Source organism: Thermobia domestica, chromosome 17 (genome assembly GCF_964235325.1).
Source record: "Thermobia domestica chromosome 17, izTheDome1.hap1.1, whole genome shotgun sequence".
NCBI lineage: Eukaryota > Metazoa > Arthropoda > Insecta > Zygentoma > Lepismatidae > Thermobia > Thermobia domestica.
The window spans coordinates 7,192,178-7,264,266 of NC_137470.1; the positions used below are offsets into that span (position 1 = coordinate 7,192,178).

At 35.6% G+C, this 72,089-nt stretch overlaps 1 protein-coding gene across 1 annotated transcript; it reads right to left on the reverse strand.

Moving 5' to 3' along the window:
- Positions 1-9,918: 9,918 nt before the first annotated feature.
- On the reverse strand, positions 9,919-49,086 carry wus (TM2 and DnaJ domain-containing protein wurst). The gene is made up of 5 exons (XM_081743728.1): positions 48,674-49,086; positions 41,001-41,148; positions 36,325-36,526; positions 30,021-30,288; positions 9,919-20,571 (listed from the first exon to the last, which is right to left on the reverse strand). The coding sequence occupies exons 1-5, from the start codon at positions 48,908-48,910 to the stop codon at positions 20,362-20,364; spliced, it is 1,065 nt and encodes a 354-aa protein (XP_081599854.1). The 5' UTR covers positions 48,911-49,086; the 3' UTR covers positions 9,919-20,361.
- Between the last annotated feature and the right edge of the window lie 23,003 nt (positions 49,087-72,089).

Consider the following 72,089-nt stretch of genomic DNA (forward strand, 5'->3'; position numbering starts at 1 on the left):
AGCTGCTAAAATGGCTGGAATTGTAAAGATAAAACCACCCATATGCTCTTTCTTAATCTTTTTCATTTGTGCAGTAGTTAAAGTTAAATCCATTCCTTTACCTTCTTTAATTTTCTTAGATTTATCGTTAAGTTGTTTCTTTGTTAATACATGATCAATATTTAAATCCTTTAGTTCGTTATAAGGAACACTAAACATACAACCTTTAATAGAACACATCTTCCTATTTATTTAAGAGAAAATCTTAGTTTGTAAAAATACAGTTGTTGTTGCTCCACCAAAATCAATTAAGGAATCATTCTCATCTTTTATCCTTATCTCAAAATTGTCAACCTTGTCTTTGGATATAGGGAAAAATAATGGATAAGTAGGCTCGTAAATAATACTATGTTTGAACTCAGCATCTGTTTTGAATGATGCTAAAATTCCTGTTTCCCTATGTGTATATTCTGTATCTTTAACAAACATGCCATCTGCTATATTACAGTGAACATTTATAGTATCAAACGGATGAAACTTTGGCAACTTACTTCCAATATGTGTTTTGTTCTTTTCTAAAACTTCAAAAACATTAAACCCGAGGACAGTACCTATACTCCCAATTGTAACATCATTACTATCAGTTTCAATTTTAACTCTATTTCTTAAATGATCTTCTGACAATGTTATGTTGATGGATTGAGATTTTAAATATTCATTAAGTGATTTTAAATTATATTGCCCTTCTGGTATAAAAACTTGTCTATCACCATATGAGAAACTGTTTTTTTCTGTTGTTATGTTTGGAGTTAGATATGTACTGTAAAACCCAACTAGTCCTATACTTAAATAGTTGCTACTGTTGTCTAATTCGTAATGGAGTTTCTTCTTTAAAACATAAGTATCACTCGTTAACTTAAATACCTTAGCCATTTATTATATAATAAATGAATGAGTTTGATTTACCTAGAGATATTCCAAGAGAAAAAGTAATCAAGTTAATCGAAGATGTCATTCAAAAGTTAGAATACAGTTTAAAGAAGAAAAAGAGAAAACTACGAATTGTTAAATATGCATACTACACTTTGATCACGTTATCAGTTATACTTTCTGCAACAACTGGATTTATTAATATTTTTATACCTGTAACAATTTACTCAATATTAACAACGTCTCTTGCAACTGGAAGTGCTATAATAAAAGTTTTTTCTTCTAAGTTAAACATAAGCAAAAGAAAAGACGAATATAAAACCATTGTCACTTGTATTAACTCATTTAAAGAACAATTAGAGCTGATAATAACATTAAATGGTGAAATGGATAACGAATATATAAAAGATACGTTGCTTAAGATCAGAGAACAACTTAAAGATATAAGATCATAAAAAAGTCGATTTTCTCTATAATAAATGAGTAAGAAAACAACATTTTAATTGGGATGTAAAAGAGATGATAAAAGAAACAACAGTTAAGAAAAGAAATGGAGAGCTTATACCTGACGATATTCGTTGTCTTATCGTAGGTTCATCGGGGTGTGGTAAGACGTTTTTGTTATTTAATTTTTTATTACAGCCAGGTTGGTTAAACAATAATTACTTCTATATATATTCTAAAAGCATGAATCAGCCAAAGTATGAGCAGTTAAAAGATCGATTTGAAAAGGCAGAACTAAAGTCTAAGAAACAAATAGCAACGTTCTTAAGCGGTAATGACTCTATTGTACCTATTGATGAATGTGAAAAATACTCTGTAGTAGTGTTTGACGATTACATTTTGGAAAATCAAGATACTGTTAGAAATTACTTTACAAGAGGTAGGCATAGACATTTAGACTGTTTCTATCTTGCACAAACATATTCAAAAGTACCTAAACAGCTTATAAGAGATAACGTTAACTTCCTATGCATATTCAGACAAGATGATACTAATCTTAAACATGTGTATAATGAGTTTGTTGGAGATATGTCTTATGATAAATTTAAAGAGATATGTTCAAAATGTTGGCAAGAAGATTATGGTTTTATAGTAATTGATATGACAAGGAAGGTAAACAATGGTAAGTATAGGAACAAGATAAAACACTTCTTAAACGTTTGATGTTTATTGACGTTTATTTATGTTCTTTGACGTTTATTGACGTTTATTTATGTTCTTTGATGTTTATTGACGTTTGTTCGTTTTCTATATAATAAATGGATGAGAAAGATATTAATAAGAATATCAAGTTAAAGGAGTTCTTGATAAAGGGCTTCAAATCTTGGAAGAAAGAAAGAGCAGGTATATATGATAAATTTAAGACACAAGAACAACCTGTAATTAATGCTATTCAAAACTTGGGTAGTGAGATCAAAGAAGTAGCAGAACAAAATAAAAATCTAATAACTGAACTTGTTCCAGTTGTACATAAAACGGTTTCAATAGATCCTAGTCTACTAGAAACACCTAAAAAGATAACTTATGATAGTTCCCCAAGTAGTAGTGATACGCCTATAACGGGAGAAATAAAACAAATGAGAAAACAAATTAAAGACAAAGTTGAAGAAGTAGAGCCTTTAACAACAGCACAATCATTTGGTAAGATTGCAACGAAATATTATAGTAAAAGAAATGATAGTGTGTTTGGAATAAGAACTGTAGAAGAAGATGGAAAAATAATAAATAAGATAGGAAATTCTGAAGTTAAAGTGAATGGTGATGATTTCATAATTAATGGTAAAACTTATAAGGGAACAGAAGGTCTATGGGAATTGTTAACGATGAATACTAATAAAACCATTGAAGATTATGATGATGATGATTTTGAACAGTACAAGGAAATAATAATAGAATCAGATGCTGCCTTCCAAAAATATAATCGAGATAAAAAAGTAGCATCTAATAGAGGTTCTAAGTACATTAATATTATCAAGCCTATTTGGGATAATTATATTAAACCATCTTTACCTCCAACTCCTAAAAGGACTGGTGAAGGAATTAAACAATATACAGAGATACCTAAAGAATATATATGGATGGATGATGTGAGAAAGTTAATTGATCGGTTAATAGTTATAGATGGAGAAGAAAAGGCTGGTAATAATAACTTTTATAATGAGAAAGTAGGTATAGTGAGTATGATTAATAATAAGCTTTCAAAATTTATTCCTAATGATCCAAAAGGTATAGGTTATTTGATTAAGATCTTAAATACATTACCACCACGATTCTGGAACGATGAGAAGCTTGGAAAAGGATTAGTAAATGATTTGATTAATAAACTCCCATTTGAATTACATATTCCAGGATTTTCGTATTGTGGTCCGGGGACTAAACTTCAAGAAAGATTAGAAAGAGGTGATAAAGGTATTAACCCATTAGATGAGGCTTGTAAAGAACATGATATATACTACAGAGACAATAAAGATACAGACTCAAGACATATTGCAGATAAGGAACTAGAAACTAAAGCATGGAAAAGAGCATTTAGTAGTGATGCGTCAATTGGTGAACGATTAGCTGCTTTTGGGGTTGGTACTGCTATGAATGCTAAGGTTAAGTTAGGATGGGGATTATAAGTTTTTAATTGTTATTATGTATGATTCTTTTATGGGTATATCCCATAAAAGCGTTGTTTCAAGATTTTCTTTATAATAAATGGATAGTGTTGAGAGTTACGAGTTACAAAGCTTTAAAGCTAACACAAGAACATTTAATAATTTGAATGAAGCTAACAAAGATATTGAGTTTGATTTCGATGTGGGGGATGGCTTTATACATCCACACAAAGCAGATTGTCATATGACTTTTGAAGTTGTTGGTGCATCAGTTGGAGGAACATTTGGTGCAAATGATACTATAAAACTTGTAGATAACTTCTTACCATTCTTCTTTTCTCAAATTGAGGTTAGAAAGCATGGTGTTGTTATAGACAAGGTTGAGCTACCAGGAATAACATCTACAGCTATCGGAACATTAAAGATTTCCAAACCAGAAGTTGAATATCTAAAACAAGCAGGATTTGAAACAGATGATAAACTTGGTCTAAGAAAGGACTTTAATGTTTTATATCCATTAAGATTAATTCCTGGCTTTTTAAGTGATTATAAAGAGGTTATGTGGAAAGGTGGATTGAGAATAACATTTACAAAAGCTAACAACAATAACGATGTCTTGTATAAATGGACTGGATCAGGAGCAGGTGCAGCAGCTCCTCATGATGGAAAAATAACAATAAAAAGTATGGAGATAAGAATGCCTATTGTTGAATACGAATCTAATTATGAAAACAAGTTAAAGTTGAATATTCTTAAAGAACCTAAAATCATGTTTTCATTCCATACTTATCAATGTGTTCAAAAGACTGTTGTAGGTTCTTTCTTGGAGTTTGATGTTACTACTCAATTTAATTCTAGACAATTTGATATGCCTGATTTCGTAGTTGTAATGTTCCAAACTGATAGAAGTGGCAAACAAACAGCAGATGCAAGTAAGTTTGATCATTGTAAGGTAAAGAATATCTATCTTAAGAATGGAAGGAATGAGGTATTTCCAAAAGAATCAAGAAACTTAGATATTGCTAACAAGGATTATTTTAAGATGTACGAAGATTATACTGCATTTAAGAGAATAACATGTGGCAATACCGAAATGTACTATGATCCTAAAGAGTTTATAGATAACAGACCAATGTATGTGATTAATTGTAGTAAGAGGAAGAATGTATCGGTAAATGAGAGAACAAACATAAAGATTGTAGTAGACTTTGCGGAAGCTGTGGCTGCTAATACTATATGTTATGCGATTTTAATTGGACAAAAAACTTTACATATGACCCTAAGAATGAGAAAGTAGTAGAAGAGTTTTAGATAGTTAAATGTATTAAAGTTTTTCCATAAACAAAATTGATAAAAAATGATTAAATATTTTTTGGTGAAGATAAAAATTGAAGTGTGTTCGTTGATTTTCTATATAATAAATACGATGTCAAGTCATATTGAACTTTTAAATAAACTTGGAAGTCTTGAACAAAAACAGGTTATTGGATTAAGAGAATTAGAATTAAATACAGAATATAAGATTGTGAAAATGGAAAAGATTAAAACTAAGTTTGGAAAGAGCATTTTAGTTGAATGTGAGGAGTTTAAGGTATTTCTTCCACCTAGATTTACAAAACACTTAACAGATAAAATGATTGATGAGATCGTTAAAGATGGAATAAAAATCAAATACACTGGTTTAAAAGATAATTATCCAACTGTTGAGTTCTGTATGTAAAATTTTTATGTAAATTTTTTCTGTATGTAAATTAGGATTGGTTTTATGAATTTCTCATAAAACGAGCATTTTCCTTATAATAAATAAACTATGGCTAATTATTTGAATAAAAAAAATGATGTTAAAGCATTGAGATTCCTTCGCATAGATGAGTTAGAAAAAGGTAAAGCGTACGAGATAACATTATGGAAATTGATTCAAACACAGCGTTATGGTCAAAGAGTTTTAGTACATTTAGATGAGAAATATAAGACGTTATTACCACAAAGATATAATGATGAAACTGAGCAAGTATTGAAAGATTTAAAAAGGTATAAGCTGTTTGTTAAGTATGAGGGTTTGAAAGATTTAGATAATGGTTATAAAATACATCAGTTTTACTTTAGAAATGAATCCAAAAAATAAAACTTGTAATTTTAAGTGTATAAGTGTTTTTATGATTTCATCTATATATATAAAAGAGAACGTACAAAATCCTTTGTCCGCTCATCACGCTAATACGGCTGAACCAATTTCTTTCATTTTTGGGGGGTTGTTAGGATTTGGACCCTAGATGGTGTTTATCATATCACTTTAATTTTCAATTACCAGTGTCTTGAGATAATTGACCATTCAGGTGTCCATACGTACAAATCCTTTGTTATTAGTTCATCATAGGTAAAAATAAACGTTTTTATATGCAACCCGCATGACCGTGTGACTCGGCGGGTTAACATAAATGACAGGCGCTATAATGTTAACATTTACTGCAATTTGAAAGCGAAAAAGTAAAAATTATCTAAGTAACAAAGTTTATTGCGTTCCGGGGTGACCGCAGCGAAGCGGGGTGAACGCTGCTAGTTATCAATATCCGAACTTGTAATTTTAAGTGTTTTTATAGTCTGATACTATAAAAACTAAGACCTTTGGATATACAGAACATGTCATTTAAATTTTAAAGATACATATATAAATAAGGGATTTATTTGAGTTTTTTAAATTATATCCTTAGAGTTATGCAATTTATAAGACATTCAATAGATAGGAAATTTATTTATCAATTGATTGTCGTTTGAATTTTGAAAATCGGTAAATAAACAACGGAGATATAACAAATTCGGAATATTATCCTTAGAGGTATGCAACCCACAATACATTCAAAAAATTTCAATTGGTTTCTCTATCGATTGCCGTTTGAATTTTGAAAATCGGTTAATATTTGACGATGTTGTAGTCAATTCAAAATTTCGGGAATTTTTTACGGGTTTATTTTTGAGTTTTCGGGAAAATGTTATTCTTTAAAAAAGTCTTAAAATTTTATTCTAATTATGGTAGTATTTTTATTTTTTCGATTTGTTGAAATTTTATGGAGATATTGAAAAAGGGAAAAGTATCCTTTGGGTTATGCAGCCATTTATGCATTTTAGAAAATTGGTTATGTTATTAGTATTCATTTACCGTTTGAATTTTTGAAATCGGTTAATTAGGAGCCGAGGAATTAAATAATAACGTTATTTGGGGGTAAAACTATCAGTGTTGCCAACTCATTTTTAACAATTATCATATTTATTAGTAATGGGGTGAATTCATCCCGATATGTTTTAAAGCGATATCTTGAAAAATTAAAATCCTGGAACGTTCCGAAAAAATATATGGAGTTGGATACAGTGACTTTTTCTTTTTTGAACATTAATGTTTTAGCTATATTTACCACCTAGGTGACTATGATCAATAAGTTACTCACTCACTCAGTAGATGGTGTTGCATGTAGTATGTTTCAGAGTAATAAAAGCTAGAGAGTTGCGGACAGATTTTGTATCAAGAATTTTCTTCAAAGTGATGACCGTGAATCGAAAAAAGCGGGACTGACAAGAAGCCGTGACACCTAGGACAGACAGCCTGGACGGACAGTTTTGGTGTTGTTATTATTACATACTCAGAAGAAGGAGAATCGGATTGGACGGTCCTGTTCTGGTACTGGAATCGTTCAAATGAATCAGTGACAGATCACCTATTCCAGTAAATGCTATTTTATTGTACATTCCTTCTCATCGGCTTTTTAAAGCTAATTTTTAACCGATTTTCATGATTCAAGTGTCAAATGAAAGCTTATAAACTGGAGATTAAGATGCAATAAATATATTTTGTGTAGGATTTCATTGTAATATTTTAGATGTAAGTTTTTATGATTTTAAATGTCATAAAAGCTATTCAATCTCACTTTGGGGTAATCCCTCTGTGTTAAAGTACAATGGTCAGGGGTGGGTTCATAATTTTTTTGATAGTTAGGGGAAATGTGCTCGTAGTTAGGTTAACAAGCTACTGTTCTTCATATTCTCGATCGGCAGCTCTAACTATTATTAGCATCGCTTGAGTAACAAGAATTTTCTGAATACTTTCCTGAAATCTGATTGCATTTTTCACTGTCCTCTGAGCAACTATATTATGTTTACGTAAATTTCCTACAATTAAGTGTTTATTAATTCGTCTTTTAAGGCAGTTTTTGTAGCTAATAAGGAACTGGAAGACCTATCTCCATTCTCACCAAAACTCTTGGCAATAATTAGGTAGAAGTGAATGAATCACTTATTTGTATTAAAGCTAATTTTCAATATAACATAAATTACGACCCCAAAAAGTAGTAGTAATATTACATCTACAAGCCGCTACATGTTAAGTTTTTATTATGAACCTTGATGATTGATAAAAAAAAAGTAAAAAAAGAAAAAAAATCCCTAATTCTTCTGAAAAATACAGTAATTCTCCTCACTCTCACCATATTTTGAAGGATTTCCCTGATTTTCATGGTCAGTATATACCCTGATATTGTACATATAACATGTAATATTTCGAATTGAGATTCAACACAGATCAGGGTAACATAGAAATGCATGGTAGTTAACTAGCAGATTTAAAATTGTTTGTTTCTCTGCTATTAAATTTCCGGTCTGCTTCTTTCACCGGTCCCTAAATATGAATAGAATTTGCACGTCGCAATCAACGTGTCATTAATGCTTTACTCACGCACACATTTACACATTTACAATCAACATAGATGAGGTTCGGACCTGGGGTGGTTTTTATCATATCACTTTGACGGTAAAACCTAGGAGAGGGGGAGGGACGGGCGACATATATAAAAATAAATAAAACTTAGTAACTCTTTAACCACCCCACCGATCTCGATCAAATTTTCAACACAGATTACGTTCGGGGCGTGATTTTTTTATATTTTCTCAAACGGTAGAACCTAGGGGAGGGGCAGATATAGAACAGGGTGGCCCAAAAGTAGGTATACTCCCCTGCATTGATTTAGTATAACATTCTAGCTTATAGGTTTATTTACTTCGGCTGTTCCGAGCTAAATATATAAATAAAGACATTAAGAACAAATAACAAAGAAGCTAAATCTACCTGATGGATAACAATAAGAAATGATATAAAAAAAGCAATGAGTTGATCAGTACGGGACTGTATACCTACTTTGCACATTTAGTGCACATTAGGTAGTAGTGCACATTTAAAGTGTTAACATTACAAACTTGGAGAGCGCAATATCCAGAAATAACAGAGAAAAGAGTCTTCTGACTCACCACATATACTGTATGATACGACGCGATAAGTTATCAACTGACGGCATGGTAGAATGAGGAGCATACACGACTCATGTGCTAAGGGTCTCGAGTTCGATTCCCGTTCGAGTTAACTTTTTTTGTTTTCTGCTTTAACTAATAAAGCAGCCATTTGTACCTACAAGTAAATATATTAATTCATCATGTGTTTATAATGCATGAAACAATAGAAATGTTCAAATTAGTTGTAAAATATTTCCGAGTTAACCAGCATCAAAATGTAACCTATTCCGTAAATATATTGATATCACGAATTATATTATGGTTACCACAGTCGTTGTATAAAAAATGTTCTTGACACTTCAACTCTATATCTGATGACAGTGTGCGAATTACAATGGAGATGATCGGGAAATCGTCTTTGGTAATACTGGATGTATGATATAACGAAGAGCGTCATTTCAGACTTTGCTTGGGGGCGGGCGGTAAGAGCACCACCAACATAAGACTTTCACGTTTTGTACTAGTATATTAGTAGACAATCGATTAAAGTATATATGATCCTCAAATTCTTCGAGGGGGCAACTGCCCCTCCTGAATGATGCCCCTGGTTACAAATGTCATAGTTTCCCATGCTATTGTTGTCTGAAGCACAAATCCAACCCCCTTGCAAAAGTCCGGTTAATTCGAGCACTGTCTGTGGTTGCTGTTGGACGATTGTCACGTACGAAAAAAAAATAATAAAAAAAAAACAGTTTACTCAAGCGGGAATCGAACTCGGGACCCTTTGTAGGTGAGTTGTAGATGGTTCTCACTCTGCAACGCCATCACTTGATAGCTTTACGCGTCGAATCATATATGCGGCGAGTCGGAAATTTTAAGACCCTTTTTCTAGGCTATATCTGGCTACTGCGTTCTCCCAATTTGTAATATTAACACTTTAAATGTGCACTACTACTCGCGAAAGATGCCCACGAAGTTCATTTACCAAAGTCTGCTTACCCCTTGTAAGATCCAACGTCATTCCTGCTCAGAATCTACAATTAAAGTACAGTCTGCAGGGAAAAAATCATGTACAACCTGCACATAACATATGCTATGAAAACACATGGTTGGGCAAAAAAAAGAACATAAGAACATGTGAATTAACAATGTATTTTCATTTTTCAACCACCAACTACAACTTCTCTGTACAAAAATACGACGCATTGTTATGTATAAAAACAATTTTACATGGGTGCAACAAGAAATAAATTAAATATAACAAAAACAACAATATAAATATTACTATAAATATTTTTCCAATTTTAGGTTACCGTGACCTTATACAATTGAAAAGTGACGATTTCTGCAGCTCCAAGTAAAAGTAACTCCTACACTATACACCAACATTTTGTAGTTTATTACAAAATTTTGAAGAACTGTATTGATAGTAAGATGTTCTGGGTAATAACACCAAATGTTCGTACCTACAAATATTCACATCGAACACAAGGTATAGCAGGATGCTGTTTTTATGACAGAACTTTTAAAATAATCGAAGGAGGCCAACTTGTTATAAGTTACAGAATAAAACAGAATGGAAAAGGGTTCAAGGAAACTGACGATGTTAAGAATCATCTGTACAGAAACAATTGATTGTGTATATGTGATATCAGACTAGACTTGCAAAATATTTCATCCATTTAACACTTTAAACGCCAAGCTCCAAAATCAGATGTTTTACTCTGGGATCAACAGCGTTCACTGGCCTATTCAATGACATGTGAAGTGTGCGTAACATATGTGCACATGACCCACATTAATAGACCAATCGTGCATAAAATATATGAACACTGCGCTTAAAGTGAAAATTTTCTGAAAGGGAATCGTGTGATAACAGCACTATGCTGTGATGTTCCCTTTATAAGAAAAAAATTACCACCAAAATTCAGGAGGGATTCTTTATATCAAATAAATAATAAATGAAAAAGATACATTCTAATAAACATCGATCGAAAAACGTTTTTCATAACCTTAAGCTGCCGGAATTCGAAAAATCAACTCCTAAAGCGCCTTGGTTTGGAAAAAAGAAACAGCTCTAGCGAACGAGTTTTATCCAAATGTTCTTCATTGCAAAATCGTGTCGTATTTGAATAATAGATTTTAGATGATTAAATAACTACTGAAAATCTTTCCGGAATACATCATGCAAGTACAAACAGGTTCGTAAATATGAATATCTAGACCAGCCATGTGCAACAGCCGGTTCTAAGGTCGCCCCCGGCACACTGAGCCCTTTAATCCGGCCCGCCTGACTCGTTATTGAAAATTAATTTCTTGCGTAATCTCTTAAACTGAGCTGAAAGTGTTTCTTGGACAACTGATGCCAGCCTTGAAAATATCCTCCGTGTTCGAACATCCAGTGTAGAGTATATCACCGAACATTGGCAGACTGGTCAAGTGTTCCACTAAAATGGTAAATAAATAGATTTTTTTGCTTTTCTTCAGTAAGTAAATATTTTGGTTACCGTTATAAATGTTTTTATGTTCCTGTGATATTAGTGTACGACGAACGATTTTATAATTGAATATCGTTATTCAATTCTTGTGAAAATGTACATTATCTCGTACAGCCCTCGACGCCAGTAAGTGCTCTGTGATTGGCCCACTTCCTGTTCCAACTTCCACATGCCTGATTTACAGCAAATTTGCACTTCTTTCTTCATATCCTTACGAATAAATTGAATTAAATTCCATGGCTTCCAAACTAACTCTTAAAAAAACTGATATTTTGAACTTTCGGCAGCTTGGAGGTCTGCAAAGGAGGCATTAATTTATGTTTACCACAACATTCTTCTTTCATCTCGTATAAAAACTCAGCTTCAAAAGTATACTAGCGGTATTGCTTCTAGGTCTGTACGTGAGAATTACATTTCGCATTACATCACTCAGAGGAGTACATGAAAATCAATACGATCCGCTAGAAAGGGAAAAACTTAATGCTGAAACCAAGGTGCGCGAAGTCAATCGTACGACTGTTAGGAATTACAATTGCAAAAGCTAACTTAAACTGAAAAAAATAAGTCTCATATTTTTCCCGCCTTCGAAACGGGAAATCCAGATTTCTACTCCCATGAGTGTTCATACGGTTCGAAATCCACGTTAAAGACGTGTAGTCTGTAGGTGCGTATCATATACATCTTGATGCTATACTAAGACAATCCCCGAAAAACTTGGACAAAACCTTGAATTATTTTAAAATGCTAAAATGTACACTCCTTAAAAATAGGCCCTGTATGCCTGACATTGAGAGACGATTACTTTTTGCTCCCTAAAACACTACTTCACGCTATGGCTGGCTTGGACAAAACTATTCCGGTGTCTACATGTAAGTGGATAAATATTAACGAAGTGTTTTTCCCCAAGAACATCTTACTTTTTTTATATACATTTCTATATTTATATTTTTAAAATATCACCATGAATATATTGTAATACAACAATGTTATATATATATATATATATATATATATATATATATATATATATATATATATATCATAGTTCGCGATTCGAACACAGCGCGTCTCAGTCTGAAAAGTACTATTAAATATTCTGAACATCTACAGTCCCCAAAATTATACTGAAAACTTTGGTATACAAGGGTATTGCACTACAACATATTCGTTGTATTAATAAGTTGGTGTGCTATTATGAGTACAGAATTGGTATTTGGTTGGTATTATGCGTACATAATTCACTCTATATTTATGTTCACTGTAGTACGGTCAAATTTGTGTTTGCTACACTAAACTTCCTTTCTTTGAACAAATATATTACATCACAGCATATACAATACAGTTGTACTGTATAAAATGTATGTTGACACATTGCAAAGTAATTCAGCGGAGTCGCATATAAAATCTCTCATAAATTCAGAAAGGAAACTCATATAAAGAGGACATTTGGTTTGAAATATTAAGTATACACCGTGCTTCAAAAAGAATGACCTGATTTTGGACAGTAATAATTACGGAATATGGGACGTGCCGGCAAGGAAATGAGTATTATTTGAATGGGCGTTGCCTAAATTATTAGAATATCGCCGTTAGATGTCAGTCAATGCGTCTTCTCAGTTTGCAGTCAGTCAGAAGTAAGATGGCGTCCGCTCAACAGAAGGCGTTTTGTTTGCTGTAGTTTGCAAAGAATGAGTCAGTGATTTCGGTCCAGCGTGCTTTTCGTCGGTATTTTGGCACTGATCCACCTGCACCCAAAAACATTCGTCGTTGGTATAGCCCATTTGAAGAGACACGATACTTGTGCAAAGGTAAGAGTCCAGGTCAGCCTCGCACTTGCGATGAAATGGTAGAAACAATTCGGCAAATGTTTGAGCTGCTGAGGGACACATAGAACGTTTGTAATACCATAGCTAAAACTTCAAGATTTTGTAAGTATTTTGCAATTTATTCCATTTTTGTAGTACGTTTTTATCAATACGTATGGACTTTTACAATCAGGTCATTCTTTTTGAAACACCCTGTATTTTCCTATATATTAAAATAAAAACAAAAAGTAAAAATGAATAAAAGGAAAAGAATTAAATGGACCTGATAAAATTAATAGGCATAAACAAAAGTTATCAGGCGCCCACAGGAGTTTTTCTGGCTACCTTCTTATCATTTTGTAGTGAACAATTTGTACGGTATCTCAACTACGTCCACGCTCAGGATTATTTGCATCTACTGTTGGATTCAAGTTCGACCCAAAGGCTTTGAAAAATTACTGAAGTGTTTTGGCACATCTCCGAATCTAGTACAACAAATTATGCCTATATCGACTACTCTCGTTTCCACAATAAACCACTTAACTTGCATAAATGACCACATACTGAATAACAAAAACTATGCCAATATCTCACTGCTTTCGCAAGAAACCCTTGGGTACTTTCATGAAAACATGGCCAATTCATACACGTGGCAAACCCTAAGTAATAAGTACTTTCCTTTTTCCGAATAAAAGTAGTCCTGACGCAACATACGAGGTGTGTTCAAAAAGTATCAAGTCTTATATTTTTCCCCCAGGTAAACCAACGAAGTGCGGGAGACTTTCTTTAGCGTAGATGTAGAGAGGACACATGCGCAGTCGTCATTTTTTTCCCGCCCGCAGGAAGTGTCAGTTGCTGGCACTCGGCCAACGAGTAAAGACGTGTAGTAACAAGTCGTCGGATTTCAATTTTTTTATAAAATGACATAAACTTGAGCAGCGACATTGCATCAACTTTTGCCAAAAGCCCAAGCAGAAACCATTCAATAGGACCGATACATTTAATTTCGAACGAGAATTTGGTCATGAGGAGAGTGTCTGCGAAATTTAATTCAGGCTTTCATCGCCAAACATTCCTGAGTTTCGTCAGGCTCCCTACTCACCTGACATGGCCCCGTGCGACTTTTGGTTATTCCCCAAGCTAAAAATGCCACTTAAGGTTAGTGTAAAGGGACAAATTTTGCCGATAGATGTCACTACAGTCTTTGTATCTCTCCGATGTATTTTTTACCTTTCCCGAATATTTACAATTTCTTTTACAAATTTCAATGTAGAGACTTCAAACTTTTAGAGAAGTAACTTCTTAACCTATTAAAGGGAACAATCCGTGCCGATTTTTTATTTAGAATTTTCTTCATTGTTGAAACAGTTCCATTGTTAAAAGTTTGGATATCCATTTTAACAATCAAGCCATTTCAACAATGAAGAACATTCTAAATAAAAAATCGGCACGGATTATTGCCTTCGATACATTATGAAGTTCTTTCTCAAAAACTTTGAAGTCTGTAGCTTGAAATTTGTAACAGAAATCGTGAATTTTCGTGAAAGGTAAAAAAATACATGGAGGAGATACGAAGATTATACTGCCATCTATCGACAAAACTTGTCCCTTTAAACCAACCTTAAAGGGACTCGATTTGAGTCGAGAGAAAACATCATGCGGAATGCTACGGCACAGTTGCTCACCATTCCAATAACTGTGTTCCAGAAGTGTTTCCGACAATGGCGGGATAGCTGGGAGAAGTGTGTGCATTGCCAAGGAGAATATTTTGAAGGAGACCTAGTTGAGGAACCGTAAAATTATACAATGGTAGATACTTTTGATTTTTTTTTTTTTCCAATTCTGTGTAACTTCTAAATAGTTATGACAGGAAAACTACCTTATTTACGCCTTTCAACTGACAAATTTATAGACTTGAGTACTTAGAAAAGTTTCGGACAAAAAGTTAATACCATATATACTTGATAAAAATCTCTACATTCTAATCAAGCTAATTTGTTGAGAACAATTGTACACTCTAATACCGGAATGCTTTCTTGAAGTATAAATATATATATATCAAAACTATTAAGTAGAAACTATTTGTTAAAAATACAATATCACAAAGATAAGTAAGAACAATTGTTACCAATATTAAAAATCTCACTAACGTAGGATCATTTTCAGAGACTGTGGTTCACCCACACTTAAAACATTCTGTCCTACGCTTCTTCGTCAGAAACCAGTAACTATTTTACGCAACAACAACATATCTAATACATATAAACGAAAGTGCTTTGGAACTAATGGACGGAATAATGATTCATGCACGTGTAGTAATGTTCAACCGTACATGAGATATTTTCTAACAGTATCATTTCTTACGTAATAAAATAAAGATCCCTCATATACGATCGCTTAGGTGTCAAAAAATGTGCATAACAAAATAATTTTCAACAATGCATGGAATGTTTTATTACGCACAAAACTGAAACTGTTCCGAAGCCTCTTCACTTAAAACAAAAGCCAGAGTTAACGGTAATAGGTTTAACACTAGCGTTGATAAAGGTTCTAAGACCTACGTATATATTTCTTGCAAGTAAGCTCAGTTGAACTACAATGTGTGATCAAAATACGCGTGACTGATTTTATATATATATATATATAAACTGCTGACGCTTCAACCATTTGTTGTAATTTTACCGATAGCCTGATCCGTTTAGACAGGCAGCGTCAAGGTGGAACACGTCCTGACTTGTCAGTCAGCGTCCAGAGTCACTAGAATGAGGTGTTTACAGTGTTTGTTGCCCATCAACAACGCGTGAACATTAAGTTCTGATTCAAATTGCAAAAAAAGTGCCAAGAACAGAATAAAACGTGCAAAAAATGGCAAAAATTGTTCACTCAAACAAGCGAATAACTATTCGAGAGCTTTCCAAAGAACTAAACATCTTGTAAGGATCCGTACAAAGCAGTTTAACTACCGATTTGAAATAAGAAGAGTGAGTGCGGAAGTCGTTCCCAGACTTTTTGGCCGCAAAAATATTCCTATCTGCCCACATCCACCGTACTCTCCAGATATAACTTATATGACTTCTGACTCTTCCCCAAAATTAAAATGTGCTGAAAGGAAAAGGTTTTACGACAGAGCACCTAAACCCCCTTCCAAAAGAAGTCTTCTAGAAATGCTTCCAGCCATGGATTCAAAGTTGTGATAAGTACATTGCTAGCCACGGACAGTATTTTGAAGATTAAATCAAATTCCATGGAAGCGTATTATTTTGTTTCTAATAAAATTATACAACGTATTTTTGACCACACCTCGTACTTTTTCCCTATGACCAGGGAAGTTATGTTGCTACGTAAATCAATGTCATTCCCAGACCTACATTAAGTACCTTAATCTCCTGGGGAATACATTGTTATGCTTAATGTATTTATTTCATATACCTGCGTAAAACTGATGCATGTACTTCTTTGTGTGTCTCAGAGTGGAAAGTTGTCTTGTGGTATTTTGTGTGTGTTACAGAGGAACATTCCTTTCTTTTTAGTTTTATGCCCCATTTATGCTCCGAGATTAAGTAGGCGGTGATAATGATAATTAACAAAATGGTCAAATTAAAAAGTGGGAAGGGAGAATCCCGGGAAAACCCACGAAGCAGAAACCTCACGCACCAAAGGTAAGTCTATTGTGGCCCCCAGGTTGGATCGGAGTTTACGGTCCCTCTCAGCACCGCGACCAAATGAAACGGGGACCTACAGTTTACGATGGGACAATGTTTCAAGCACAAACACAAGAACATAAATTGTTATTGGGTTCACGATATGCTAATAAAGTAGCCAGCAGCTAGTCGTAGGAACTAATGATGGATGAATTATTAAAGATTGAAGTATTTGAAACGAAAACAAAATAACGTGAAGTTGGAGGGACCAGCTTTGAAGGTGAAAATTACCGGATATCCAGTCAAGTAAATCTCTCACGAATGCCAGAACACAATTTATCCATTACTTCATGATAAATATCCGAGTTCCTTAGTTACACAAGGGGATTTTTAAATTCATATATTTCTTCCATGTTCAAGAATATTCAATTTCCTGTTGATTCATTGAAGAAACTTACAGTACCAATGTTCAAGTAGCCATTGGTTGTCAAGTGAAATTGAATCAGAAAAAAAAAGTAAAATGTGGGAGTAGATAGAATCAGTACTAAAGGAACAATTATGCTTAAAATACCTACTCGACGAAACATCAAGCAGTAATTACATATGCAAAAAATAAATTATACACGAAAACTGCAAGCGTACATGACGTTTCAGGATTTGTAGTAAAAAATACCAGAAGCAGAACTATATGTGCAAGCAACATCAGAATAGGGAATTAACACGCGCAGAGTTTGCTGCAAAATTGGCTAATCAAAATCCTTTATTAAAATGGTAAAGTCGTTGCTTAGAAATCATTAGTACTTTAATTGCAACTGTGAACGATTAGTTCAGACAAATGAACGAGATATATATTCCATTTTCCTGGGACTTAATCAGTCAGAACTTTTAATTTATTTTATGGATATTCCTCCAAGCATGATGTCACTGAAGACGATGGGCATACCTCGTTACGTTTCCGCCTTCGACGACAGAAGTGGTCCGTATTTTACGAAGCAGCAGCAATAACATAACGCAGAATCATTATCGTCACGCTAATGTTCCCAGGGAACAAATATGAATCAGAGTACAGGATGTCTAAATATACTTGGTTTCAGGAGGAACATTAAGCAGAGAGACTTCTATATAATACACAGTATGGGTAAATTTGGCTTTGTTAGTGATACAGATCTTAAATAACGATTTAACAACTAAGTACAGAACTAAAACATTAACTGACATTCAGTCGACTTTTCTAAAAACTAATTAAAATTAAAATGAGCACGTGCTATACGAGGCTTTCGGAACAGTTTTTAAAACCAAGACAACTAGTTTATTTACAAACGTCTCTAATGTTTTAATCTTTCTCTATATTTATGTCAGTGAAAAAAATGTTACTCCCTGTTTTAAGGCACTTAATTTGACATTGTAAGAAGAAACCAATCAACAACTATACAGTAAACCCTGACTCAGGCAAGGTTAATTACACACGAGTTACACAATACTGAAAATTACTAATAGCCACACTACAGTCATGTTTTAAAAAATGTGCGTGTTTCTCTGTTCTTGGAAAGTATTACGGGTTCTTATCCTTGGCAAAATTATATCTAACATCGATGTACATAATTCTTTCCTTTCCACCAAATTTTCAGGCATAAGTAGCCAGTTTTTTTTTTTTTTTTTTTTTTTAATATGACAATATGACTAAATATTAAATAATATATATAGTCAATTACTGTATATAAAACAGTAATTATTTCTCTCTATATATATAAGAAGTCCTGAGCGAGTAACTAACAGATCAATACCAAGTTCCACTATTTAAGCTAGAAACTTTAAATATTGACAGGATTTGTGACATAAGGCACCGCTAGGGAAGAATTTTTATGTCGGAATCTCTTACGGTTAGAGACATGAAATTTGGTATTTGGACTTACTAAAAATAATAATACGCCTGTTTTTAGCCTGTTCTCTGATATTTGATCTAATAGGAGAAAAAAGGAGGGATTACGAATATAATAAGATGCTCGGAATCTCGATATCTTAACTTTTCCGAGGTCACCGGACCAGCACTCCTATGGAGCTAACTCGCTTCTATTAATGACAATATGTGTCAGTCCAGTTCATTATAATTTAGATGAGATATCAATTTAGAACTTGCAAAATTAATAATAACCGGTTTTTAAACCGAAATCCCGAGGTGTCAGACAGAGCTATATTAAAACAAACGCGGACAAAGAACAACTACACAAGGAAATGGAGCAGCCAAGCCGCGGTCGTGTAGATGTTACAGTACTGTCATCACTTGAAGGAACTCGCTCCAAAGACAGCAGCATGACCACTCCTCTACCAGGATCTGCATAAACCACAGCCACATCAACCACTCCTCCATCTTCCCCACATGATGGCTGAAGCTCACTTGCATTCGAACTCAAGGCGGGAAGCTTCAAGTTTATGTATTCTGACAGTGTATGCCTAGCAGTGACTTCCCAAAGAAATGGCCAAGAACCTGGGTAGCAGATTGTATCCGTCCGTTCACAGAACAAGAAAGGGCTCTGGTTGTAAGCTATGCCTCTGTGTAGTCCCTGGAGAACCAAAGCTAATTTACCAATAAGAGGTACAATAATGGAATATGTAGCGGAACTTATAATACTTGGAAAAGCTACCATTACATCGTATGCACCAATGTTATATGTAAGTGTCTTATTTATTTTCAAAATTCGAATCATAAAAAGCTTCATAAGAATAGTTTTCGCACATTAGATATACCACTCTAATCAAGGAAAGCGTAAGTAGAACAATTTTCACAGATTAGATATATCACTCCAATAACACTTTTTAGATTCCATACTTAGTTTAAATACGATAATCATACACTTGTTTTAACCACAATAGATACTCGACAGTATCATATAACATTTCTAAGGTAACAGAAAGCAAAATGCCTTTGTAACTGTGTAGTCATTTGCAAACGTACATTTTTGCTGGTCGCTGTATCTTACAAAGCACTATGCAAGAAAGTATGTTCGCTTTTCGGCAATGATCAGTCATAATCAGTCCAGCATTAAGTAGTAATCATTTCAAACGGTGAGACATCGTTAAAAACTACGTGCTAACGTAAGTTTATTAGTTATAGAATCTCCAACCCCAAGTTGAACGATTATAGGTAACAGTGTAATTTTCGTATTAGAAATAAACGTTACTAACATCCTGAGCAGCTTTAATCGTGGTACTTCATAAAGTAATGCATTAGAGCTGCAATAAAGATGTGTTTTGCTTTTCCTTTAATTCAAAAAGTGCGAAAAATGATGTTCGACAAATATCTTCTAAGAATCGAGTCCAGTGAACAACATTCTTGGAATCAATACGTATTATATGCAACATATATTCTTACAAAATAGAACAATTCTAGCATTATGCGAAAGTAAAGTAAACGAATTTACATCTATACATTTTCGAAACATGAACAATTTCCTACAATACACATCCTACCAGATCTTATCTGGAGAGACGGTCATATGGTAAAACACAAATCTTAAAAAATGCAGCTTACTTTTGAAATATTTCTAAAAACTAGAAAAAAATTAATACTCATGTCAGAGATTCATTTAACCAGATCAGGATAGTTTCCACAGTAATTCAGTCGAATTTAATTTTATTCTTCTTTAAATTTACGACTCTTTTTAGCCCTCCGTGCCTTGATACTTGAGAGGACCTCGTATGCCTGTTGAATCTCCATAAACTTCTCCTGAGCAATTAACTTCTTTTCTGGATCCTTCACTTTATCCGGATGCCACTCGCGAGACAGACGACGCCATTTTGAAGTTATTTCCTCCTGAGTGGCGGAATCTGGCAAATCCAACACCTACCAATACACAACAACATTATCATTACTTATACAATATTATTAACGTTTAACAGGTGAGACATAACTCTCCTTTCTTTCTTTCTCTGAGAGCGAGAGAGAGAGAGAGAGAGAGAAAAGCAAAAAAGAAAGCAAGCGAGAAAGAAAGAAAGAAATCAAGAAAAAAGAAAACATGTAAGCAAGAAAGAAAAATCAAGCAAATAAAAAACCAAGCAAGAAAGCAAGCAAGCAAGCAAACAAGAAAGAAGAAAGAAATCAAGCGAGCAAAAATTAATCAAGAAATACATAATAAATCAAGAAAGAAAGAAAGCAGTAAGAAAGAAAAATCAAGCTAGAAAGAAAATATCAAGCAAGGGAAGCAAGAAAGAGAGAAAGAAATCAAGCAAGCAAAAAAGAAAGAAAACAATCAATAAACCAATCAATCAAGCACGAAAGAAAGAAAGAAAGAGAAAAAGAAAGGAAGAAAAAGAAAGAAATCAAGGGCGCGCGCGAGAGAAATAAATCAATCAAGCAAGAAAGCAAGCAAGCAAGCAAACAAACAACAAAGACAGACAGAAAGAAAGAAATCAAGCAAGTAAAAATAAGCAAAAAAGAAAGAAAAAAGAATCAAATCAAACAAGCAAAAAGGAAGAAATCAAAGAACCAAGAAAGAGAGAAATAAATAAATCAAGCAAGAAAGAAAGTAAGCAAGCAAACAAGAAAGAAATCAAACAAGCAAAAAAGAAAGAAAGTAAGCAATCAAAAAGAAATAAATCAATTACGCGATCAAGAAAGAAAGAAAGAAAGAAAATAAATGAAGAAAGAAAGTAGCTACAGGATATGCCTATACACCCTAATAAAATGGCTTTATTGTTTTCTTCAATTGTGATGTATTTCTAAACTGTTATCTGTAATTCTTTAATTCTCTGAAATAATATCGTATCTGATTTCTCATACGCATACAACTCAATTAAAATGAGTAGGAGAAAGATGGAGGAACTTTAATGAGTTCTGTGCACACTCATATGGAAAGTTCTGATTATGCTATACCCTTATGAAGCTTCTCGTTACGAGGCTAACAAGACAACAATGCAGAATATGGGTGAATGATATAGCTTAAACATGTGATAAACTAAAACTCGAATTGCTTAATATGATCCAAATATACGACAAATATCAGTCGACAACTGCTGAAATGAAACAATTCAGTGTAACGTCCCACGATCACGCCTTGTAGGCTGAGAGAGATAATGATTAAGGCAAGTTAACTATAATGCAAGAAATGGTGGAATGAGAACGTGGAAGGAAACTGGAGAACCAGAGAAAACCCACAGACACAATGTTGTCTACCATAAACTTACTTGAACAGGGATCGAACTAGGGACCTCACGCACCAGAGGTAAGCGCTCCACCACTGAGTCAACGTGTCCCTCAACAGATGCTATTAAGCAGAACAGAAAATGAGATATCGAAAGTGAATTTTTATGCGTACTTTCGGAGAAAATCAAGATAAACGAATATTTATGGCGCTAATGATTGTAGGGATCTCTCTTAAACCGCCCACGCCATTCAAAACAACAACTTTTCTCATGGTGTTTGCCATAAGCTTGTTGTAGTAGAGCTTATGATTTACTCGCAACTTTGTCAACGTTACCGTAAAATTTCAACATTAATCCTCTTATCCAGATTATTGTGATTCATTTTTAACTAACAATGCAATGTAAACGTATGTTATTTCCTCTGCTATTCCGTGAAGACTCAGTCAACTGTGGCGCATATTCAAAGAGTCAGAGCAAATAAGTGCGAATGATTATGTAACATACTAGCACATTGCTACGTTACGCGTATTCCGAAAATCAAATTGTCACATATTTACCCAATATTATTTGTTCTGCATCGTCTGCTTTTCCCCCCCAAGACAGATTCAATAGTTGGTGATGCCACTAACCCTTTCCCATCGTATGTAGAACGAAATCCCGGTGTCAGAAGACGTCCAGAAATATTTTTTTTTTTTCTCATTTGTGCTCCCGTACAGCTATGGAAGCCTGTTCAACACTTTTCTTCATGCAATACGGACTCTTAACGGATAATGCAGATCATATTCTTTCCTTCTGTACCTCGGTAGGCAACGTGACTTAATATAAACAAGTGATCGTGCGTTGTATTCGCTCGGTTATGCTTGTAGAAAAATGACAGAGAGAAGGTGTATAAACGACGAAGATGAAACAGCATCATGAGTATCACACTCAAAATAAAAGGTACAGTTATTAATATTAACCTCCAAGGAAAACTACCCGTCGTATATTCTTTGAGAACATGTGAGTTATGCCATAGTATCAGATTAATGAAATATTTCTTTATGACATACGAACAAATTCGTCTGAGCCATTTTTTTTAAAAAAATCGTCTGAAAACAAAAAAGACTAAACTATCCCTCCTATATTTCTCCAGAACAAATGAGATGTGTTATATTGTCAGATTATTAATGAAGTATGCATTTAAGAGATATGAACAAAATCGTCTGAGCCGTTTTTCAGAAAATCGTCAGAAAAGAAGTTTACTCCTAAGAATAAACTCGTAGATTTTTCTCAGAAAAACTACATATCAGAGCATAGGGTTGTTACTGAAAAATAAACAAAACCGTTAGAGCAGTTTTCAAGAAAGAAAAAGAAAACAAAACATTTTTCCTCTTTTCTGCAAAATATCCTTAACACATTGATCGCCATGTGTATCACAGGTGATACACACGGCGTCTTCCGCCTACGCTTCGTGTATCATTTCTGATACACAACGAACTTTCTTTGTATCATTACGTGTATATAATCTGATAGACATGCTGGTTTATTTAACACATCTTACCTGTAGTCAGGGCGCCGGAAAATCATATTGCAGCAGTAATTCTGGCGTCAGGTGAATACTTTTCTTTAAGTGTATTCCGCCCACGCTTCGTATATCATTTCTGATACACGTCAACTTGGCGCTGACAGTAAAATTTACAAAACATACACTGGCGATCAATGTGTTAATTTTGGGAGTAGGAAGAAAATTCCAAAAACCCTTCTGGAGAATCTTGTACAAACCTGAAGTTCAAAAGTTGGTGCGGATACGTTGAACGATACAACCTCTTGGAAAGTGAGCACATTTTCATAAGGACGAATGACGAAGACATATCCAAAAATAACTTCTTTCGGCTTATAGGGCCATAAAACGAGTAAATCTGTTGAAATATCAAATTCCATTTTTTTCCTCACCATCACAATGTTTTCTTTTGTCTTATCGTCGCTCGAAAGTCACAATTATAAAAAGATACATTTTAATTATTTTATGTAACGTAAATTAGATAATAAAACCATCAGCTGAGTTCACATTTATGTTGTTGCCTTTCAAAATTGTAGTCCTGTCCAAAATAAATAATAGCGTGGGAGTATACTAGTGCCAGAGTTAAGACAGAAGGTGAACAACTCAGCCCCCCTCTCTTCCACGTGAAAGAAACATACAAAGAATATGGGATGAAGAAGTTACGAAGATAAAAGCGATGGTGGGAATGAAGCTAACTACAATAAATATACAAAGAGGATGGAATATAGTTAAACAGGTGACATGTTTTCACCACCTAGCGTTTCAACCCAAGGAGGAAAATAGTGACCTGAGATAGATATTGGCTTTTCATTTACTTTTGCTTTTTCTACCAATTCCGTTGACGTTTCCAAAAACGACAACTGTTTTTGTCGTCGGAGCTATTTAAATGGTTTTAATGCGATCAGACGACGCAAATGGTTCTAGGTTTTTAAAACGCTAGCAAAATAAATAAACCTGATTAATGGCCGTGTGCACCAACGAAGTTCAACTGTTGAACGAGGGTCATAACCAAGCTCGGTGAAAATGTCTGTTGCACCAACAACGTTCAAGGTTAAGTCTCGGTCAAATGTTGGATAAACTTGCTTTTAGCTTGAACGGCCGAATTTGGGGCTTTAAACTTCGTTGATCCAAGTTAGTCTGTTTACATTCAATAATGTCTTTGTATTTTTCCACTAATGAAATTACATTTCTCGTGTTCGTAAAAAAAAAAAACGTGGTTTCCTTTTTTTTTTTTTTTTTTTTTCATCATCACAATTACGATCACTGAAATTAGAGTATTCACAACTATATGCACACAATCTCGAAAGTCGAAACGACCGGCACACGGTATGCTTTCTTCATTAGTTACTTTGTTAAGCGAAGATTAGAAACAAAAGACGACAGCCAATCAAAGTTGATTTTACAAATTGACCGAAGCTTACTTAAACGATATGTACTGAACTCCGACTTTCAATAATGTAACAAAAGTCCTGGAACCATGTTTAAATTTCAAAGTTTAATGTTAAACGCGTATGAGTGAACGCTCGTTTAAACTTCATTGGTGCACACGGCTGTAAATATCGAAAATCAATTTAGTTGGTTCATGTTTATTTTCATAAAAACTTCGGGAGGAAATAAGAGGCGCGTTCGGAGACTAACCTCTGATTGGTCAGTATACGTGGAGTAGAGGGGGGAGCGCTAACATCTTTGCACAGACGTGCGCGGTACTCGTAGATCAGTCTTCATCTAGCCGTGGTGGAGTACAGGTTGTCTGATCACTAGATCCATTTTGTAGCGTCTCAAAATGTGTGCTGCAACAGAAAACCCCGTCAAGTGAAAGGTGAGAGCTGTTACACGTTTTCTTAACGCAAAACAATATTTGGTAGTAGCTATTCATTGGGAACTTTGTGCCATGTATGGACTAAGTGTGATGAGTGAAGGAGTTGTTCGCAGTGGTCGAAGTGAGACGGTATGCGGTGGTATGCCATACCACCTCTGGTTTTTCAGTAATCAAGACATACCGTTACTGGAAAATGGATGCTAATATATCTTTAAAAAAATCTATTTTCATACACAGTAATTGAAGAATAGCTTTCCATGTCGAAGATTTTATTTCTTATGTAGAAATAATTTCTACGTTGCCAACACAAACATTTTTATTATTTTTCCTTCCTTTCGTTTTTAAAAAGAGGTGTCTACAAAGAAGTTCACCCCTTGTTCCTACGCAAGAAATTGTGTTGATTGTATTGGTTGCAGATAAGGGTCCCATGACAGAAAGGAATGAATCATGGGAAAAATCCAAACAAAAAGTAGTGTATTGAGGCAACTTGTTTAAACTGATATCGGAAAGTATTGTTATATGTTCGTCAAGACTTCTTTTGTCTCTACAATGATAAAGAAATCCATAACTGAGTCCTATATTTACAAGGGAAAAAATATAGTTTATGCAATAAAAAAATCTGTTGTTTTCATTAAAATGTATTTTATGCGTCTTTCTAATAATTTGATAAAACTGTAAATACATGTGCTGTGATTGGGTGCGTGAGTTTATCCCTAATCTTTGTGGTGATTGCTTTTAGATAATTCAATCTGATATTGTTACTTAATGGAAGTTAAATATTTTTAATATGAAGTTTTTAGTAAAAATTGAAAAGCAACTCTTTTACATGCTTCCCCAATAAATTCATTTATCAGCAAGTTAATCTTCATGACATGAATTTTACTCCATTTCCTGATTATCTTACTAGAGCACAATGGGAGACCAAATTCCCTTCCGAGGATCTCAAATACTCCTCAGTCGAGTGGTGGTCCGGGGTGGTCCGCGAAAAACAGTTTTTAAAAAGTTCATATAAAAACTCGGTTTTTGAGGATTTTCGTCTATAATTCTCTATAATACAGGGGATATTTTTAAATTTTTTTCTGGGAGGAGGGAAGCCGAAGCCGCTCCATATCGTTCCTCCGTAACTACGGAGAAGCTCTTCGATGGTTTTGAGCCATTATGTAAATAAAAATGCAATATTTTAGGCAACATATCCTCATTGCATTTCAATATTTAGATAGCCGGTATGTAGAGTCAAAATCGTAATAAAACATACCACCTCTGCTTTTTTCCCCACTTCGAACACTGGTTGTTCGTGAATGAGTTCGTTCATTTAAAAGTTGACGAACACTGATAATGAAGAGACGGGTGGGAAGCCATCAGCCGGTCAATGATGAACTCGTTCAGTAAATTGATGGAAAGGTTCGTGAAAATCGATGTTTCACAATCTCGGAGCTTTCCGATGAAATTCTACAAATTTCCAGGACTCTGCTATAAGACGTAGTGACACACGCTGAAAAGATGCGGTCACAGGCTGGCTTAAAGCACAGGCGGGAGATTTTTATGCTGATGGAATTCCTAAGCCAGTGCAGAGATATGGTAAATGCTTGAATGTTAATGGAACTATGTTCAAAAATTGAGCAAACAAGTAGTTTTCATGTGTATATGATAAATTCTTATTTATTTTGGTGTTTCTTTTTTAACCAATCAAAAGTTACTTTCCGAACGGCTCTCGTTATATAGTAAATTCCTGATTATTCCTGTTGATTATGGGACAGAGTGGCACGAATAAACGAAAACCACGAATAATTGGAAATGTTTATAGATTTGACACAATAATCTAGAACAGTGTTTCCCATCCTTGAGATCTGCCCTTGTGGTTCTTTTAGATTGAACATTACTCCGAAAAAAAATAAATCAAGTGAATTTAGTATCAGAGACTATACTTGAAAATCTCAAACTGTTTCGAAATTACACAAGCAGATGTGTTTAACTTTCTCTCCCAGAACTGATGAAATTCAGCAACAAAAGATGGTACTTGCGGCGAAAAACCAATGTAGGGAGCTGTTAAAAATATTTTTTTTTTTAAATGTTCTGTTTCCTTTACAAAATGTTCTAACTAATAAAAGTGGTTACCACTTGAAGAAATATTGAGAAACACCTAGTTATGCATAAGGAAAAGCATAAACAAATACTACAGATGTTTCGATTGTTTGCATGCGAGCTCAGCTCACACACATTCGAAATTCCTCGTTATTTCAATTTATCGAACACCTTCAGTAACGTAAAATAATAGAAATTCAAAAATTCGCCTACATGTAAGTGATATGATCTATAGATAGTCACTGTTAGTCCCTGTTATCCCTTAATATATTAACTAATTGACTCTATTAAGGGATTCGGCCGAGATAATCCCTCTCGCCATCTGCTGCAAAAATTGATTTTAAAATATTCACGTTCGTTCAAGAGTTATCGTGCTGAGTAATGGACGGACGGACGTACTAACAACACATTATAAGTCTCATTGTGTGATCCTAATAAAAGGGAACAAATTTAAGGAAAATGAAATTAATTTCAAACGCGGAAACAAACAAACAGAAAACTGCACTCTTGTCACCAGGTGTCTGTATACCTACAAATCTAAGTTCATACAAAAAATCCCAATCGAGTATTTGAAAAATAATAATAATTCAAAAATAAAAAAAAAAAAAAAAAATGCGACTGGCCCGAAGTCGAGTGTGGGTCTTCGGCTTATAGTAACAGTAAGTTAACCACTCCATTACCTAACCCTCTTCCCGACTAGCTACACATTCTTCCTCTTAAAGTGTTGTTCAGTCGATAAAAAACAACTCAACTGTAACCAATCAACGTCCATATGAATGAATAAAAAAATTATGATGTGTAATTTGGTATATGGTATGAGAAATGCAAGAAAAAACAACCACTGCTTTCTTACACTACACCTTCTATACGTAGTGACATCTTTTTGTACCTACAGAGGGCACGGAATGAAAAAAAATAACTACTCAATTGAGATTAACCTTTTGCTGGATGATCGCCATCCCACGCAAAAACAAGAACGTAAAGAATGGAAACTCGTGATTGACTGAAAACTGGGAGGAAACATGATTGGTTTAATTTACAAAGACTGCTCACACTAGTTAACAAGGTTTATTTGCAACATAAGAAAAAACACCTGATCTTGAAGGAACTGTGCGCGCCGAATTCGAATATGCATTCAGTTTTTCTCTATCACGTACAGTTTTCCCGCGACAGAGGGACTTTTGGGAAAATCCCTCAAAAATTTATCTTTGTCGCGTATTTCATAACCCTAGCTAATGTCCCCTTACGAATACAAAAATTAAATCAAAGAAACCTTGATTAATACTCAATAAACCCTCCAAGTTTCAGAACAATCGCGTTATTATTTCTAGAGAAATAAAGATATTTATATGTCTATGCTTTCAGCTCTGTTCATTTGGTGGAAAAAACAATTTGCTTCATTACCACAAGCATAGACATAGAATACAATACAATTTGCATGTATCACAATTCACAATAAACAATAATACACATATACAAAAATGTCATGAAAAAGCCATTAAAACTACCAGAATGTATGAAACTTCCATTCGTAAGGGGACAGGAGCTAGGATTATGAAATACGCGAAAATGGGACATTTTTTTTTGAGGAAATTTCCCAAAAATACCTTTGTCGTGGGAAAACTGTACGTGATGGGGAAAAACAGAATGCATTTTCGAATTCAGCGCAAAAAGTTCCTTTAAGATGCGGTGTTTTCTCTCATGTTACAACAAAAAAGTTAAAATTTGTTGACTAGTGTAATATTCAATTAAACAATTTTATCTGCAGAAGTACAGGGTACTTGAATACCAGGGTGGATTGATTTAAATCACTTGATTTTTTAAATAAAAATCAAGTGATTTAAATCAATCCACCCTGGTATTCAAGTACCCTGTACTTCTTAAATAAAAATCGTTGATTTAAATCAAATTCCGAAATAATTTAAAGTGAAAATAAAAATCCGGTTTCTGTTTTGTTATTCCGATTATGGAAGCTGATAATAATACAACGAGACGCAAATGTAATTACAGCATAGTATGAAAACGAGTGTCATATAGAGTATTTATATAATTAGGGAAAATCCAGTTTTGAACGGATAACGGGAGAATCCTTTCTTCTCTTCGTAACATAGGATTTTTAAATCAACTATTCCAACGGGGAAATCACCATGGACATTTAAGACGAAAATTCTTTTGTGTGCGCGTCTGTTTGTTTGTTCCCAGATAATAGGGGCGTATTTAAAGGGTTCCGATCGATTATCCGATTGGTTTTTAAACTTTAGTCGAAATTTATGTATTTTATATGTATTTCGTACCGCAAGTTAGTTCCGATTTTTTTAAGATACGCCCCTGCCAAATATCAGTAACTTTTGTGAAAAAAAAAAAAGTGCAATGTTGATAAACATTGCTGTACTTTTTTCTTAATGCTTAAGAAACATTGTATGGGATCCCAATAAATTAAAGATTGGGGATTAATTCAAAATTCAACCCCAATACTTTTACTTTGATGGCATAATTAACATAAAATACTAATTCCTAAAGTTTTTTTCTTCAGTTCGCGACTTTTATTATACGACGAAAAAGAGTTGATTTAAATCTAAAAGAACGATTTAAATAAAAAATCAACAAACGTGATTTTATTTAAAAAAGAATCATGATTTTTTCCCAGCCTGTTGAATACTATAAAGAACTTCAAACCAATATGATTCTGCTCTGACGCTCATCAACTTACCTTCAATGCATTTAATTCACCATGAGGATCCGATAGGTCAACTATTTGCTTCCAGACTTCTGACCACCCATGATGTTGCGCATACGTCCACACGTCAATTAAGGACTGCTTGAGATCTATCCACCAGGGAGAACTGAAGAAATGACCCATTGCTTCCCGGATAGGGACTTCCTCACCGTCACTATCCACGATTTTGGCATTAAAATAGAGAAAGCTGCACCACAGGGACAGATACAAGGCAGCGCAGAATAATAGGACACTACACCGTCTGAAAGAAATTGAGAATGAAGTTATACAACGCTTTGAAATACTTATAACTACAGCGTAAGGAAATCATTTGCAGGTGAAATAACAGTAAGAAAGTATTACAGTTATCTCACATCAAATTTTCATTCTTGAATATGTTTCTAGGACCTTGTTCGCGGAGAATAAACATAAGAGTCAAAGTAGTACAAACACGTCAAGGAAATAAAAGGAAACTGAACCACAGAGGAGAGGAAACACGGAAGCACTTTGCCTCATGTGTTACTGCAACTTGCTCGTCAAGTGACGGTGTAACTCGCTGTGAAATTCCGAGGTAAGGTTGTGTGCCGTTTTGTTTAGCAAATGCAAGTTCCGCATTTGTCACTAAACCAACCGTCATCTATGGTAAGTCTTGGGTGTTTTAACCAGTCTTTGAGCTTTATTTTTGGCTTCAACTAAACTTCTTGAATCTATAATGTGGTGTTATACTACTTTTAAAGTCTTCGAACAGATCTAAAACTGCTTTGTCGTGTTTGTTTTACAAGTGTATATGGAATTGCATACACATGACTTAAAAGTCATGCAGAAGGCATGGCTTAGAGTGAAGCATACATCCATGTGTCTAAAATAAAGGTGAAAACAAACTATTACTGGTGAACTGTTGCTGGTGTCGCACAGGTGTAGAAGGAAAATATATATATGGTGGCAGTCAAGGTGTTATGTTGTGCAGGCTCACGGTTCCGAGTTATGGGCAGTTGAATTTTGCGTTATAATTTTGAAAACAAAAACCCGTATATATGCTTCGATTGAATTAAGTTTAATGTCCCTTTCAGCAGCGAGAGTATGTGAGACATGAACCTACAACTTAACGTGAAATCCAAACCACACGAGCTCCCGCCGGGAACCAAACACGTGCCTCCTACGCAAAAGATGTGTAGGCTAACTTAAGGGAAACGTACAAGGGAGCTTTCCATATATGCAGGTCATCCGAGCGGGACCAAATTTGCTACGATAGTAGACTCTTATCTGCAATATAAGCGTATGACATATTGTGTTGCGTATGCTTTTGGTTACCGACATATGTGCGGTAGAATTTTGCGTCATGTATTCTATGACAATAATTGATACACTGAACTCATCCAATTGGGATCAGACTTGGATGGTGGTAGTAGACCTTGATTTTGTTCATTAGTGCGTGAATTAATACATTATGCAGGCACTAGATTTCCGAGTTAGGCACAATCGATTTCCTAAATCACTTGAAACAATAAGTACCGGTACCATTTAAATATCAAGTAAGAGTCAGTCTGGACACAAATAATAATAACAATAATAATAATAAAATAAAATCTAATAAAGGACGATATTTTACTACCACTACGCGTAATTTCCTTGTACATTCAATTACACTGGTCTACAGTGGATTTTTTACAGAAACGAAAGTAGCCAATCTTTATAGACTTCGAGGCGCTGAACACGAATATCACACTTAAAATTAGCTTGTAGCTCAGGGTTGCCAGTAAATGTGGAATTTACCTAAAAAATTCATGTTTTTCACATTTATTTTGTTAGGTTTTACTCAGGAATGTATAATTATGTCCCTATTTATCGTTGCGGAATGTGTTATACCTCTTTCTATTCGTCGATGACCGTACTTTCTGAAAATTTAACAATCATTCCGGTAACCGGTACCGTTGGGAAATTATATATTCGAAAATATCCCTTTTTTTTAGAGGAAAATCCGATTTTTTTATTTTTTACTGGCAACCCTGCAATAGTAAAATTATAATTTATATTTGAAAAGTAACCTGTCAATATTGGGAATGTTTTCTGAAAATGTCGTCATGATCGAAGGGAGCAGAACTGTGAAAAAAAATATTATCCCTTCTACCGAAATGTCGAAATTTTCCCTACCTTTACAACATGTACATTAAAAATGTAATATTGACTTCCGTATGCCGAACAGAACTATAGGACAATACATTCAGACAATGTAACTATCATTTCGGTAGTCTATACTGGGGTGGGGGATTTTATGTACTGAAATATTGCACGAAAAATTCCCTTTCTGCAAAATTCCGACTTTTTTCTGCCTACAGCTGGCAATCCTGCAATAAATAACAGCACTGGCAATCTATATATATAAAAGAGAACGCACAAAATCCTTTGTCCGCTCATCACGCTAATACGGGTGAACCGATTTCTTTCATTTTTGGGGGGTTGTTAGGATTTGGACCCTAGATGGTTTTTATCATATCACTTTAATTTTCAATTAGCAGTGTCTTGAGATAATTGACCAATCAGGTGTTCATACGTAGAAAAAATCCTTTGTCCGCTCATCACGCTAATACGGTTGAACCGATTTCTTTCATTTTTGGGGGGTTGTTAGGATTTGGACCCTAGATGTTTTTTATCATATCACTTTAATTTTCAATTACCAGTGTCTTGAGATAATTGACCATTCAGGTGTCCATACGTACAAATCCTTTGTTATTAGTTCATCATATAAAAATAAACGTACTTATATGCAACCCGCATGACCCTGTGACTCGGCGGGTTAACATAAATGACAGGCGCTATAAATCACTTGAAAGTGAAAAAGTAAAAATTATCTAAGTAACAAAGTTTATTGCGTTCCGGGATGACCGCAGCGAAGCGGGGCGGGTTGGGGTGATCGCAGCGAAGCGGGGCGGGTTAACATAAATGACAGGCGATATAATGTTAACATTAGTGCAATCTTCTATGGTTTTTATCATATCACTTGAAAGCGAAAAAGTAAAAATTATCTAAGTAACAAAGTTTATTGCGTTCCGGGATGACCGCAGCGAAGCGGGGCGGGTTGGGGTGACCGCAGCGAAGCGGGGCGGGTTAACATAAATGACAGGCGATATAATGTTAACATTAGTGCAATCTTCTATGGTTTTTATCATATCACTTGAAAGCGAAAAAGTAAAAATTATCTAAGTAACAAAGTTTATTGCGTTCCGGGGTGACCGCAGCGAAGCGGGGTGAACGCTGCTAGTCCTCAAATAAATATAATCATAAAATATACGTTGACACCAACAATTTATATTCTATTCACATCCACACAAAAAAAAAAAAAAAATGTTTTTCCCATGGGATGACCGTATTGTCAAGAAATTTCGAAGGGTTAAATGTCACACGTACTTAGGGAACAGATGAATTGCGTTGTTGTTATAATAGCAATATACAAAGAAGTGTGACAACGGTTTTGCTGCCGTCGTTAAGCAAGTTGTACTTGTTGGATCTGGCAACAATGCGTAAAGCTCACTCATGTGCCCACGATCCAGATAATATTCACCATTAACAGTTTGACTCTATGCAACGAATTCCTGAAGTATAACACCTTTGGAATCGTAAAAACAAATCAACACTTTCTTCTCACGTAACTTTTGAAAACGCAATTTTTTCGCTTTCGGAAAACACAGGGTCTTTCACATAACACTTTGGATTTTGTTTGCGGGTCATACTTGAAGCACCAATTTTCGTCACAAGTTACAATCGATTCCACGAATTTTCTGATCCGTCTGGCTGTTTTAGTCAGTCCTTGCAATGTTCAACATAAGCAAGTTTTGGTCGTCAGTTAAGGTGTGCGGAAAAAATCAAGCACAGACTTTCAGTTTCTTTAAATCCTTCGCCAAAATTACCCGAATCTTTCGTCGTATTTAGTTCCTCCGCCATCATCTCTCAGTCGAATTCGCATCGTGGGCGATCATTTCACGCACTTGTTTCATCAACTCATCACGATTTCCATTTTTTGGTCTGCCTGGCTTTGGGTCGTCTTCCAAGGACTTCCAAGGACCATCCCAAAATCGCGTATTTCACTCGAACACACGTGTACGAGATAAGCACTCATCACCATACATTCGTTTTATCATTTCCAATGTTTCAGTAAGTGTTTTACCGAGCTCGAAACAAAATTTAATATTGGCTATTTGCTCCATCATGTTTTGTGACGAGGTGACATCAGATACATTCACTTTTCTTGCTACAGCTTGACACTCCGTTAATCCGTTCTCATAATTGTGGTCTCGTTTTGTTGAGCAGATATCCAGCTTTCGAATAATATGTTCCTTCAATAGATGGAGCTAGTGATTATCTGTAAAGGAAAAAGTTCCGTTACTTTTCCGACATATTGTTGAGTTGAATTTAGTTTAGCGTCCCTTTCAGCAGCGAGGCTATATGAGACGTGGACCTACTGATTAACGTGGAATCCGAACCACATGAGCTCCCGCCGGGAATCGAACCCGGGTCTCCCACGCCAAAGGTGCGTACGCTAACCGCTTAGCCACGGAGGAGCTCTTTCCGACATATTGTGTTTTAATGAACATCTCGGCGATTTAACTCTACATTACATGAGAAAATCGGAGAAATCAATTGGTTTTTATTGTATCGGATTTCCTGGTGCAAATTCAACATAAATTCAGAATGAAAAATGCGTGACATTGTATTTATAGACGATATGGTACCGGAGATCCACTAATTTTATTAATTGTTTAAAACCTAATCACTTTTCAACCCTCTCGAATTGAACTCTACCTAATTTCATATCTATAGGACATGTAGTTTTAAAAGTTCAGTCAGTCACTAGAAACTTGGGTTTGCAAGGACGTAGTAAAAAATTGTGAATAAAATTTTACAAAACTTGTTATAAGTTACGTATGGTGTTATAAAAGAAGTTCTAAAGCGAAGTATTTGCAGTAGTAGATCTTTCAAAAGCAGAGTTATTTGAACCTAGAAATACACCTTAACAAGGGTTTAAACCTAATCATTTCTCAAATCTTCACACGAAAAAAGTGCACAAAAAATTCTAAGAAGTGTGTCTGTAGCAGAGCGTAAGGGGGGAGGGGACTTGGATGTGAGTTTCCAAGTGATACCGACGAAGGCAACAGCGAGTGTTGAAACAGTTTAGTGCAGTTACATTTGGGACGCAGTAAGTTGTAATATTTCTTTTACAAATATGTTAGTCAACTGTTCCAACAGGAAAATCTCACTTTATAAAAATAATCCGCAGAAAATTCCTTTGTATTGGGACAGCGTACGTAATTTTATATTTCACAATATATATATATATATATATATATATATATATATATATATATATATATAATGCGTGTGTTTATTCTTAAAAGATTATGTCGTATGCTGACAATGAAAATTTAATAGGGGATGATAGGAGGACAATACAAAGAAATGCAGAGGTGTTATTAAATGTTTGTAGGGACATGGATTTAGAAATACGTGCAGAGAAAACTAAATAACTGGAAGTTCGTCGGGATCGTAATACTGCAAATTAAGGATGCGTTAAAATATCAAATAATACTTTCCATAAAGTGGATACTTTCAAATATCTAGGATCAGCATTAACAGACCAAAATCATATCTACGAAGAAATTAAATGTCGACTAAAAGCAGGGACGCAATTAACTGTTATTATTCAGTTCAAAATCTTCTGTTGTCATGAACTATGTTGAGGAATTTTATACTTAAAATAAATAAAACGATGTATGTGTACTGCCCTGTATGGCTGTGAAACATGGTCGCTTACTCTAAGAGAAGAACGCAAACAAAGTATTTGAGAAAAAGATCCTGAGACGAATATTCGGACCCAAGAGAAACGGGAATGGGGAATGGCGAAAACTTGATAATGAGAAACTGTATAATTTATTCCGTTTAACAAACATTGTTAGGGTCTTCAGGTCGAGGAGGCACAGATGGGCAGCTCATGCAGCCAGAATGGAAGTAGGGAAGCTTTCAAAATTTTAACAGGAAATCCAGTCAGAAAACAACCATTAGGAAGACCTAAGCGCAGATGGGAGGATAATATTAAGATGGGTCTCGAAGAAATAGGAATACAAAATAGAAACTGAATCCAATTCACTAAGGATAGAAGTCAATGGAATGAATTTTTGAACGCGATATTGAACCTGCGGGTCCCATAGACCATGAAATTAGTTAGTTTTAAAAATTCCAAAATCATACTATCTGGAATATATTTGCTTGCAAACAGACTCCTTAAAAAATAATATTAACTACTTACTGACACATAGTTCGTTTCTTGATGGGCGTTCTTCTCCATTCCTTTGACAGAGAGTCGAATGCAACAGTAGAAGTAAATGTGGTTAGAGTTAACCAATTGGACTCATCTAAAATATAATAAAAGGGAAACATGGCATATGCCGCTGCTAATGCCCACCATATAGTACCTTGCTCACGACCGATATTACCTACAGTGTACACTCCTGAAAAGGAGAAAAATAAAAAATAATGATCATCACTCAAAAGCAGAAATTAACTTATATTTAATACAGAGTCCGCCAGAAAAATGTTTACACCGTTTAAGAAAGAAAGAAAAAAAAACTATATCATATTTCTTAACTACATTTAATTATTGTTCAAACATGTGTTACAAACCTTGAAGTAAACATATGTTTACATTAAATGTTCAAAATGTTGGCCGTTGCTTGGGACGCTCGATAACCTTCGTCAGAAGATTACAGAGGCATGTGAATCGGTCCCCATTCATACATTGAACGCTCGTCGTTCCACGCGCCTCAAATTTTTCAACAATGCGTTTGATTGTTAGGCGGGTTGGTTGTTCAGTACCAAACTCACCTCTTCACTGACGCTTCACTTCGATGGAATTCCCAAACCTGATAAAACATTTCAAAATGTACTTACGTTGCTCGAACGTCAAGTGTGCTCCTGCCATTTTCTTATCTCACTAACCGTGCTGACAGTACCGACATCTGTTGAGCGAAAACCCGTACTACAACATACTTAAATTTCAGAACAATTGTCAATGCTAGTATCCTCATACAAGATGACAAAGAGTGTATACATTTTTCTGGCGGACCCTGTAATCACGAACACTTTATAAATGCTCCTTCCTCTCATCTTATACAGGAAAACAACTACTATTAATACTTTAAATTAATTTGGTTACGAATTCAAATTATTAAAAGAGGTATTCTTCAACCATTACATACTTTCAAGCATACAGTGAATGCTTTTACTCAATGTTAGAATATTTTAAGGAAGAGTGCATTTCGTTTCATATTACATCACAAGCAAACTACATTAAATTTTGTCCATAGATGTAGTTAGAAAAAACAACGTGTAATCTCCAAGTAAGAGGTGTAGCTCCATTCTTCATTTGAGATACCGGTAAACAGTAGAACATGATACTTTACAGCCATAAGATGTGATATAGGTTTATAGGAGGAATTTTCAAGCCGCGGAGGAAGACAAGAAGACTTACTGAAACTGTCCCGACTTTTTTAAAACCACTTGGACGATATTAGCAGTTAGTTTCCCTAAAAATAGTGCATGAGGATATCTCATAAATACTATTCAAGATACGAATTTCTGAAGTCATCCACTTGATTAACACTTTTGATCCTAGGGGTATTTAAATTGACAAAGTCCTGTGTACTGGAGAAAATAATGGCTATTGACAAAAACCCATACCTTCCGAAGTTTTCTAAACGGTTGAAACTTTCAGAAATGAAAGACAAAGTACCAATCTACTAGATTCTGGTTTCAGTACAAGACATATGTGAATAATCATTGCAAACTTTATTTCTTGCAAAGTAATCATGCTTGAGTGTTGTGAATGATAATGATACACTTTCTAATGCATTCTTGGATCAGCTTTGCCACTCGATAAGTCACAAAGAACTCAAAATTACTTCCTCAAATAAAAGAGCATACAAAATTCATTTTTTTCGGTAGTTTAAATTTTACATGGCCGTGTCGTTCCCGAACGACACTCGGATTTAACGTAAGTTTACAGCCTGTCGTTCTGGAACTACAGTAGGATTGAAAGTGTTAAAAAAACGTACACCGTTTAAGCAATACACGATCTTTCTACAGAAGAATTATTTAAAAAGGCACGTACTTTTCACTTCCCAGCATAAGGATATGGGAAATTACAGAAGTCACTCCAAGTACTTTATTTCTCGGTAACTACTGGCCGGATCCAAACCAAATTTGATAGGGAAGTATCTCATCATCTAAGGAATAATATATCACTATATTTTGTGGACGAGCACAGCTAGGGACAGACTCGGTTTGCGTGTGGTGCTTTATTTTTCGGTAACTGAGGCCGGATCTGATCGAAACTTTATGAACAAGTAGCCCATCGTTTAAGGAACGAAAGTGGCTATATTTGGTTGTCGAGCTCGGGCAGGGACAGGCTACATGACACTTTAGTTTTCTACGGGAATTAATGTTTAAATAGGTGTTCTACAGCTTTGCACACCGGGAGCCTGTGAGTTCGGTTCATTGACTATGTTCCGCTTGTTACATTTAATAGAAACACCCATTCGCACAATTGCGAGTAAAAGTCACACTATGCCTCAGTGGTAAAGGGTTTCCCTCTCGTGCACATGATCTCTGGATTGATACCAGGCAACAACATGTCCATGGGTTTTCTTTTCATTCTCCGCTCTCTGCTATCTTGACTCCACCAATCCTGCGATAATTGAAGACTAGCTGTTGAAAACAATGTTAAGTGCCAGAAACAATAGTTACTATGACAGTAGAGACAAAAAATAGTAAGTTGTGCCCAAGCATCACAAAATAGAAAATAATATTGCTTAGAAATACAATCCAGCATATAACGAAGTGAAGCTATGTGTGAAAATCTAAGGCATAAACGTATTAAAAAAAACAATTGCAAAGTGACACTTACCTTGTTTTTTCTACAGCGAGCCTTCAATTACCCACTTACACGCATTATTTGACTCAATTTGCTTTACGTCGCAATTCATCAAACGAAATATTTTGCCCGCATAAGGTAAAACCACAATAAACAAAATACTGTGGCCAACCCTAAAGAAACACCAAGAATGCGTTATCATTTCCAAGTCATCGAGCACTTGTTCCTTCCTTGGGATGTTAAGCTATATGAAAAACAAGTCACTTAACCCCAAAGACTGTAATTAGAATCTGATAAAACGATATGGAATCCGCGAAAAGATATACTCTTTGAAAATGAGAAAAAAGAACACACAAAATCGGTACATCTATGTTGAACATGTGCATAATCAAGTCGCTTAATTACGATATTAACAGTGTCAGTGATTGAAGGGTTTCATTGTGTAACTCTGAATATTAAATCAACGAAGGGTGACTTCATTTTCAGCAACTGGGATAATTATATTACTTACAACTTATGCTTTATTCAACATATTATATTCCAAACGTTACTTTCTAATCTTTTCGAGACAGGGCCAGGAAACTGGCACACACAGGCGTGCCACTTTCTTAATCCTTTCGTGTCTGAACACTAATTAAGACATCAGGATGACTTCTTCTATGTCAAATATTGGACCATAGTTTATCCTGATAGTATTTTTTCATTTTATGAGTGTCGAATTTAGATCTCAAATTTGAGCCCAAAGTCAAAAATTCGAGAACTTTCGAATTTCCAATTTTGTTTTTAGATTTTTTTTCAGTATAACTTCCTTCGTTTTAGAGATCTACTTAGGACTTGTCAGATATGTACACTCATGTCCAAAATGATTGTCGCATATCTATAACTGTCTTCTTGTAAGAATATAATTTGATAATGATTTTGCAGGGTACTTTTAATATTGATTCTGTGTGTATAATCGGGAAGTATATATTTGTGGTAAATTTCGTAAAAATAGAATTATAAATACGAAAATTAGAATGAGTAAAACAATTTGCTGCTAAATGGATACGAAAGTTTTATTTTCGTTTTATTGTTCTTATTTACTGCTCTTTTGACATGAATTTTTCCACATACATGTCTTTGCCGTTATACACATACTAACATTATAAGAAATACCGGGCGAATTCGTTATCAAATTATATTCCTACAACATATTTATATACATGCGACAAGTTTCCACATGAGTGTACTCATATGGATATCTAATTTTTTGGGGGTCAATTTGGACAAATCACAATCAGTGTTGACAACTAGGTAAATTAATATTTTCCTATTTAAAAAAAAATCCTAAATCTTTTAAGGTTATGTTTATAAATCCGTACCTATACGTACCAACGCAAGTCAACTTACGCCACATATCAGTCCTTACTGAACAAAAGCAAGTACAGATTGTTACAATTGGGTAATTAGGAGGCACATGAAAAATTCAAATTAGATTCTAAACTTTGACTTTTCTTTTACTTTCCTGTTTACTGTAATAGTTTTTTTTTTTTTAATTACAAGCTTCGTTTCTTAGATATCGACATGATACTTCCGTGATATATTACTGGTGTACCAAAGTTTAGTTTAAAGATAGATTGCGTTTATATAGTAGCAGTGTTTCCAGCCACAGAAAATTTCCCTCTATAATCTCCATGCCCATGCCAAAAATGACCCTGTCTCGAAAGAGTTAATTTATTTTTGAATAGTGGGATTAATTTTACATTCTTTTAAAATCTGGGCAGTCTATCCTAAATTAGTGATATTATACTTAACAGTATTTAAATTCAACACTTCTCAAACTTCAATCTAAAGAACTCTTTGTTTCTTTCGAGTTAGCCTGTAGAAAGAGAGATCTTTAGAACAGTAACAAAATCACCATATTCGTCCTATTTACATCTCTAGCCTTCGAAATGAGAAATTTCTACTAACGTTTTAATATAAAGCATATCCATCCCTACATGGATTTTAAAAATTCTTAACTCTAAATTTCTAGTTTATTTTTATCTTCTACTTATTAATTTCAAAATACTAACCTAAGGCACATGAAAAAGGCACAAGAATATTCAACCACGTCCAACTGAGGCCTAACACCTTCTCTTCTGGAATGGCCATCATCAAAACAGATCCCCATAAATACGCTACTATTATACTTCCAACAAAGCGAGTTGTTGTGCGTGGCGGCTGAAATTAAAAATACACCATCATACACTCTTATAAAAAATCTGGATTTTATTTATATATACCAGGAGTTTCACTTACAAGTAACGTATCATATTAGTAGGAATATAAGATAACATTTAATATTTGAGGGTTGGGTAAATGTAAAACCTAAGCTCCTTCGTACACGCCCTTGGTGTGGAAGATCTGGCGGGAGATCATGTGGTTTGGATTCCAGGTTAATCAGTAGGCTCATGTCTCATATAGGCTCGCTGCTGAACGGGAAGATAAACAAACAAAAGAAATCAAATCAAATCAAATGTAAAACCCAGAGTTGGCCGGTTTAAACCAAAAAAAAAAAAAAAAGAACGAAAAATGCTTTAAATCGTGTGAACTTCATAGTTACGTCTCCACATATGAAACCATCTGCATTACGTTTATGTACTTTTCACCTTGTAATCAAGGAGTCCCGTGTTCAATTCTCGGTCGAACCACAACCTATCTTTCAAGTGTAAACCAAGTAGCGATTTGAGGTGTCCCTTTAAGCGAAAGTCTTCTCCGTGATAACCTTGGTATTTCATAAGGATGTTAAGCCTAAACATACGAAACGAAACCAAATTATATATTTCTAATTTCCTGAATGCCTGTTGTTTTATAAAGAAGCCAAGGTTGCTTAATTATATTGATAGAAATTGGCCAAATTTATCAACTGCCTACGCAGCTTCCAACATCAGCTTGGACTTCAACCTTTGTTTTAATTTTATTCAATGATATCTACCAAATTTGTAATTTAATACCTCAGTTTTAGCGTAGTGATTATGATACCTTGACCTTAAAATTTTATATACAAATACATTTAAAGTAATAACAGGATTTTCCCAATGGCTAAGGCGGTAGTTTCCCGATTTATATATAATTGTATAATGTTTTTACTTGTGTAACTGTTTATCTTTTTGTCCTTCTGAAATGACTGGTGACAATTATATTAACAACTAGGTCTATATAAAGATCAGTACAACGTATTTTTATCAGGAGTCCTTCGTGAGTGAGTCAGCAATCGCATTTGTGACCAATTAGTCCCGGTTTCGTGTCGAAATGGACAATTTTTCTTGGAGGAAGCCGAGAAGCGGTATGGATTCCGCTTTAAGCTTATGTGACCCCTTCCAGCATAACCTGGTTGTTGCATAATAACACCAAGGCGAAACAAACTAATTTGTGTCCATATCTAATATAAATACATAGAGTAAATTATTTAAACCAAAAAAAAAATCTGGTTTAAACCAAAAAAAAACTGTTTTTTTGTTGTTTTTTTCAATAAAAACCATGGTTTTTGCCAACCCTGGTAAAACCTATTACCCCAGACCCATGTTTATGCTTTAGGCTGAGGGAGACAGTAACGATGATGATGACGAACAAAATAACGGAATCAAAGTGGGAGGAAACGAGAGAACCCCGATAAAACCCACGAAAGCACTGTTTGTCCACCACAAAGCTCAGTTGCTTCGAGATGATATCGAACCAGGGACCACATGTACTAAAGATGAACGCTCCAACACTGCGCTACCGCGGTCCCCACGCACCGAAGTTTGGCGTTCTACTAGCGAGTCACAACATGTTAGTGAACGCATATTACGATTTTAGTATGGTTTTAAAATGCTATTTTAAAGAGAAAAATAACAAATGGCTGATTATAAGTTTGCATCGTCTCTGATTAGTTTTAACTGTTGGATTTAGTCCAATGAAATTTCACTGTATTAATCAACTGGAATTGATACCTCTATTAATGAACTGATACATAATTGTATTCACTGTGTATTGAAGTTTATGTAGTGAGATGCTTCTATAAGCTCTGATGTGTGTTAAGTGAGCTTGTCGGTTACCTAGTGCCGGTTAGTCGATTTCTTTACACGCTACGCGTTTAGCTTTCATTTAAATTTGTTTTTTTGTCAAGTTTGATAACAAAACACGTTAAATATGAACAAACAATATGAAAAAAATGAAACCTTTAAGTTTAACGTCTGAGAAGTATGCCCTTTAGGCTACCAAAGACGTAAGATTACGGCAAGTGAATGATGATAAAAGAATCGTAAAATTATAATGTGGGAGGAAACGAGAGTAACCTGGGAAAACCCAAGGGCACGGTGTAGTCCACAACAAACTTAGTTGACCGGGTATCGAACCAGGGACCCCACACACCACAGGTAAGCGCTCTACAACTAAGCCATGTTCCCCTGTAAACAGCATGGGACTGAAAAAAGAAAGCCTTGCAAATCGTCCATGCCCAAGAATGTTACATGACAATTTACAAAAGCTCTTTTCCAGAAGATGGGTGGGCAGTGTAAAAATAAGAAAAAGAACATCGTTCGATATTAGAGCCAATAAGATAATAAACAAAACGCAAACGCAATTAAACACAAGTGAATAACAACTGAAAATTAAGAAATGGCGTGTGACAAAACGAAACCACAAAAATAGCCGGATATTTCGTCAAAGAAGCGCCACCTTTGTAAGAAGTAATAAAAGAAACCCTGGTGTCAAGATCAAAATATCAACGGCGCCGACCCACAGCATCTAACTGGTTATGTGAATTCAGTAGCCGAACGTCTTGAATTATGGCAATGTACAAGTACTTTGCGAAAAGCCAGTCAATAAACTAAACTGAGTCAACGAACTGAGAAAGTGATGGAATCTTTCGCGTCAATCTTATCGTTCCCCAGATATTGGCCCAAAAATATCTGATTTCGGGAGAATTAAGAAGCCATATCTCAGGAACCGTAACTCATAGAGATGATATTTTGCGAATTTTGAAATTTTGAGCCCTCCATTTTAAGCATATGTAAAAAAAAAGTACTCAAGGAAATTATAAATGGATAGATGTATTACAAGAATTGTTTAATGAGTATAATAATAGAGTACATAGAACAATTGGTATAAATCCTGTACAAATTAATAAGAAAAATTAATTCTTTTTAAGAGGCCTCATCCCGGCGAAATTAAAATACCGCTAATTTTACAGTAATTATGTGATATCTTCAAATAGATAAAAGATAATTGAAATGTGGAACAAGAGCGTCCTAGACAATATTATTTTGCAAGAGGTGCCGGCCGTGGATTTACGTTTTCAGCCTTTTAGAAACGCGAAAATAAATGTCGATTTTCAAAATGGCTCGAAATCGAAAGCAGATAAGTGAGTCGTGATAACGGTATCTCATGTAAAATAATATTGTCTAGGGCGCTCTTGTTCCACATTTCGATTATCTTTTATCCATTTGAAGATATCACATAATTACCGTTAAATTAGCGATATTTTACTTTCGCCGGGATGAGGCCTCTTAAGTTCGTTCTGGCAATGCTTTTGGGCCGTTCTCAACTGGCTTTTATTGTTTTAAACATATGTACGGTTTAAATTTGGAGACCAGGCTCAAATAATGGGGCGTAAGTTCAACTAATACGACTCCAAGGACACAGTTTCTATATTTCCTTCATAAAATCCTTAAAAATATCTTACATTTTCCAGAAAAAAAAAAAGGTTCACGTAACTACTATGCACCGAACTTTACTCATTTTGGACATTATTTAGTTTCTACCCCAAATCACTTGGTAGCGAGAGCTCCTTCGAGGCTAAGAGGTTATAGCGTACGCGCCTTTGGCGTGGGAGACCCGGGTTCGACATTCGGCGGTAGCTCATGTGGCTCGGATTTCACGTTAATCAATAGGTCCAGTCCCATATTGCTTCGCTGCTGAAATGGATGTTAAACTCAAAATCACCTCACCTCACCTCACTTGGTTGTGACTGGCTCAAGTAGTATTGATTACGGTTTGCTATTTGAAGTCGGCTCACTATAAGTAACAGTCCCGGCTCCTAAGCCGTCGATTGATTTGGGATAGGTACTAAATACCATTCCTCATTTTAAACATTTAAGACGTATGTAACGAATTTGAATCCCTTGTTGAGCGAACGCAACCATTTTGACTTGTGTCTAATCACTCAATACCGTACGCCGAGAGTCTATATAACATGATGTCTACATATAAACTCGTAAGCAATGAAGCATTCCACCTGACTTTATAAGTGACATACGCCTATACGTAAGGGTCATTTAGAATCTTTGACAACTGGAAAAAAAAAGCATTTAGCATTACTGTATATTTTTATCTATTGCTGCAACCTTTTCTTTACACGGAGTCCAGGAAGTTTCAATTTCTTGTCATAGTGCCATTTTAGTTAACCTGTGAATTTCGGTAACTACTATTTGTATTTTTTAGATAATTATCTATATATGACAGTCAGGTAATAATTACCGTTCAAATTGTAGCTTGGCACGAATCAAAATCAACAAATAATGGAAATCTAACACACGAAATTACTTCGATATACATTTTTTTGAAAAGACTCAACAAACACGTACAGAATATGGCAAAAAGGTGAGAGCCCTGATAAAGCCTATTGACATGATGTCTACAAAAAACTCACAAGTTTAGAATCGAAATAGAAACCCCTCGCACCAGAAGGGAGCCCTCTAGCATTTAGCCACCGTGCCACAGAATAGAAATAGAGTTAACCAAGATAAAATGAGAATAAATATACTTTCTATTGCAATAAATCTACCTATAATGCCGTAGAAACTTATTCCATGAGCGACTAGCTTATATAAAGAATGGGAATGAAACCCAATAACAATTGCGAACACTTTCATTTACATATTTCCTAAAAAGTTAATGCATTAGTGATTTTTTTTTTTTTTTTTACTACGTATATATCCATAAGGGGATTTGATGTCTGAAAAGGTGCACTGATGGATACAATACAATACAATACATCAGGGCTGGCCACACAGTCGATTGCGATTGCCGATGAGTATTGAATATATCACGACTCTTTCTAGAAAAGTATCAAATCGAAATATTTTGAATGATGAACACTTAAGCTCTGCCTTCGTATGTGCTTCACCCAAAATACAGTGTAAATTTGTCTCCTAATGCCTTAAAATCTCTTAATCTACTAATAACATTACCCTTTCACAAGGTATGCTTGCATATAAAATTGCTTTCGTACGACATGTGGGAGTGTTGCAGCCGAAGTGGTGAAGGTTGGGACACTGTTTGCAGTCACAAGTACATAGTGGTTGGTTCTATACAAAACATGCAGCTGTACTAGTTCACCTTACATCACAACAATGACACGTGTTAACTTTCGCACCTTTCTTTGAGTGTTCTAATGAAAGATGTAAAAATTGCCCTCTTATACATCTGTTCTCCTTTCAAACATCTCAATTTTTACCTGTAAAATCTCCCCGTACAAACCAGAATCCAGGGACAAATTGATACAATATATAAACAAACCTTTATTCGCGAAAATACCACCCTAATGACTTCTGCACTCTTTATTTTCTTGGCGCTTTCCCACAAACTGGGTACAAATTTAGAGTGTTATTTAGTTCCTGCCTCAAGTAACCTGGTAGTGACTCTGGCTTACTTGGTAGCGATTACGGTTCGGCATTTGTATTTGTGATGATTATAAATATAGCGTGGACATATGACACGAACCAACTTGGGCTAAGTGGCTAATAAAAAGCACAGCAGGGGCCTCGAGCAGTTGCGAGGGGAAGTCCGTAGGGAGCAGACGCGCCAGCGACGGTGAGTATACGCATAAGGGAGGTCGTTTAAAACGGCCCATTATGAGTTACGGAACCGGCTCCGGACTGTCGATGGATTTGAAAGAGATATCATCCCAAATTTATAATATACCACCTATAATTGGCTGGTTGGAGTTTAGTAAACGGAGGACCTATACTTTAAGATTAAATCTGAGCCATCATAACACATACGTTTCAAGGCTCCCCAATTGAGAAGCTATCACGTGTACCAAATGCGCGCGCGCGCCAACAACTAGACAAACAGGGAAGACTAAAATGCCTACAAACTTATAAGCCATACAAAAATATAAGCCTAAAAACTACGAACTATTAGCTAACTACGCGTCTATGTCAGTTTAGAGTAAAGCTAGAGATCCCGCATCTCCGGAAAAGCAGGCGCGTTAGTGGTTGAATGCATGCGCGTGAAGAGAGGCGAAAAACATGCGATTACGATTTACAATAGGCGACCCATCTGTTATTATTATTATTATTATTTTTAATTTACCGGTCAGATGAGTTATATCAGAACGAAATGGTATTGCCTTAAGCAGCTAGTATACGCAGGCTACATATGCATATAAGATACCGGTACGTAATACTGGGAAAGAAGGAAACGGTATGAACGGCTTGCGGGATGCAATCTTCCATAAGGAAAACATTGGGCAGTTTACTTCGTCATAACTCACGCACACCCTACCGTCCTTTCCTGCTTGCTGTCTACTGATGCACCTCCGGCCTACTCTACATACCCACTAGCTGAGCCCTTAAATTAATCCGAACACAAAAACCTTGATTGTAGCAAACACCTAACACAGATTGCCGCATAGTTTCTGAACAAATAATTATTTTCCCTGTTTCGCATTAAACGTAGTATTTATAGCAACAACGATTGTGTCCTAACAAAGAAACTTCACAACGGAATGTAACGTCACCTATAAAATACGATTTTTGAAGGCACTAAATTCTTCTTCTGCGGTTGCAACTTGCCTTAGCGAAGATCGCTCTCCCGGCAATTATAGACGGTATTATCAAACGAAACAGAGGCACTAAATTAGATTATGTCAAAAAGACAGGGCATATTTAATGAATATCAACTAGGGGCATTCATAAATACCCACTTAACTAGGTGGTCAGGACAAGCGATCTTTGCATTGCAATTCCATAGTAATGAATTACATTTTTTAACACTGTTTCTACGTTCACGGATGAATTACAAGCTTTCCTTGTACACGTCACATAACAGATTTTACCTGTAATTTTAAAATGATAATGTATTCTTAACCTGTGCCAACTCTATCTCCACCACTCTCTTTTTTGTGAATAAATACTTTATTCATTATTTCCAAGTCTGGATAACCCTATTCTTATATGAACGACAAAAGTACATACACTTCTAGAATTTTAACTTTATATCATGGTAGAGGGCCACCAATCATCTTTTTCACTCAGCCATGAAAATCCAGAAATCACAATATGAATACTTGTCAACAAACCTTGATTTGTCAATTTCCTGCATATTTACAGTAATGTGATGCAAAATTTTTGCACAAGACAAATAATGCTCCACTTATCTGAAAAATATCTACACAGTAACTCCAAGATAATGTAAAATTGCCTTGTATTGCATAATTGTTTGAATATAACATATTAAATTGCCACTTGTCATCTTTTATCTCAATAATTAAATAATAATTAATTCAAACATGCGACGTAATTATTGACATTTAACCTGTTTCTACTCAACTAAGTGCCTTATTTTGCCATACCATCGTACAGATTAGCATATCTTACCTTTAAAAGCAAATGTCAAATTTTAGTATTTACAAACCTACTTTCGGATTGCGCGGTGTAAACAAATCCTCCGGAAGTGTTATCAAGAACCAAGTATTATTGAAGAGCAACTTACACATTACCTTTTTATTTTGCCTAATCTTCTCTGTTAACTTCGATAAATAATTTTTGTCTTCATTTGCGTCGGCCACATATTCTGGAATATGAAAAATGTCCCGAATCCAACCACATCCTGCATAACCTCCAAGAGTACACCACCATAAAAATGCTTGCCAATCACGTCCTAAATAAAAATGATGAAGTCCACAGAAGCCTCCAATAAGCCACAATAAATATGTTAACATGATACTTTTAGCCATTTTTCAACCAACGTTTCTTTTACACGTTCGAAGTTTGAGCTGTCTACTGCAGTCAGCAATCGTCACAATGTTCCACTTCCACACACACTTCCATGCATCAAGTACCGTTAGGCTGCTGCCGATGTATGGAACGACTCGTGCACGAATGGTTCAACGACACGACAACCACCTGGCAACAATGCGATCGTCATTTGTTTTTCGTTGTTGAGTGGCAAGACGGAAAAAATATTAACAAATATTATGCAAATTTTCTTCAAAGTGTATTGTTTCTCTGTCAAGTTACCGCTTTTTCAAACACTTTCTACAACACCAAAAATGCTTATAATAAAACGTTCATAAAGTAATAGCATAAGAATTCCTTATTACAAAAGATGAAGGAAAATATAATTTTTTCGACAAGGAAATGTGTATTTGCGGACCACAGTAATTTAATGTGTCGTTTAAATGTTTGAGTAACACATAAAGATAAGAGATATATATGTTTCAAAAGAAAGACATAAAACAATTCTTTGTCTTCTCTAATAGAGATAAACAAAAAATTCCATCGTGTCACAACTACGTTTCTTTTTATTGTCTTGACATTTTATAACATGCAGAAACCAGAACCATTGGGCTTCAGAATACCATACACAGGGTGTAAAGAAAATAAGCAAATGATTGGGAAGTGATTCTTAGGTTAAAAGAGGTTCACACCCAACCAGACAAAAAAAAAAAAAAAAAAAAAAAAAGATATACTAGACCATTTGAAAGCTTTGATATTAAATATAGATAAATCCAAATTTATAATAAGTAAGCTAGAAATATAAAAATGTATGTATTAAAAATATAAATTATCAACTTCGTTATTTCTAACAAATATATTTTGAAAATAATACGTAGGAAAAAAACATTTCTTAGTATGTAAACATGGATTACATTAGATAATAGATTGTAAAAATGTGGAAATTGAAGTTCTGATATGTCTCAGTTGTGAGTTTGTGCTTGCTTGTACGGGCAATCAGAAGCAACCATTATTATTATTGGAGCGAATCTAATCTTTACTTAAGTTACGCGTTCGTTTACTCGGATACTCCTCCAAGATGCATGAATCGTTATTTACCAAATTTGATATGGTGATTTGATAGCGCGCGCTGAGTGTTATAAGGGACCGTCTTGATCGGAAATATCTTTGAGGAATAATCACAGAAAAATGGGATGCCTTAAGACGTAACATTGGAAAAGAATTTGGCGAGGGAATTTTCGATGTAAAACAATGGAAAATAGAATTTTCAGCATTAGAAATACGGCGAAGCCAAATTCAACTATTTGTTTGTCGTGTCCGTTCACGAAAACAATTGGTGTGCCCAAAAAAAATCTATGAATAATCAATAAAGGCCGATTGCTTAGGGCCAAATTTACAGTTAATGCATACCTAGTTATTATTATTATTATTATTATTATTATTATTATTATTATTATTATTATTATTATTATTATTATTATTATTTGTTATTTTTTGCATGCTGAAGCAGGTACAGAAGAATGAAATGACAACTGCGTTTAAAATTTACATTTTGAAGTCCAATTCGGAATTGCAGCAATTAACAAATCATACCATCAAATGTTTTTTTTTAAAAAAAATGTATCTATGTATACAGCCGCGGATCCAGGATATCCTCCAGGGAGGGGCTAAAGCATAGTTTGCCGCTTTATCCAGCGTAAAGAAAGTAGGATTGAAGCTCATTTTATCCAGTGTATACCTGAGCGTCAAAAAGGAACCATATCCCCTATAGCCCTCACCTTGGATCCGCGCCTGTATGTATACAACGCTATTTTCTTTATTGAATATAATTTTATTTTTCTTAATGAATTTAATGTAATATTGTAAAAAAAATTATTGTTTTTAGAAGCTAAAAATATGCTTTCCTTAAGTTATAGCAGTATTAACAAGCTATAACAGAAAAGCAATGCAAATACTTAACGGTGGTTACATTCGAATCCTGAACTTTCAGCAATTTACCAGAGAGTGTGATCTTTTATAGTTCCATTCGCGAAGAGGTGATCCGACCAAGACAGTCACAGATGCAAAAAGAGGGCGCACGTCTCCCGTTGAAGATAAAATAACTCTTTTTGTGTTAGAGACGACACGAGAAAAGATTTTTTGTCGATGTATTAAACCAATCATCTGTTTTCCGTTTACGGCCGCGGTGTCTCAGTGATAGAGCGTTCACCTCTGGTGGATGGAGTCCTTGGTTCGGTCCCAACTCGCACCAAGTGAACTTTGTGATGGACAAACACCGTGTGCGTCGAATATTATTAAATCCTAACTTACATAATTATACTTTTATTACTCTTATTTTTCAACGACGTTCTGTGTCATATCTGCTATTGTGTTGGGTTGATTGAGGGGACATGGTTAGAACGTTCGGTTGAGTTGTGTTGATTTTGAGTTTAATGTCCCTTTTCAGCAGCGAGGCTATAGGAGACGGACCTACTGATTAATCTGGAATCAGAACCACATGAGCTCTCGCCGGGAAGCGAATCCGGGTCTCCCACGCCAAAAGCGCGTACGCTAACCGCTTAGCTGCGAAGGAGCTCAGGTTAGATCGTTGGATGTATAGATATACCACACTGACTTGACACCTAGTCTTTCGTTCCTGGCGCTGCTATCGTCTGAAGGAATTCCACTCACTTTCGTTAAGATTCTCTCGCTTAGCAACAGCTGGGCTGGAGCCTTATTTGCTCAACGCGTGGGTGTGTCGAGAGTGTGAGCTTTAGTTCGCATTTTTGCCACGGTTCAAGACATTTTGGCAGAACAATAGTTTGATTCTCGACCAGTACTTCCCAATTTTCGGCATCCACCCAGCGTCGTGAGGCAGACTGGGGAGTTACGTGAATGAAAGACGTGACGGCCACTAGGTTGAGAAAGCTTCCCCTGATAACGTGTTCGTCGCTAGGCTGGGCGTAGTTCATTCGGTCGCTAACAGATGGCGCTGGAGCAGGCTTAGGCCCACAACGTGGACTGTTACGCCACGTGTTTTAGTTTGATTACATTGATTGCTTGATTGATTGGGATTTAATTTCCGTTTGTAGCACTATTTTTATGTAATAGTGGACTTTAAGATGCAGTACGAAACAGTATTCGAGTTATAGGTGGAGTTAAGCATCTCCCCCTCCCGGTCTATAATTATAATAGGAATAATGTAAATATTTTTTCACTCATTTGCACAAAAGTTACGATTTTGCCATTTCAAATGTTTATCAAGAAACAAATGAACTGTTCTATTTGTGAGGAAAACCTTGCGAAATGATTTTATGTTACGACTCATAGGCACTAACAGTGCCAGCTTTAATTGCTTAGAGAGGCAAGCGGCGTGGCAAAGACATTTTTGGGGGAGGAGGGAGCAATTTATCTTTTGGATACCAAACGTAATAGTGTTTTATATTACTTGCCTATATTAGAATACAATATATCTGCGGGACGGAACAGTCAGGGGAGGGGACGATGCCACCAGAGGCTCCGGCATCCCTTGACCTTTCTAGCGTCGTCATTGTTCAGAGGATAATATTTGTTTTTTTTTATACACGGTATTTCAAAATGAATATCGGGATTTTAAGGTTTTCTAACTATTTATTACAATTAACTTATAAATAATACACCAAATGAAAGAGCAACTCAAACTCTTTTGTACGCGTGCATGCGCATGCACTGTTTCCTCTGTCTGCCGTTAGAAAGCGCTAGTAGCAAAGATGGCAACTAGTGAGCAGAAAGCTTCTTGTGTTTTACATTTTGCAAAGACTGAATCTGTAATTACAATACAATATACTTTCCATATTAAGTTCAGTTTCAATCCACCAAGTGATAATAACTATCATAAGTTTGAAAACAAGGGGTTTTTGTGCAAAGGGAAGAGTAAGGAACGACCAAGAGTGACGGAAGAATGTGTTGAACGAGTGAGAGAGTCGTTCCAAGAAATTAATTCGGAAGGTCAGTCATGAATTAGCAATTCCAGTGACGTCTGTATGGAGAATTTTAAGGAGATTGAGGAACTTAAGACAGAGGATTCAAGCAGTTGTTACAACAATTGCTCCAAACACACTAGTCAAGGTTTGGGAAGAACTCGCCTATCGACTCGATGTTTACCGTGTGACGAATGGTGCTCACATTGACCACTTGTAGCAAAAACTGTTTGAGTTGCTCCTTCGTTTGATACATTATTTATAATTGTACATTAATTGTAATGAATACTACAAAGCCTTAAAACCCTGAAAGTCATTTTGAAACCCTGTAGTTTAGCATCTCTCTCAGCAAAGAGCCAATATGACACATGGATCCACAATTCAACATAAAGTCCTAACCCATGAGCTCCTACCGAGAATCAAACCTTGGTCTCTCGCGCTCGAGAATGTAGTAACAATAATGAAGACAACTTATACCTTGTTTTCAGCTATGGCATTTATAATTCGTATAACATTGTTCCGTAATCGAATTTGAAAATAAAGAATTTGATAAAGAGTTATTAAAGAGAATGTTCTCAATCTCCGGGTTAGGTAAGAAGCATGCAAAATAAATAAATAAAATATTAAAAAGTTGACATTCTCCACAACTTGAATACAGTAGAACCCCTATAATCCGTCACCTTTGGGACTGCGGGTATAGTCGGAACGTAAAAAGGGTCGGATTATCAGAAAATATACAAAAATACAGATTTACAAGGAAATTAAGAGTCTCTGAACGCAAAAGTGACTGTATTGTTCTCTACAGTAAAAACAAACGAAGAGTAAGCACTAAAAACTACACAGAACAGAAAACACGCACAACGAAAAAAAAAACGATACAAGAGCACGAAAGTGGGCAGCGGTAACAGCAAATAAACAAAAATGCCACGACGCTAGTAAACGACAACGAGCCTCGCGAGTCATCGACGGGTCGGGACAAGTTCGGCTCGAGCACGGATCAACCTGAGTGGCGGACCAGCCGAGGGCGGACGAGAGAGGTTCTACTGTACATGACTAATAAATTACTCGGCCAACCGCTCCACTACTTCTTACGCTTCATCAAATCTGCTTTGTGTAAAGTGATTCTCGGTTCCACACTGGGTTTTGTTTATAATGAGACAATGATTTTAAATTACATTTCTTGCGGCGTATAAACTTTTTTTTCTGCACAAAGTACATTTTCTTTTACACCTCAATAACTGAAACAGGTTGAATCTGTGAAATGATGGAAGTTGGAGTGATTGATTTAGCTAAGCAACAAAATTTGATGAAGAAAAGTAACTCAATTAATGTTCATCCTTCATAGGGCTTTATTGACTTGTCGAGACGTACATGAAAGAAATTTAACTAGCTAACTGAGCAACCTCAAGGCATGATTAGCGTAGGTAAGTGGTTACTGTATGGAATTTTGAAGAGGAGATAGCGGTTCGAACCCCCGCAAGGCAGAGTTTTTTTTAATATGCTTCGATTTCAATCTATATTTAGTGTGATAAGCAAGATCTTCTCTTGTGGAGAAGGAAAGATGTGCTGGAATGAGGAGAATGATGGGGATATACAAACATATTCCCTTCAACTGCTCCAGATTTGATATTTTCAGTTTATTTCAACGATTTTCTAACTCATGCGTGATCAATGTTTTTTTCTCTGTCTTCTCATATGTAGTGAAAAAATACATTATAGACACAACGTGTTATAATATATTTCATACATGGCACTTACTGGACAACATGTTTCAAATGGTAGACCATTCACCACTGGTGCTTGGAATCCCTGATTCAATCCCAACTCGCGCCAAAGGTATTTTGTGGTGGGCAAACATCGTGTTGAGTCAGTTTTCTCAGGTTCCCGTTTCTTCCTGTTTTGTTCATTCCACCATTGCATTTATTACTCATTATTGCCGTCTTCTTTAGTCTAGCCAGCATAACCGTGGGACGTAAAACTGAAGGACTTGATTTCATTTTAACACACCTAGAGAAAATGGAGTGTTTTATTGTTCATCAATTGAACTGCAAATGCTTGTTTCAGTGTCCCACAGGATTACCAACTGTCGTCTGCTGGTTCAACTGCTAGATGTCAATTGGGTTGCATCTGTCCAGGCGTTTGACATACCAGCATACTATGATGCCAATTTAGCCAATTTTTGGCTAAATCTGGCCTATTTGGAAAGGCATTTAGCCATAAAAATCTACGAAATGCTTATAGCCTTAAATACAGCTTATTTTATGAAACTCTTTTGCATTTTTGGCTTTTTCTATTACCCGTTAAATGAGTTGAGTTGATTTTGAGTTTAACGTCCCGTTCAGCAGCGAGGCTATATGAGATATGGACTTACTGATTAACGTGGAATCCGAACCACATGAGCTCCCGCTGGAAATCGAACCCGGGTCTCCCACGCCAAATACCCGTTACATGAATTCAAAAAATACTTTTTCCTTGGAAAATAAAGTGTTTTTTTAAATAGTCCATTTATCATTATATATTATCGTATTAATTGGTATCTCTAGATACAGTCTGTTTTATTACGCAAAAAATACTTGTTTTTCATTCATCTTTTCTCTCATCACCCACAGCTTTATAACTACTTAGTAATACTTATCAACTCAGAAAGAATTTTAATGTCAATCCCGTAGCGGCCCTGTTTGCTACTTTCTTAATTATTTTAATTTTCGCATTTCATTGCAAGAATGAAAGTTCTAATACAAATTTAGTAAACTGTTTGGTCCTTCAATTAAGAGAGATTGTTTTTGTTTATCAAATGAAAAAATACTTTATCTAATTAGCTTGAAAACTCTCAATGCAATGATGATGATTCACGGGTGTATGGAGAAATAAGAAATGTTTGTAAGGACTATGATCTGCCGAAAGAAGTATTAGTGATAATTGGGACAATAGCAGTCTACACAACCAATCCACAATTCAACAACGATACATTCAGTTCCAGTTTTTCGGCTACCTACGACGTCATCGATGATGACTTTTTTTCATTACAGCTAATAATATGTCTGTTGACTTTCACAAATCAGATGAGTTGTTGATGGATTTTATTGTAATTTTTAAAAAAATGAAAATGAAATCTTTGAATTTTACGTCCCACGGTTATGCCGGTTAGACTAAAGGAGACGGTGATAATGAGAAATGAATGAAATGGTGGAATGAAGAATGTGGGAGGAAACGGGAGAACCCCGAGAAAACCCACGCACACGGTGTTTGTCCACCACAAAGTATTGTAATTTAAAGTCATGTATGTTGCTTGTTAGTCTTCAGCGAATAAAATTCAACATTTCAAATTTTGCTTTAAGACGTAATCATATACAGAAAAAAGGGGTTTAAAATCTACAATGGGGGTTATAGGTTAGCAGTTCAAAATATAGCCATTTTTTGCGTAAAAAAAGCTTATTTCTGAAGGCCATTTAGCCTATTTTCTTCCAAGGTTGTTGGCAACACTGCCAGCAAAAGTAGTGGGCCCGCTCCCGCTTCATTAAGCGGTTGGCATCAGCGCCTTTCACATGAGAGATCCAGATTCCCTTAGGGGTGGTGCGGTGGCTCAGTGGTAGGCCCCTAGTTCGATCCAAGCTCGCGCCGTGTGGACTTTGTGGTGGACAAACACCGTGCTCGTTGGTTTTCTCGGGTTCTCCCGTTTCCTCCCACTTTCTTCATTCCACTATTTCATTCATTTCTCATCATCACCGTCTCCTTTAGCCTAACCAGCATAACGTGGGACGTAAAATTTAAAGATTTCATTTCATTTTCCAGATTCGCTTCCGGATGGGAGCTCACGTGGTTCAGATCCCACATTCTTAGGACAAAGTGTAAATTGCCCGAAACAACTGGTATGATATATGGTACAATATATCTTCATAAACGTATTTTCTTTCTTTCCTTCTTACTAAAAAATTCTTAACTCGCGTACGGACTTTTTCTTTCATGTGCCATGTCAAGAATGAGAATGAATTTTAAGAATGTAAGTGCAAGATCTATTGATAAGATACCTTCTGCATCTCGAAGTTAACGCAGCAGAAAGTACAGTCACGTATCGTTTTAGTGGTTGTCGCACTCAACACAACCATTTGCTCACTGAATGCTACACACGCACACCCAGAGCTGTGGCAGGATTTCAACGCCACGAGGTCTCGAGAAAAAAAAAACTTTAGATCAAGTTTTGCTGAAATTGACCTAGCAATTTTTGCTGAAATGATCGCATGAAATTTATATTTGTTGTCCTGATTCATCAAATCCCTTCAGATTAGAAAACAAAAGTCTTCTTACAAAGAACGCTATTTCCCCCCCCCCCAAAAAAAATTGCAAGCGTTCTAGATCTATGTGACTCTAGCGTGCTGAACATGAACTGCAAATATAAATACATTCTTGGATGTTTATACTTGGTGTTGCTATATCTATATGCACAAAGCCATTGAGTATCCATATTTTATCTAGAAGGATTGGACTGAATTTGAGTTTAGTGTCCCTTTCAGCAGCAAGGATATATAAGACTTGGATCTTCCACTTAACGAGAAATCTGCACAAAATGAGCTTCCGCTGGAATTCTAACTTGGATCTCCCGCGCCAAAGGCTATCTATAGAACCACTGGGGAACAGATCTATCAAATACATATGGATATCCATGTGTGCACATACAGTACTTGATGTCCATTGAATGCCCATATTTGGTCCAGTAACGATGCCCATACTACGTCAGAAGTTGAATGTTCTTTCGATGTCCATATTTGATCTAGCTATGAATGTTATGGGTGCCGATACTACAGGAGTTTGGTTTACCAAAACTCTGATATATATATTTACTTTGCATGTGTGTCCGTCTGTCCGTCCGACCGAGAGACTAAGAATCTCCTGAGGAACTATTTGATGAATCACAGTGATAATGGCCACTCAGTGGTAGAGCGCTTATCTCTAGTGCATGGGGACCTTGGTTCGATTCCCGGCCAAGTAAGTTTGTGGTGGACAACACCGTGTCTGTGAGGTTTTCAGGGTGATCCGGTTTCCCCCCACATTCTCATTCCACCAATTCTTCCATCATCACTGACTTGTCTTTATCCTCTGTCTCCCTTAGCTTAAAGGGCATAATCATGGGATGTTATACTGAAACATTAGGTTTCATTTCATTTTGATGAATCACTTCCAAATTTGGCCAGGGTGTAGAATCAAAAGTTAATAGTTGAGTTCCTTGACGGATTCAAGAGTCAAACTGAAAATCAACCATTTTCAACTTTTACGTTGATCATTATAGACCACAAACGGTAATAGATAGGAAGAAGATGTTTTCTATAATCGATTAAGCGTTTTGAAAATACATTTCATTTTCATCTATTACTTCCTAGTATAAACGGATGTGGTAGAAACTTCTATAACTTTTGGTTTTAATGTTGATCTATGAGTAGATAATAAGAGATACACTGAGAAAAATACGTTGCCCGGACAGCGGTATATTGTTCTAATGTACGGAATCCTTATATTTGATACGGAAATCTGTACGAAGTATATGTTATCCATGTGCTGCCCTTTTCCCGCTTAGATGTTATATGATGCCACTACAGGATGTCTGACATCTAACAGTCTTCTATATATTACGTACTGTACGTATATGTATGTTATACGTCAGCTATATGTTATTTACGTCAATCTGTATGTGAGATCTTTATCGCCTATACAGTTTTTTTCTTTCATACGGAAAGTATTATAAAATATACGTTTTCAGTTATATGTTTCCTGCAGGGTGTTAACTATAGTCGTACCTTAAGTCCAAAAACTACAGGATTTACGCATGTAATCTACGTTTTTACGTACGCCACATACGTTCTTTTCTCTGTGTAGGGACAAATTTTTGAATTTGATTTATCACTCTAAGAACTGACTTCGTCTCCTCTTTTAACCCTTTACTCAAACCGAAAGTGGCAGAAATCAATCAATCAAACACTTTCGGTTTTAAGAGTCTTCATCCCGGCGAAATTAAAATACCGCTAATTTTACAGTAATTATGTGATATCTTCAAATAGATAAAAGATAATTGAAATATGGAACAAGAGCGCCCTAGACAATATTATTTTGCGTCAGGTACCGTTATCACAAGTCATCTAGCGGCTTTCCGTTTTCAGCTGTTTAGAAACGCAAAAATAAATGCCGATTTTCAAAATGGCTCGAAATCGAAAGCAGATAAGTGGGTCGTGATAATGATATCTCATGTAAAATTATATTGTCTAGGGCGCTCTTATTCCACATTTCGATTATCTTTTATCTATTTGAAGATATCACATAATTACTGTAAAATTAGCGGTATTTTAATTTCCCCGGGATAAAGACTCTTAAGCCTTATCGCTAAAGAAAAACCGTAATAGATACCGAAAAGCGGTTTTCTGTAATCAATTAAACGTCCCAAAAATATATATCCCACCTCCACTAAAATCTCTCTGCTAAACCGAAAGTGAGTGCAAGAAGTCAACCACAACTATTTTCAACGTTAATCGTTCGGTTTGATTTGAGTTTAGCGTCTCTTTTAGCAGAAAAAACTATGTGCGATGTGGACCTACAGCTTAACGTGAAATCCGAATCACATAAGCTTCGCCCGGAAGCGAACCCGAGTCTCCCGTACCAAAGGCGCGTACGCTATCCATATAGCAATAAGGGAGCTTATCGTTGGGCGTCATAGAGTAAAAACGGTAACGGATAACGAGAAGTGTTTTTCTATAACAAATTAATCGACCAAAGACTATAGTCGATTTTCATGCTAATCTCTCTAATAAAACCGTAAGTCTACTACCACTTCCGGTTTCAATATTAGAAATAATCACACCATACAAAAATAGTTCAATCAATTTTTTGGACTACGCCAAAAATGTTTATGGAGGAAATTTAGGTACGGACATATAATTTAAAGTAATCAACAATTCCCTCTATAAAAATTGTTGTTTGAGTACCTTAGGATTGTGAAACATGAATTTTTGGATAGAGCACATATTGGTTCATAAGTGAAATCTTGATCCAACTACGGTAGGTCCCAAAGTATTGGAGCTATGGACCTTTATATACATATATATAATGTTTTAGGCAGAATGCAGGGATTTAATAAGGCGTATACTCACCTAAAAGTTTTATAACCCAGCGTATACTCACCTTGAATTTACGAAAGAATGAGCGTATTTCGGAATGCGTATACGCCAAGTAGTCTTGCATATACGCTATACTTTTGAAAACAACCGAGCGTATACCTGCCAAAAATTCTAGCATTACACCAGTTGCAGAATGTAACTCTGAAATGACGAATTTCTGCACCCAGGTTGGTCTATACTTTTTGTCTTATTTTGGTGTCAGAAACTACCTTCCAAACGTTGTCGGTGTTGTTTTCAAATACTCTGCACATCAATAATTACTGATATCTGATATTCGTAATTCTGATCCTACCCCTTCACTCTAGCCGCCTAATACCTCCTTAATTTCTTCTAGGCAAATTTTGATCCATATATTTATGTCTCTTCAAACTTGCGTACAGCAACGAAACGAAAAAAAAAAAAAATCAATTATAAATGCTATACCACAAACAAACATGAGCTTTCGCGTTGAGTCAATGCAAACGGCTAGTGAAGTGGATGGGAATTATAATAAATTTATTATATCGGATCTCATAGAAATATGTAAATTTTATTTTTTGTATCAAAGGAACACATAATGATACATTGTTGTTTGAGGAGCAAAAAAAATTTTTACCCCTCTAGTTGCGGGTCTGGACCAAAGATGTGTACGGCAACCACTTAGCCTCCAATGAGTTCTCAAAAATTTGGAATCAAATCTGGTTTTGAATGTTATATTCAAACCGGAAGTGGTAGAAACCAACCATTTTCGGTTTTAACATTGATCACTGTAGAGCAAAAATGATAATCGATAGTCACAAGCGGTTCCCTGCAGTTGATTAAGCGTAACAAGAACACATTTTATTTACATCTTTAATTGTCCACTAAAACCGGAATTATAGAAAAACATATTTCCAGTTTCAATCTTGATTTGCATAGAGCAAAAACGTTGAGAGATAATGAAAGTGGTCTTTAGCATCGTAAGAACAGATACTCTCTTCTCTCTAACTCTCTATTATAATCGGAAGTAGCGGAAATCAACAGCTTTTAACTTTACCGTTGATTGCTATTGATTGATTGCTAGAGTAAAAACAGTATTGATAGCCAGAAGCTGATTTCTGTGACCAATTAAACGCCCCAACAATACATTTAATCTTCACTCGAATCTCTACAATAACCGGAAATATACTACAACTTTTGGCTTCAGTATTTATTCCGAAAATATTACACCATATAATCCAAATTCCTGCATGTGATATACACGTGACACAGCTACTTGTTCTTTCATGTGTAGACAACTCTTCTTCCAAAAATGTATTCAGTTACACAAGGCGCAGCTGATGAGGAAAGTCACATCAGTAAAAAGTTATATTAATATTTAAAGTTATATTGCTTTAAAGTAAGAGAAGAAAAGTCATCTGGTTTTCTAATCGTATAGAAGATTTAGAACATTACACATTTTTTTCTCTCCATAGTTGAAGCGATAAAACTTTACATCTTTCCAGTGTTTCGTTACAGGACCTTGTCAATAATGAAATGAAATATGTTTTATGGACTATCTAGGATCTAGGATCAATGTTAACAGATCAAAACCATATTCATGAAGAAATTAATTTCCGAGTGAAAGCACGGAATTCGTGTTATTATTGAGTTGAAAATCTTTTCTCGTCGCGAATTCTGTAGAGGAATTTGAAGCTTAAAATATATAAAGTGATAATCATTCCTGTTGTGCTGTATGGTTGCGAAACATGGTCGCTTACTCTAAGGGAAGAATGAAGACTGAAAGTATTTGAGAATAAAACCCTGAGACAAATATTCAGACAAGAGAGAAACGAGAATGCGGAATGGCGGGAAGTTCATAAGGAGGAAGTACATAATTTATACGGTTTAACAAACATTGTTAGTGTCATTAAATCTAGAAGCTCATGTGGTTCAGACCCCACGTTAATCTGTAGGTGCACGTCTCATATAGCCTCACTGCTCAAAAGGACGCTAAACCCAAATCAATAATAATAATAATAATAATAATAATAATAATAATAATAATAATAATAATAATAATAATAATAATAGTAATAAAGTAATTGAACTATATGGTGAGTTTGCATGTTCGTCCATGATTCTACTGTGCAAATAAACGACTAAAGGAAGAAATTCGATCAGGAATTGTGGCTTTGTGATTTAAATGGGATTTCCCATTGCAAGGTGACCACTATATTCCGTTTCTTGAGGCCATTCTTTTTGGTTATCATCTTGTATGTGTTAAGTCAGTTCGATTTATGTTTGATGACCGACTTCCGTTCGCCCACCTTTAATTCGCTCTTGAACAAAGATGACGCAAGGTCCTCGGTTTTCTGACCAGGATACAGCATAACCTACATTATTCTTCTCTAACGGTTTTCACCTTTCATTTGTTTTGCTGATCTTTTTGTTCCTGGAGAAAGAAAAAGTGACGACTTCTTGCTCACTTGGTTCCACGTATTTCCCCAAAACTCGTAATCTCATTCATAACAAATAACAATGGAATTATGCAATAAGAATAAATATTCTTGAAGGTTACTCAGGGTCGGCCTCAGGCAATTTGTCGTTCCGTGGAATAGTAATTTGCCGCTCCCCTATCCCTAGAAAGAACACATCTTGAAAGCTGTGATTTTAAGTATGTTACTCCATCATAAACATAGTGGGCATTATACAGAGTCGTAATGACGCGTGATTAGTGTCATACTAAAGAGAACGACTAACATATGTTTTCTACAATATGCAGGCGTTTAGTATACTGCTAATCATACGTCAAAACGACTGCATAAGCCGGAGTCGAGTATCATTAGTGAAAACATAAGATACGCAGAATAATAATAATAAACTGTGAATAAGTTGAAAATGTTAGTAAGAACATACAAAGTTAATCCCTTGTCAGGAATTAAGTGTCTTCATCCCGGTGAAATTAAAATACCGCTAATTTTACAGTAATTATATGATATCTTCAAATAGATAAAAGATAATCGAAACGTGGAACGAGAGTGCCCTAGACAATATTATTTTACATGAGATACAGTTATCACGACTCACTTATCTGCTTTCGATTTCGAGCCATTTTGAAAATCGTCATTTATTTTCGCGTTTCTAAACAGCTGAAAACGGAAAGCCACTAGGCGACTTACGATAACGGCACCTAACGCAAAATAATATTGTCTAGGGCGCTCTTGTTCCATATTTCAATTATCTTTTATCTATTTGAAGATATCATATAATTACTGTAAATTTAGTGGTATTTTAATTTCGTCGGGTTGAAGACTCTTAAGTTTGAGTTACAAATATTTATTTCAATTGATAAATCTTTCATATATTTCAGTTTTGTATACTAAAAGGGGACAGAGCGGCTCAGTGGTAGAGTGCTTACCTGTGGTGCGTGGGGTCCTGGTTCGATCCTCGGTGAAATAAGATTGAGGTGGATAACATCGTGTTCGTGGGCTTTCTCGGGTACTCCCATTTCCTCTCACATTCTCATTCCACTCAATTCTTCCATCATCATTCACTTGCCTCAATCACGATCTTCCTTAACCTAAAGGGCATGACCGGTGGGACGTTAAACTAAAGAAAAATAACTTCAATTTCAAATTTTTGAATACTTTACGCCAGTTTTTTTTTTTTTTTTTTGCCGCCTCCCGCGGAAATGCGTGTGTTTCACATACAGTAGAGTTGAGTTGATTCTGAGTTTAACTCCTTTTCAGCAGCGAGGCTACATGGGACGTGGATCTACTGATTGACGTAGAATGCGAACACATGAGCTCCCTTCGGGAGTCGAACCCGGATCTCCCACACCAAACGGGCGTCTGGTACCGGTTCGTTAACATTAGCCAAGAGAGAATAAATAACTCAGATTTTGAGTGCAGTTTCCAAAGTTCATTTCTGTAAACTGTAAAAGGCAGTGATGCCCAGGCAATAATAAGTTCTATTAAGTCTGCTTGTTGTATTTATTGAATATTATGAATATTATGCAAACTTGCAAACTAAAATGAAATACAACAAAAATTAAAACAAGATTATAATCGATACAAATGTACAGGATGAATATGACACGTCCGACCTTCGCAAAGTATGGTGGAAGAAGCTATTTGTTTAATTCTTCTTGGCCAACCGCTAAGAGCATTTATGATCCATATGTGATTTTATTATGTTCAATTAGTACATTCAGATTCACGAACAATGACGAACTGAACGATACGAGGATGCGGTTGCAAGTAATAACTATAGTCATAATAATATAATTCAACAAAGCAACGACGAAAATAATGGGGAAATTAGAAATGACCAAAACTGAATGGTTTAAAATGCCCATTTCGAAATACACCTAGCAGATTAAACTTACAAGAAATGACAAAAATCTGTAAAATTTAGCGTTGTACTAAGCATGGTTTGGGGGACAAAGAGAGCATCCCTGGTGGGGATACTTCAGTTGATTACTTTGGGAGACACAAAATGTGATTGAAGGGGAAAATCAACCTCATCCCCTCCGGTAATTTGCCCTGATAATATCAGAATAGGAAGTTAACAGTGTATTAGTAAATTTATATTTATATTTTAAGTTAAAACATTAACAAAAGTTTCCACAGTAAAAAATTTGTTTCTCACGTCTTAAACCTATCATGAAACTCATAGTCATACATTGAAATGGCATCTAAAGCAATAGTACATAATACAGGGTGTCCAATATACAATGCGACCCAGAGTTTGGTATAGTAGAGCTTTTGAACCTGAGGCGATAGACAAATGGTTATACCGAAATTAAACCTTGTTCATGTATATATTTTTAAACTAGGAAGCAACTATTGAAGTGCACTAAGAACCACACAGTGTTGTCAGATGTAACCGAAGATGTAAATCAATTTTTTTGCAAAATAAAAAAAATCGACTCATAACTCATACGTATGGATGTTCTGTCGTTCATTTTCAGGTTTTGTAGTCGGAGTAGCATAGAAACGTTGGAGCAAAAACAAGAATTTTTATTTCCACCGATAACTAATCGGATAAGGCCTCTGTAAGGGGGAACTAAGGAAATCGTAGTTTTCATAAATTAACACTCTGAATTGGCAACTTTGCTGATGTTTCAATACATCAAAAGGTGTGTTAAGGATCTGTCTACATTATGCAATTCCGAGTCAACGAAAAAGAAACTTTGAAATTATCATGATGAAACTTTTACTTACATGCACCCACCAACACTGCCATTCATTTCTGAGGGTCTACTTAAAAGGAAGATGTATACAGGAACAATCTTCGAACTGTACAAGACCTGGAAACGAACATTCGCATTGCCATTGAGAATATCAACACTTCTACTCTTTGTAAAGTTGCTGCCAACCTGGTAAAACGTGTGAACCAGTGTTTGAATCAAAACAGGGGGGGGGGACTTCCAACATCTGCCGTAGAGCTGATAACTCATTTCGTGACAATAACAGTGTTGCCGGGTACATGTAAGTATAAGTTTTATCGTGATAATTTCAAAGTTTCTTTTTCACTGTTTTCAGGAGTTGCATAATGTTGACAGATTCTTAACACACCTTTTGATGTACTGAAACATCAACAGTGTTGTAAATTCAGAGTGTTAATTTATGGAAACTACGATTTCTCTAGTTTCCACTTATAGAGGCCTCATCCGATTGGTTATTGTTGGAAATTAAAAATTCTTTTTTTCTGCTCCATAGCTTCCAAGCTACTCCAACTAAACAAACTGAAAGTCAACGACAGAACATCCATACGTATGAGCTATGAGTCAATTTAGTGTTTTGAAGAAAAAAAGAACTTCCACCTTCGGTTACATCTGACAACACTGTGTGGTTCCTAGTGTACTTCAATCGTTGCTTCCTAGTTTAAAAATATGTGCATGAACAAGGATTCATTTTGGTATAACCATTATTTGTGTATCGCTTGAGGTTCAAAAATTCTACTATCAAAAACTCCGGGTTGTATTGTATATTGGATTTTTAATACTGTGTGAAAGCAATACAGGAACATAGTCCTCTTTAATTTAAAGGTTCTTCATAATACAGATTTTTTTCTTCAGTATGACTACCATTCCCTTGTACACCTTTTGAATAGAACTCTACTTTCCTCTGAATCATTGTCAAAGTAAAACATCAACTTTTAACGTCATTTGCTTTATTTTTGTTTATGATTCGGTGATGGAAGTTGTTGTTGAGTTCTAACATCCCGTTCAGCAGCAAGGCTATATATGAAAAGTGGACCCACTGATTAACGTGGAATCCGAACCACATTAGCTCCCGCCGGGAATTGAACCCGGGTCTTCCACGCCAAAAGCGCGTACGCTAACCGCTTAGCCACGGAGGAGCTCTCACTGATCGAAGTTGAGGTGCTTCAAACATTACTGAAGAAATTCTCTTTCCATGTTTAAGCACCTAAACGTCTATCGGTGAACCAAAGTAAGTATTTTGAAAAAGACATTGTGCTCTGGTCTCAGGTCCTCTTACGTAATGCGGTACTCTTGCCTCACTTACAAAGTATCTTAAAAGGTAATTTGGTTTCATTAAACGTTTAGAGATAGATTTCATATTGTAACTACACCAGTCTTCACCCCAAAGTTTTACCTCCCCAAACTTTCCCAAAATGTTACAATATTCTGAAGGCAGAGTGATTATTTCGTGTTTTCTTAATCCTGTTTCAATAAAGCCAAAAACCATGCCATGAGGCAAAAGATATGCCCATATATTGGGAAATAATCTTGAAAAATGGAGATAATTGTTGAATCTTGAAAAATGAAGATGTCGAGTTTTGTGAAAATTTGATATGTTCAAGTGCCTTTTACAACGTAAAATGTCCAGTTTCGTCGTATTTTGTGTTAGTCATTGTGTGAGGCTTATACCAAAGTACCGGAATCCATTAAAAAACGCAGTTTGAAAAATTGGTGTTTGTTGAATTTTGTTAAAAGGGTCCTCAATTTGAAAAAGACAAACTAACAAATTTCATTTAGATGTTCGCAATTTATGAAGAAGTGAACATTTTTAATTAACTTATTCCTATTATATATATCAAAAAACAATGTTTTTGTTTGATTGATTTGTAAGGCTGAGTTAAGACAATGCAAGTATTTAGAAATTATATTTTCCTGTATTCACTCTCATTTCAAATTTATGCTTGTGATGTGTGGATGAGTAGAAATTTCGAGCTCTCAAGATTTTAATGAGTATTTGCAATTGCATTCCGTTACAAGCAGTTGCGTGACACACTACCCCATTCCGTAAACGTCGCCAACACCTAGTGGCCCAGTTGCCTGTAAATGTCAATCATCGATATACCGACGCGTCGAAGGATTGCCGCTAGTGTGCCACTAGTGGCAGGGTTTCGTCGAGTCGAAAAAGATATCTAGAGTCGGGGTGTTAAAGTGACCACCGCGTAGCAGTGAGGACTTCATTTTGGTCCGCGCTCCTTCCGTTCATTACGGAGAATCGCGAAGGGACCAACAAGAACTATTGCAAGTCATGTGCACGCGGTTGTTATTATATATTATTTTTTCCAGATGAGTTGTTCCTAAACTGAGCTCCGAGGGTCAAGAGTAACTCCTACCTTTACATCATGAAGTGACAAATCTTGAGATGAGTGCGTATAATTGTATGAATTTAGATAGCAACTGTCGCCGATCATTAGAAAATGAATATGAGAAAACTTTAAAAAATGTCATTTTATTTAAAAAAAAAATACATGGCGAATGCATTTTATCTGATCCCAAACTGTTATCGTCAAATATACACAGTTAAAGGAGCACTCTGGTTATCCAAATTAAAAAGACTTCAACGATTTATCCCTCTACAAGCGATGTTTCCTTTACTGCCTCCGTGGCATAGTCGGCTAATAATCATAAAGTTGGTGGTTCGAGCCCCCTCCCAGATATTTTTTTTTATTTTTTTAAAAAAATATTTAAGACTCATCTTAATATAAACAAATCACGCATATAGGCGATTTAACATATTTTGGTGGAATGGTTTTGTGGTTCATTGGCGCTCCGTCGCGTCTCTGTCGCTGGTGGACCGCGGGTGGTATAACTTTCGAAACGGAAGTGGGGCCACCGCGGGTCGCCGCTGCGGGGCCGCTAATTTTTGGCGAGATGTCGCTAATTGCCCATCGGTGGTCCACCGACACTTACGGCATGGGGATACTCACAGTGTAATTCAAAAGTGTTTAGAGCAGCGTTTCCCAACCGATGTGCCGCGAGAAAATTGGAACAAAACTATTAATTCTATAGCAACCAAATTGCAAGATATAGGAAAAATGTATATTTGTATTTCACATTACTATGAATCTCTACAATGGAATAAAATACTGTGATTGTAATAAATTGTGGTACATACATTGTTGCTACACAAATTGTTTTCGGAAACAGACTTTTATTAATATTTAAAAATTGTAACGTATATTAGCCATGTTAATAAATTATAAGTTTCATACTGTGTTATTTTTCTGTACATTTTTAATGTTCAAAGAAAAGTACTTGTTATCATTGCCATGACCATTTTTGCTTCTTTATTGTTGCAGACTATTTAGAAACTTGAAAATTTAAAATATAATTCAATTCTTTCGACAAAGCAAACATGCATACAAATTACCTACGTTTGTGTTTTAAAAATACGAGAGATTTGTTTGTTCGTTCGTTATTTAGTGATCTTCCTTTTTAATGAAAAGTTGGATACAGTTTTCGGAAAAGAGAGTTATTTTTTTAGAAACCTGAGTTCTATATTTCATTGCAGTTATTTTCTATTTTTAAATTAGAATGAAAAATAAGCATAATGATTTACCACGAAGGAAAACCAGGGATCGAGCTTTTTTCTCTATAAGAAGGAGATCAGTAATCACAGGAAAAATTACCACGGTACTTTATATTTACAAATAATAATAATAATAATAATAATAATAATAATAATAATAATAATAATAATAATAATAATAATAATAATAATATGTGTGAGTGTGCTCCGATACTTCAAATTACACCGTAGTGTACCGCAAGTTGAGAAAGGTTGGGAAACGCTGGTTTAGAGTGTAGATGGCGAGTATTTGTACTATCTTGATATGCGCCATCTTGAACGGAAGTTCAAGATTTCAAATAATAAAGGGGGCATAGGCGTGGGCTTAGGCTCAGGTGTCGTTTCCAGTTGTGATCAGGTGCTCAGGGAACTGAGGAATGATCGGGTTGATCTTTTAGAAACAAACAGAAAAGAACTGGTTAGCGTATGCGTCTTTGGCGTGGGAGACCCGGGTTCGATTCCCTTCGGAAGCCTATGTGGTTCTTATACCATTTTAAGCTGTAGTTCCAACTTTCATTTAGCCTCACTGTTGAAAAGGACGCTAAATTTAAAATTTTTAAAAAGTTAATTCTCAGGGACGGTAAAGAAAATGGATGTTTAAACTTGAAAATTAGAATAGAAGATAGTCTCACAGAATTGTACAAATAGTCATTATTATTATTATTATTATTATTATTATTATTATTATTATTATTATTATTATTATTATTATTATTATTAATTGTTGTTGTATTGTTAGTAATAATCATAATACCACATTTGTTATGAGAGCTGTAGAAGTTACAAGAAAAAATAATTCTCTTTGAAAAAACTCGGAGTTGAAAATTCTGATTTACAGGCCTATATATTGTTTTAGCAATGTACTTCTAAGAGAGGTGTGAAATCTTGCAGGTAAATAACGCATACTAGTTTGTAATATGTAAATAATTTGTAATACAAGTCAAAGCCAAAGTTTAAGGTCATCCTCTTGATTTTTTCTAATTTAAATGGATGGACTATTGTCTTCTCATGTTTGCATATTCATTGCTTCACTGTCAGAATTCAAATAAGGAAATAAATTTACTTCTATGGCTTTGAAAACAATGAAATGTCCTTGAATTTTAAGTTTAAACTTAAAGTAGGTAATATTAATGATAGTGTAAAGTAATCAATCACTTGTAAGACACTTTGAAGATCAAGTGCAGGGTGTGAATTGGCGGGGGGGATGCCAGGGATTTCCCCCCTGACAAAAATCTTATCCACCTCCCTGGAGAAGAAAATTTTATCCCTGGCAGGGATAACTTTTTCCCCCTCTGGAATATTTTTAAATGGACTTGAAAATAGAAAAAGGGAACAATTCTTACTTTGTGTAGCTAACCTAAATATTGCTTGAGTGAAAATTTATGAAAACATCTCACATCTCAAATGTTTTGTACTTGCTAATAATAATAATAATAATAATAATAATAATAATAATAATAATAATAATAATAATAATAATAATAATAATAATAATAATAACATTCCGTATTTTTATTCCATCACCGTATATATATATATATATATATATATATATATATATGTGTGTGTGTGTGTGTGTGTGTGTGTGTGTGTGTGTGTATGTGTGTGTGTGAGAGAGAGAGAGAGAGGGGAGGACTGGGTGCGCATATGGGTGAAATTCATCCCCCCCTGGGAAAAATTTCCAATTCGCACACTGATCAAATGTACTTAAGAAAACATAACATTATTAAATTTTATTCTTCCCACCGTTAATTAGAATCATCTTCTAATGATCTACTAAGTTTAGAATGCCTTGTCTGTAAAAACATTGTTCCTGGGAGACAAAAAATGCAATTATAGACACTAATTTTAAACTAAGGAAGGAAATCTTCTGGTTCAATTCCTAGACTCAGGTCCTTTCGTGCAAGTTACACCGATTTTCTAGTTCCTTTTCCTGCTGTTCTTACAAGAACCACTCGAAAGCATGGTTCTTTATATACGAGTATATTCAATCGAGCATAACTCTATTTTCTGTTTATATTCTTATTAGTTTGTACTATTGTAGAGAGCGGCCCATAATTATGTAGTATATGATGTTTGACTGACTGCAGTATTTGGAATTACGGGCAAAAAATTTTGGTATGGAAACACTGTGTACCCTGAGAGTGGAGATAACGGGAACCGGTCAAAACCTCCACAGCCAAAACCCCCACACTTAAGAAATGTCAAAACGCCCACACAAACGGTCATAACCCCCACACAAATGGACAAATCTCCCAAACGCACAAACGGTCAAAACCCCCACAGCCAAAAACCCCACACTCAAGAAATGTCAAAACGCCCACACGATCGGTCATAACCCCCACACAAATGGGCAAATCTCCCAAATACACGAACGGTCATAACCCCCACAGCCAAAACCCCCACACTGGTAGTCGGTCATAACCTCCAACGGTCATAACTCCCACACAAATGGACAAAACAGCCACACATAGCAACGGCCACAATCCCCACATAAATGGACAAAACCCCCACACAAATGGACAAAACTCCCACATGCAGAAACAGTCACAACTGCCACACAAATTGACAAAACCCCCATACTCATGTATTGCCCTTGTACTTTTTAATAACATTTTTTATTCCACTTAAACTGATGTTGCAACTATTCTTCTTGGGCGTCATAAAGAGCCGCAACAAAGACGTGAAATGACGATCATTTCAGAGTGTGGGGGATTTGTCCGATTTTGTGGGAGTTTTGTCCATTTATGTGGGGATTATGACCGTTGCTATGTGTGGCTGTTTTGTCCATTAGTGTGGGGGTTATGACCGATTGTGTGGGCGTTTTGTCATTTCTTGAGTGTGGAGGTTTTGGCTGTGGGGGTTTTGACCGTTCGTGCGTTTGGGAGATTTGTCCATTTGTGTGGGGGTTATGACCGATCGTGTGGGCGTTTTGACATTTCTTGAGTGTGGGGGTTTTGGCTGTGGGGGTTTTGACCGTTCGTGCGTTTGGGAGATTTGTCCATTTGTGTGGGGGTTATGACCGATCGTGTGGGCGTTTTGACATTTCTTGAGTGTGGGGGTTTTGGCTGTGGGGGTTTTGACCGTTCGTGCGTTTGGGAGATTTGTCCATTTGTGTGGGGGTTATGACCGATTGTGTGGGCGTTTTGACATTTCTTGAGTGTGGGGGTTTTGGCTGTGGGGGTTTTGACCTAGACCCGAGATAACGGCCACTGAACTTAGAACCGTTAGTGTGCCATACCAGTGCGAGGGTGGATGAACGAAACATTCCGGAACTGCTGAATCGGTCGACATGTATTTGTGGAG

Coding starts and splice junctions, on each gene's coding strand:
- wus (XM_081743728.1), bottom strand. CDS start 48,910: ATGGCTAAAAGTATCATGTTAACATATTTATTGTGGCTTATTGGAGGC. Junction 36,527..41,000: donor GCCTTTTTCATGTGCCTTAG/GTTAGTATTTTG, acceptor TCTCCTTTTCAG/GAGTGTACACTGTAGGTAAT. Junction 20,572..30,020: donor GTGAATTAAATGCATTGAAG/GTAAGTTGATGA, acceptor GTGTATTGGTAG/GTGTTGGATTTGCCAGATTC.